At 47.5% G+C, this 72,089-nt stretch overlaps 1 protein-coding gene and 1 non-coding gene across 2 annotated transcripts; both read right to left on the bottom strand.

Annotated features, from left to right (window-relative positions):
* Positions 1–43,793: 43,793 nt before the first annotated feature.
* Positions 43,794–43,866, bottom strand: TRNAA-CGC. Its single transcript has one exon. It is a non-coding gene; the product is annotated as a tRNA-Ala (tRNA).
* A 665-nt stretch (positions 43,867–44,531) lies between these two features.
* Positions 44,532–46,776, bottom strand: LOC125538503 (kinetochore protein SPC24 homolog). The gene is made up of 5 exons (XM_048701783.1): positions 46,376–46,776; positions 45,861–46,002; positions 45,673–45,774; positions 45,112–45,185; positions 44,532–44,950 (listed from the first exon to the last, which is right to left on the bottom strand). The coding sequence occupies exons 1-5, from the start codon at positions 46,554–46,556 to the stop codon at positions 44,853–44,855; spliced, it is 597 nt and encodes a 198-aa protein (XP_048557740.1). The 5' UTR covers positions 46,557–46,776; the 3' UTR covers positions 44,532–44,852.
* Between the last annotated feature and the right edge of the window lie 25,313 nt (positions 46,777–72,089).

The raw sequence follows: 72,089 nt of genomic DNA, 5'->3' as shown, positions 1-72,089 counted from the left end.
TCTGAAGTTTCATGATCATTATCATTAGCTTCCTCTCTAGTTGGTGTAGGCATCACTAGAACTGATTTCTGCGATGAGCTACTTTCCAAATCCAGAGAAGGTACAATTACCTCATCAAGTTCCACTTTCCTCCCACTCACTTCTTTCGAGAGAAACTCCTTCTCTAGAAAGGATCCATTCTTAGCAACAAAGATCTTGCCTTCGGATCTGTGATAGAAGGTGTTCTCAACAGTTTATTTTGGGTATCCTACGAAGATGCACTTCTCCGATCTGGGTTCGAGCTTATCAGGCTGAAGCTTTTTCACATAAGCATCGCAACCCCAAACTTTAAGAAATGACAGCTTTGGTTTCTTGCCAAACCACAATTCATATGGTGTCATCTCAACGGATTTAGATGCTGCCCTATTGAACATGAATGCAGTTGTCTCTAATGCATGACCCCAAAATGATAGTGGTAAATCGGTAAGAGGCATCATAGATCGCACCATATCTAACAAAGTATGGTTACGACGTTCGAACACACCATTACGCTGTGGTGTTCCAGGTGGCGTGAGTTGTGAAACTATTCCACATTGTTTTAAATGAAGGAAAAATTCATAACTCAAATATTTGCCTCCACTATCATATCGTGAAAACTTTATTTTCTTGTTACGATGATTCTCCACTTCACTCTGAAATTCTTTGAACTTTTCAAATGTCTCATACTTGTGTTTCATTAAGTAGATATACCCATATAAGCTCAAATCATCTATCAAGGTCAGAAAATAACGATACCCACCACGAGCCTCAACTCTCATCGAACTGCATACATCGGTATGTATTGTTCCAATAAGTCAGTGGCTCGCTCCATTGTTCCGGAGAACGGATTTTTAGTCATCTTGCCCATGAGGCATGGTTCGCAAGCATCAAATGATTCATAATCAAGTGATTCCAAAAGTCCATCCGCATGGAGTTTCTTCATGTGCTTTACACCAATATGACCTAAACGGTAGTGCCACAAATATGTTGCACTATCATTATCAATTTTGCATATTTTGGCATCAATATTATGAATATGTGTATCACCACGATTGAGATTCAATAAACCATTCACACTGGGTGTATGACCATAGAAGGTTTTATTCATGTAAATAGAACAACAATTATTCTCTGACTTAAATGAATAACTGCATTGCAATAAACATGATCTAATCATATTCATGCTCAACGCAAACACCAAATAACATTTATTTAGGTTCAACACTAATCCTGAAGGTAGAGAGGGAGTGTGCGATGGTGATCGTATCAACCTTTGAATCACTTCCAACACACATCGTCACCTCACCCTTAAATAGTCTCTATTTATTCTGCAACTCCTATTCCGAGTTACTAATCTTAGCACTGAACCAGTATCAAATACCCATGGGCTACTACAAACACTAGTAAGGTACACATCAATAATCTGTATATCAAATATACCTTTGTTCACTTTTCCATCCTTCTTATCCGCCAAGTATTTGGGGCAGTTCCGCTTCTAGTGACCATTCCCTTTGTAGTATAAGCACTTAGTTTCAGGCTTAGGTCCAGCTTTGGGCTTCTTCACGGGAGTGACAACTTGTTTTTCATTCTTCTTGAAGTTCCCTTTCTTTCCCTTGCCCTTTTCTTGAAACTAGTGGTCTTGATAACCATCAACATTTGATGCTCTTTCTTGATTTCCACCTCCGTTGATTTCAGCATCGCGAAGAGATTGGGAATCGTTTTCATCATCCCTTGCATATTATAGTTCATCACGAAGTTCTAGTAACTTGGTGATAGTGACTAGAGAACTCTGTCAATCACTATCTTATCTGGAAGATTAACTCCCACTTGATTCAAGCGATTGTAGTACCCAGACATTCTGAGTACATGCTCACTAGCTGAGGCATTCTCCTCCATCTTGTAGGCAAAGTACTAGTCAGAGGTCTCATACCTTTTCGACATGGGCATGAGTCCGAAATACCAATTTCAACTCTTGGAACATCTTATATGCTCTGTGGCATTCAAAACATTTTTGAAGTCCCGGTTCTAAGCCGTAAAGCATGGTGCACTAAACTATCAAGTAGTCTTCATATCGAGCTTGTCAAACGTTCATAACGTCTGCATTTGCTCCTGCAATAGGTATGTCACCTAGCGGTGCATCAAGGACATAATTCTTCTATGCAGCAACGAGGATAATGCTCAGATCATGGACCCAGTCCGCATCATTGCTACTATCATCTTTCAACTTTTCTCTAGGAAGATATCAAAAAAATATAGGAGCTATATCGTGAGCTATTGATCTACAACATAGATAAGCAAATACTATCAGGACTATGTTCATGATAAATTATGTTCAATTAATCATATTACTTAAGAACTCCCACTTAGATAGACATCCCTCGAGTAATCTAAATGATCATGTGATCCATATCAACTAAACCATGTCCGATCATCATGTGAGATGGAGTAGTTTTCAATGGTGAACATCTCTATGTTGATCATATCTACTATATGATTCACGTTCGACCTTTCAGTCTCCAGTGTTCCGTGGCCATGTCTGTACATGCTAGGCTCGTCAAGTTTAACCTGAGTATTCCGCATGTGCAAAACTGTCTTGCACCCATTGTATGTGAACATAGAGCTTATCACACCCGATCATCACGTGGTGTCTCAGCACGAGGAACTATCGCAATGGTGCATACTTAGGGAGAACACTTATACGTTGAAATTTTAGTGAGGGATCATCTTATAATGCTACCGCCGTACTAAGCAAAATAAGATGCATAAAAGATAAACATCACATGCAATCAAAATATGTGACATGATATGGCCATCGTCATCTTGTGCCTTTGATCTCCATCTCCAAAGCACCGTCATGATCTCCATCATCACCGGCTTGACACCTTGATCTCCATTATAGCGCCGTGGTTGTCTTGCCAACTATTGCTTCTACAACTATCGCTAACGCATAGTGATAAAGTAAAGCAATTACATGGCGTTTGCATTTCATACAATAAAGCGACAACCATAAGGCTCCTGCCAGTTGCCGATAACTTCTACAAAACATGAGCATCTCATACAATAACATATATCACATCATGTCTTGACCATATCACATCACACCATGCCCTACAAAAACAAGTTAGACGTCCTCTACTTTGTTGTTGCAAGTTTTACGTGGCTGCTACGGGCTTCTAGTAAGAACCTTTCTTACCTACGCATCAAAACCACAATGGTGATTTACCAAGTTTGCTAATTTAACCTTCAACAAGGATCGGCCGCAGTCAAATTCGATTCAACTAAAGTAGGAGAATCAGACACCCGCCAGCCACCTTTATGCAAAACTAGTTGCATGTCTGTCAGTGGAACCGGTCTCATGAACATGGTCATGTAAGGTTGGTCCGGGCCGCTTCATCCAACAATACCGCCGAATCAAAATAAGACATTGGTGGTAAGCAGTATGACGATCACCGCCCACAACTCTTTGCGTTCTACTCGTGCATGTCATCTACGCATAGACCTGGCTCGGATGCCACTGTTGGGGAACGTAGCATGCAATTTCAAAATAATTCCTATGCTCACGCAAGATCTATCTAGGAGATGCATAGCAATGAGAGGGGGAGAGTGTGTCCATGTACCCTCGTAGACCAAAAGCGGAAGCGTTTGACAACACGGTTGATGTAGTCGAACTTCTTCTCATTCCGATCGATCAAGTACCGAACGTACCGCACCTCCGAGTTCTGCACACATTCAGCTCGATGACGGTAATGGTGAAGTGATCCACGCAAGGCTTCGCCTAAGAACTACGTGAATATGATCGGAGGCATAAACTGTGGAGGGGGGCGCCGCACATGTCTAACAATGTTTGTTGTGTGTTCTAGCGGTGCCTCCCCCCCATATATATACATATATATATATATATATCGGTTGGAGGGGAGGAGAGGTAGCCAAGGGGCACCCCAAGTAGGAGGAATCCTACTTGGGGTCCTCCCAATTTGGCCTCCCCCCTTTCCTATTCCTATTCGGAGTAGGAAGGGAAGAGGGGGGAGGGGGAATCCTATTCCCTTTTTCCTTTCCTTCTTCCCCTTTCCTTCTCCAATTTGGCCAGCCCATATGGGGGGCGCACCAGCCCCTTAGTGGCTGGTGTGTTTCCCGTCTAGGCCCATTAGTGTTGGGAAACGTAGCATGCAATTTCAAAATTTTCCTACGCTCACGCAAGATCTATCTAGGAGATGCATAGCAACGAGAGGGGGAGAGCATCTTCGTACCCTTGAAGATCGCAAAGCGGAAGCGTTTATCATCGCGGTTGATGTAGTCATACACCTTCACGATCCATCCCGATCAAGTACCGAATGTACGGCACTTCCGCGTTCAGCACACGTTCAGCTCCATGACGTCCTCGCCTTCTTGATCCAACAAGACGGCCAAAGTAGTAGACGAGTTCTGGCAGCACAACGGCGTGGTGACGGTGTTGGTGAAGAACAATCTCCGCAAGGCTTCGCCAAGCACAATGGAAACTATGACGGAGGATAAACTAGAGGGGACGGGGTTGCCGGCACACGGCTTGGTGATTCTTAATGTATCTTTGGTGCTAGCCCTGCCCCTCTATTTATATGTTGAGCCTACGGGTCAAAACTTGGAGTAAAAGCCTCCACAAAGTCGCACTACTAGGGAAAAGCTTATACACGGAAACTTAGCAGAAGCGCGGTTTAAAAACAGACGCTACTGCTAAATAGCGATAGCGCTCTTTATAAAACCGTGCTACTAATATCCCTTTAGCAGTAGCGCACTAGTAGAGAAGAGCGCTACTACTAAAATTGCTAGGGCGTTGCCTCCAGACTAGGTATAGTAGTAGTGCTCTTTCCATAGACGTGCTACTGCTAAAGTACTTAGGAGTAGCGCGTTTCACCAAAACACGCTACTGCTAAGCACCGTCCCCTCTTGCAACTAAGATTAGTCCCATACTGCTAAGCGAACAAGGTGTTTACCACCTTAAATATGTTACTTCTCAAACTATCACAACCACTTGGTCTTCATTGAACTCTATGTGTAGAATTTGTGGCTGCAATATGAGTCTTCTCCGGTTTCTAAACCGGTGAGGACTCATATTGACAATTCAGATTGTACACAAAAAGATCATTGATGATCAATGTATTTTTGATGTATATTTTTGCATGCTTACACATAGCAGTACGCATTTTATCAGAAGGCGCTACTGCTAGGGCGTTTAGCAGTAGCGCATTTCCCTATAGCATGCTACCGGTAGGCCATTCTATCTTCCCCAACTGGCCGCCCCTCACTCTCCTCTCTCCACTCACACTCACACTCACTCGATCTCCCCCCTCAATCCCCCCACACCGGTCCTCCCCCGCCGGCCGCCGGTGCCTACCCCTCCTCCCTCTGGGCCCCCCGTCACCTCCTCCTCCTCCCTGGACTCGGTAATCCTTCGCCGGTCGCCCTCCTCCCCGCTGTAACACCCTCGATGCGACTATAGCTCCCACGTGTCGAGGCACGACTTAGAGACATAATCGCATTGAAGGTATATGTCGCAAGTTAGGCAATCTTCACAAACATCCCATGTAATATAATAATAAAAGGGGAGATAACATAGTTGGCTTACACTCGCCACGTCAATCAAGTACATAAATAAAATTACATCATCCAAACACTCATGGCCCGACTACGGCGCCAAAATAAAAGAGAACCCAACATGCGACAACGGTCCCGTTCACCCCCAACTGGGCACCACTACTGATCATCGGGAAAGGAAACATAGTAACATTGAGAGTCTTCGTCGAACTCCCACTTGAGCTCATACGCGTCTCCTGGAGCGGAATCATCAGGCCCTGCATCTGGTGTAATAGTAATCTGTGAGCCATAGGGACTCAGCAATCTCGCACCCTCGCGATCAAGACTATTTAAGCTTATAGGTATGGCAAGGTAAAAATATGTGGAGCTGCAGCAAGCGACTAGCAAGTATGGTGGCTAAATTATTCGCAAAAGAGAGCGAGAAGAGGAGGCAAAGCGCAAGCGAGAAACTAGAGAGCAACCTGCGCAAACATTACTCCAACACCGTGTCCACTTCCCGGACTCCGCCGAGAAAAGGCCATCACGGTAACACACTCAGTTGATTCATTTTAATTAAATTAAGGTTCAAGTTATCTACAACCGGACATTAACAAATTCCCATCTGCCCATAACCGCGGGCACGGCTTTCGAAAGTTCAAATCCCTGCAGGGGAGTCCCAACTTAGCCCATGACAAGCTCTCACGGTCAACGAAGGAATAGACCTCCTCCCAAGACGTTCCAATCAGACTCGGTATCTCGGTTCTTCAAGACAATTCGACAGGTTAAAACAAGACCAGCAACACCGCCCGAATGTGCCGACAAATCCCGATAGGAGCTGCACATATCTCTTTCTCAGGGCACACTCAGATTGTCCAAACTTCCGGTAGGCCAGCCCAGAGTTGCCCCTGGTAGCCACCGGCGGCTGACGGTTTGGACCAACACTCAGAGGACCACTGGCCCGGGGGGGTTAAAATAATGATGACCCTTGAGTCTGTAGAACCCAAGGGAAATAAAAGGCTAGGTGGCAAATGGTAAAAGAAAGGTTGCGCATTGCTGGAAAAGCTTTAATCAAGGCGAACTATCAAGGGGTTCCCATTATAACCCAACCGCGTAAGGAACGCAAAATCCGGGAACATAACACCGATATGACGGAAACTAGGGTGGCAAGAGTGGAACAAAACACTAGGCGAGAGGCCGAGCCTTCCACCCTTTACCAAGTATATAGATGCATTAAGATAACATAGCAATATAATGATATCCCAACAAGTAAATAAATGTTCCAACAAGGAACGGCCTCCAATCTTCACCTGCAACTAGCAATGCTATAAGAGGGACTGAGCAAAGCGGTAACATAGCCAATCAACGGTTTGCTAGGACAAGGTGGGTTAGAGGTTTGACATGGCAATTTGGGAGGCTTCCAAGCAAGTGGTAGGCATCTTAGCAATGGCATAGCAAAAGAGTGAGCAAACTACCATAGCAAAGATAGTAGTGATTTCGAGGGTAAGATCATCTTGCCTGCACAGTTGTCAGAGTTGACTAGATCCTCGAAAGCAAACTCAACGGGCTCCTCGTTAGAGAACTCGTCTCCCGGCTCTACACAAACAAGACAAACAAGCAACAAGGACACAATCAACCACATGCAAGAACCAAACAACACAATGCAAAGATGATATGCTATGCGGGATGCGATGCAGGATGCAAAATGCAAGATATGACAGGAAATGCATGAACCTGGCCTCAACTTGGAAAACCAAGTGTGCCACTGGAAATATGAGATGAAATCGCTTGAAAACGATATAAAGAACGCCGGAATCGGAGTTACGGTTTGGAAATGGCAAGCGATTCAAAAATGACACCGGTCTGCGATTTACAGCAAGTAGGCATCTAAATGCAATGAGATGATCATGCTACAGCACCCAAACATGACAACACAATACATGTCAGGGATGTATACAAGATGCTTAACAAAAGTCTAGCACTGAGCTACGGCCAATTCATCCATTAACAGGTTCAAACAAGCATGGCAAAAATGCATATGACACACAGATCTCAGACTTAGTGAAATTAACACTTGTCTGGAATTTCAGATCAGGTAGCACTCTTCGGAGCAACAAAACTATATGCTACAGGAACTGAACATGGCAAAGTAAAGCATGGCATGCAGCTACTCAAAGAGCTTAACAAGAGTCCCTTAGTGACCTTTATCCAAAAGGGATCAGAAAATACAATTGCAAGCATGTGAACATAGCAAAAACATAATCAGATCACAGACTTTGTGAAAACTGACACATGCTGAAATATAACTCAAGTAGGCATGTTTACGAGCTCGATGCACTCCCTACGGTGCAAGTCATGACAAGACAAGCATACACCCATTAAGAAGGCACAAAATGCAATCTAGACATGGCAAGAACAATAGCATAGCAAGCACGGATCAACTACAACATCACCGGCAAAATTGCAAACAAGTTGACAATCTGCCCAGATTCGCAAAGTAGAAAAAGTAGAGCTTGATTGACTCAAGCTAGGGTGCTCCATAATTGCAAACAAATACATGGATGGATACAGCACTACAATATTAACAAAACATCCTTACTGATCATCCTCAAAAGAGGCACGGATCACTAGGAAACAACATGAACATATGGCATCATGAGATAAATAGATCAAGGACTTGGTGGAATTGCCAAGTCCCTGAAAAACAGAATTAGCAAGTGCACCACTTTGCAAGCTTGCACAATTCACCACACACATCACAAAAATACATGGGTTGCACCTCTGGAAAGATGACAAAACCCTTAACCAAACACATGTAGAGCATCAGGGCATATCATGCACACATTAATCATGGCAAAAATGACAAAAACCTAAACGGATAAGCAGATCTGACAATAAACTCAAGTAGCCCTCTTCTAACAGCATTTCGGGCATCAAGATGAAATCAAATGAAAATGATGCAATGGAATGAAATGATGTACTCTCTGAGATGAACATTTTGATATGCTATATGCATGAATAGGAGCTACGGATGCCAAGTTACGGGGCTAGGAAGAAGGGCACATGGGCTAGGGTTTCTGAGAAAAGTCAACCTCCGAATTAGGGTTTGACCCGGGCGGAAATCAAGGAGCTCGCTGGATCTGCACTATAGACGGCCGGAGAGAGGAGGTAGTGGCCGGATCTGGTGGGCGGCGGCCGGATCTGGCCGGGGCGGAGTCGGCGGCGGCGGTGGGGCGGCGCTGCGGAGGCGGCCGAAGGCGGCGGCGCCGGGCGGAGGCGGCTGGAGGCGGCAGGCGACTCCGGGCGGCGGGCGGCGGAGGACGCCGGGCGGAGGTCGCCAGAGCTCGGGAGCTCCTCTCCCTGGAGCTTGGCGCGGAGGGGCGGAGGGGAACGGGCCCCGCGGGCCAGACGTGGGCCCCGCGGGCCGGCAGCGGCGGGAGGCGACGAAGTGGGCACGGCGCCACGTGGTGCTCGGCGATTGGTCCGGGCAGATCGGGCGGACACGTCCGGCCGTCCGGATTTTGTCCGGCAGCTGGAGGAGGAGGGGGACTAGGGTTTCGTCCGGATTTTCGGGGAGGAGGCTAAATATATAGGTAGAGGGAGCTAGGAGAGTCCAAATAAGGTGCGGTTTTCGGCCACGCGATCGTGATCGAAAGCTCTAGATGATGGACAAGACTTAGGTGGGTTTTGGGCCAAATTGGAGGGGTGTTGGGCTGCAACACACACGAGGCCTTTTCGGTCCCTTGGTTAACCGTTGGAGTATCAAACGAAGTCCAAATGATACGAAACTTGACAGGCGGTCTACCGGTAGTAAACCAAGGCCTCTTGGCAAGTCTCGGTCCAATAAGGAAATGTTTAATCCCCACACACGAAAAAAGCTAGAAATGACCACCGGAGGAGAACGAAGCGCCGGAATGCAAAACGGACAACGGGGAAAATGCTCGAATGCATGAGACGAACACGTATGCAAATGCAATGCACATGATGACATGATATGAGATGCATGACAATGATAACAACACACGGAGACAAAGACCCGAACCCGAGATAATAGATTAACTTAACACAGGAAACGGCAAGAGTTGGAGTACAAATTGGGAAAGTTACATCCGGGGTGTTACAACACTCCACCACTACGAAAGGATCTCGTCCCGAGATCTAGGACTGAAAGAACGCCGGGTACTCAGAACGGAGGTGATCCTTGCGTTCCCAGGTAGCTTCACGGTCGGAATGGTGTGACCACTTGACTTTGAGAAATTTGATTGACTTGTTGCGAGTCTTGCATTCAGTCTCTTCAAGAATAGCAACTGGGTGCTCACGATAAGAGAGATCTTCTTGGAGCTCAATGTCCTCGAAGTTGACGGTGCGGTCAGGAGTCTTAAAGCACTTTCGAAGCTGAGAGACATGGAACACGTCATGAACATTTGCAAAGTTTGAAGGAAGCTCGAGTTGATAGGCGAGGTCGCCTCTCTTGCTGACAATCTTGAAAGGTCCCACGTATCTGGGGGCAAGCTTCCCTTTGATACCGAAGCGACGAGTACCTTTCATAGGAGAGACACGGAGGTAAACATGATCTCCGATCTCGAAAGCCAAATCATGGTGCTTACTATCATAGTAGCTCTTCTGGCGGGATTGGGCTGCTTTGAGGTTATCACGAATGACTTTGCACATTTCCTCTGCCTCTGTGATTAAGTCATTACCCAAAAGCTGACGTTCACCGGTTTCAGACCAGTTGAGAGGGGTACGGCACTTCCTGCCATACAGAATTTCAAATGGGGCTTTGCCCGAACTTGCTTGAAAACTGTTGTTGTAGGAGAATTCAGCATAAGGAAGACAATCCTCCCACTTCATGCCGAAAGCGATCACACAAGCCCTGAGCATATCTTCAAGAATCTGGTTGACATGCTCGACTTGACCGCTAGTTTGAGGATGGAAAGCTGTGCTGAAGCGGATGTTCGTGCCCATGGCCTTCTGAAAAGAATCCCAGAACTTCGAGGTAAAGATGCTGCCACGATCTGAAGAGATCACTAGTGGAATACCGTGCAGAGAGACAATACGAGAGGTATAGAGTTCCGCCAATTGAGCTGCAGTGATCGACTCTTTGATAGGCAGAAAATGAGCCACTTTGGTGAGTTTGTCGATGACAACGAATATAGCATCATTGCCACGCTTGGACTTTGGAAACCCAGTCACGAAGTCCATTTCAATGTGGTCAAACTTCCATTCTAGAATGGCAAGAGGTTGGAGGAGACCTGCTGGCCTTTGGTGTTCTACCTTCACTCTTCTGCAGACATCACATTCATTCACGAATTGAGCGATCTCGCGCTTCATTCGAGTCCACCAATAAGCCTGCTTAAGGTCCTGATACATCTTCGTGCTCCCAGGGTGGATGGAGAGGAGAGAATTGTGAGCCTCGTTCAAGATCACTTTACGGAGGTCACCTTTGGGTACAACAATACGATCCTCGAAGAAGAGAGTGTCCTTGTTATCAAGGCGGTAGCACTTGCACTTGGACTGACTCTTGGCAATCCCAATCTTCACCTTTTTCACCATAGCATCAAGAAGCTGGGCTTGGCGAATATGGTCTTCCAAGGTAGGAGAGACTAGAAGGTTGGCGAGGAAACCTTGAGGAACAACATGCAGATTAAGTTTGCGGAAAGCTTCACAAAGCTCGGGTTGATAAGGCTTGAGAATCAGACTGTTGCAGTAAGCTTTCCTGCTCAAAGCGTCAGCAATCACATTAGCCTTGCCTAGAGTATACTCAATACTCGGATTATACTCTTGAATCATTTCGACCCATCGAGTTTGCCTGAGGTTGAGATTAGGCTGAGTGAAGATGTACTTGAGACTCTTGTGATCAGTGAAAATGTCCACTTTTCTTCCCAAGAGAAGATGTCTCCAAGTCAAAAGAGCATGCACAACTGCCGCCAACTCGAGATCATGAGTGGGGTAGTTCTTCTCATTAGACTTCAATTGGCGAGAGGTATAAGCAACAACTTTCTTCTCTTGCATCAATACTGCGCCAAGACCTAGGAGAGAGGCATCACAAAAGACCTCGTACGGCTTGGATTCATCAGGCGGAGTGAGAACTGGAGCAGTGATCAATTTCTCTTTCAAAGTGTTGAAAGCAATATCACACTCCGGAGACCAAACGTACTTTACGTGCTTCTGGAGAAGATTAGAGAGAGGCTTCGCGATCTTAGAAAAGTTTTCAACGAATCTTCGGCAATAGCTTGCAAGACCGAGGAAGCTGCGGAGTTGCTTCATGTTCTGAGGAGGTTCCCAATTCACAATTGCAGACACCTTCTCAGGATTCACGACAATGCCCTTGGCAGAGATTATATGACCAAGATAAAGAACCTCATCGAGCCAAAATTCACACTTGGAGAACTTGGCGTAGAACTGATGTTCCCTGAGCTTATCGAGAACCAAACGCAAGTGCTTGGCATGATCTTCCTTGTTCTTCGAGAAAACCAGAATGTCGTCGAGATAGACCAAAACGAAGTCATTGGTGTAGGCGTTGAAGATGAAGTTCATCATGCGAGAGAACATCGGAGGAGCGTTGACGAGGCCAAAAGACATGACAGTGTATTCATATGAACCAAAGCTTGTCCTGAAAGCCGTCTTGGGAATATCTTGCTCACGGATTCGAATCTGATGATAGCCCATACGGAGATCAAGCTTGGAGAATACTTGGGCACCTTTGAGTTGTTCGAACAGCCCATTGATGTTGGGAAGTGGGTATTTGTTCTTGATGGTCTTCTTGTTCACTGGACGGTAATCAACACAAAGTCGGTTCGTTCCATCCTTCTTCTTCACAAAAAGAACACCACAACCCCACGGAGAAGAACTAGGCCGGATAAGACCCATTTTCTCTTGAATATCGAGTTGCTTCTTCAGCTTCTTCAATTCTTCAGGTCCGAGCTTGTAAGGACGTTTGCACACAGGTTCCGTGCCAGGCTCAAGATCAATAACGAATTCAACTGGCCGGTGCGCAGGCATTCCTGGAAGCTCTTCTGGAAAGACGTCTTGATATTCGCAAACGACTGGAATTTGAGAGATAGCATCCAATTCACCCTTCTCATTGAGAGAAAACAGACGGATGGTATTATCACGAGCGGCAAAGACAATTACATCCTCAGACGAATGAGTCAATTGAATCTGCCTGGCAGCACAATCAAGATGCGCCTTGTGCTTAGAAAGCCAATCCATTCCGAGAATAAGATCAATATCCGAGTTACCAAGAACCATCGGAGAAGCCAGAAACTTGAAATCACCCATCATGATAGAAACATCCGGAATCTCGTGATTAGCGAGCAAACATTTACCCGGAGAGACAACTGCTAACAGTTTATACATAACTTGGGAAGTCAACTCATGCTTAGATGCAAAAGGTTTCGAGATGAAGCAATGCGATGCACCAGTGTCAAAAAGAACTTTTGCAGGAACATCGTTAACAGGAAGGTTACCCATCACATCTGACGAGTCCTCTGCCTGGGCTGCGTTCATCAAGTTGACCTTGGTGTGCTTGGGGTTATGCTTGACCACAGCTGTACTTGCCGATCTGACAGGAGGAGGAGGAGGAAGACGCCTCTGGTTGAAACACTTGTTGGCATAGTGACCCTTCTGTTGGCACTTGTTACACGTGACCTCTGAAAGCGGACGGTGATACGGAGCACTTGATCTTGGAGCTTGAGACGAAGTCTTGTTCTGAAAGCCAGGGTTGGGTGGGTGGGAAGAACCACTTCTACCTTTGCTCTTCTGCTGATACGGCTGACAGAACGGAGGAGGAGGAAGCCAAAACTTCTGCTGCTTGGCCACTTGAGTAGAGGAAGAAGAAGTAACATCTCTGACTCGCTTCTTGGAAGCATCACACCTCAACTAAGCAGCCTCTTGCTTCAATGCCATGTTGTAGAACTCATCGTATCTCAAAGGCTCAAAGAGGACAAGAGCGAGCTGAATTTCTTCTCTAAGACCACCCCTGAACTGGTATATCATGCTCTTCTCATCAGGGACGTCCTGCTTGGCAAAGCAGGCGCGCTTCTGGAACAACTTGTTGTAGTCATAGACAGACAAAGAGCCTTGCTTCAGATTGCGGAATTCCTCACGCTTACTTTCAACCACGCTCTGAGGAATATGATGAGCTCAGAAATCTCGACGGAAATCATCCCAAGTGATAACACGTCCACCTCTGGAGTCCTTGTACTGCTGGAACCATTCTGCAGCTTGATCTTTGAGTTGGAAGGAAGCGAACTTGACAAAGTCCTCAGGCCTAACGTTACTGCACTCGAAATGCTTGCACAGATCCACAAGCCAATCGTCAGCATCGGTTGCCTCAACACAATTGCTGAAAGTCTTTGGCCCGTTAGCAAGGAACTGGTTGAGTGAAGCAAAGTGATTCTGATTGCTGCCTTGATTTCCTTGGTTGCCTTGATTGCGCTCTTGAAGAATTTGCATGATCAACTGTGTGTTTGCATTGGTTGCGGCCATCACAGCTTGCCATGCCTCCGGAGGAGGTGGAGGTGGTGGCGGATCAGGATTCGGAGTCGTGCGCGTTGGAGGAGCCATCCTGAAGAGGTTGACCACCATTAGCACATTGATAGACAAATATTGAAGCTGAATCCGACGGAATGAAAATTGCAACATATAGTCTTCACATCCGAACAAAATGAACGAATGCATTCCTCTTGAAATGGTCACATATCCATAAATTGAGAAGCCACGTAGAATTAAGGTAGAGAAATAAATCAACAAGGTACGGATCAAGAACGAATAATCGGTAAGAAATCCCAATCTCAAACCAATATCCGTGGAAGAAGAACTAGAGCTACAAGAATTCCCACCTATGAAACTCCTGAACCTTTCCGGTTATGCAATCAGGTGTTGGGGATACAGGGGAAGCATAATATCTCACCCAAACTAGCAAATCCTACATCCAGCTGTATCCATCCTTCAACACATAACCAAGAAAACTTCGGAAACCATCTACCTCAACCTTTGAAAAGCATCCGTTATAAAAGTTATGGCGATACTCCCGAACTCCCGCCCCAGTACTGGGTGGCGTCGAGGTTATCTCACCAACGAACTGCATAAAAGAGATTTTTGATGTCGGCGTACTAGACCCAGGTATTCCAGAACTGCAATGATAAAATTATGATGACAACACCTCAGAGCTCAACTCCCCGGGACACTTCCACTAAACCCCTGACAGGAGGCACCAAGACAATGTTCTCATCATAAAACCATCGGAATGATTCCAAGATACCCGCGTGATCCTAAAAAAATTTAGTGAAATTTGAGGAGAGAATAGTCAAAACTCTACGTCAGGATGCCTTACCAGAGCGATGAGGAGACTGGGAAGTAAAAAGAATTCCTAAACTCTCCGATATATAATTCCTAAATGACTCAAAACATTTTTCTAGACACAACTCGGCCGCTAATAACGATCAAGCAATGGGGCTCCTAAGGTCGGGGAAGGCTCTGATTACCAACTTGTAACACCCTCGATGCGACTATAGCTCCCACGTGTCGAGGCACAACTTAGAGACATAATCGCATTGAAGGTATATGTTGCAAGTAGGCAATCTTCACAAACATCCCATGTAATATAATAATAAAAGGGGAGATAACATAGTTGGCTTACACTCGCCACATCAATCAAGTACATAAATAACATTACATCATCCAAACACTCATGGCCCGACTACGGCGCCAAAATAAAAGAGAACCCAACATGCGACAACAGTCCCGTTCACCCCCAACTGGGCACCACTACTGATCATCGGGAAAGGAAACAAAGTAACGTTGAGAGTCTTCTTCGAACTCCCACTTGAGCTCATACGCGTCTCCTGGAGCGGAATCATCAGGCCCTGCATCTGGTGTAATAGTAATCTGTGAGCCACAGGGACTCAGCAATCTCGCACCCTCGCGATCAAGATTATTTAAGCTTATAGGTATGGCAAGGTAAAAATATGTGGAGCTGCAGCAAGCGACTAGCAAGTATGGTGGCTAACTTATTCGCAAAAGAGAGCGAGAAGAGGAGGCAAAGCGCGAGCGAGAAACTAGAGAGCAACCTGCGCAAACATTACTCCAACACCGTGTCCACTTCCCGGACTCCGCCGAGAAGAGGCCATCACGGTAACACACTCAGTTGATTCATTTTAATTAAATTAAGGTTCAAGTTATCTACAACCAGACATTAACAAATTCCCATCTGCCCATAACCGCGGGCACGGCTTTCGAAAGTTCAAATCCCTGCAGGGTAGTCCCAACTTACCCCATGACAAGCTCTCACGGTCAACAAAGGAATAGACCTCCTCCCAAGACGTTCTGATCAGACTCGGTATCTCGGTTCTTCAAGACAATTCGACGGGTTAAAACAAGACCAGCAGCACCGCCCGAATGTGCCAACAAATCCCGATAGGAGCTGCACATATCTCTTTCTCAGGGCACACTCAGATTGTCCAAACTTCCGGTAGGCCAGCCCAGAGTTGCCCCTGGTAGCCACCGGCGGCTGACGGTTTGGACCAACACTTAGAGGAGCACTGGCCCGGGGGGGTTAAAATAATGATGACCCTTGAGTCTGCAGAACCCAAGGGAAAGAAAAGGCTAGGTGGCAAATGGTAAAACCAAGGTTGGGCATTGCTGGAAAAGCTTTGATCAAGGCGAACTATCAAGGGGTTCCCATTATAACCCAACCGTGTAAGGAACGCAAAATCCGGGAACATAACACTGATATGACGGAAACTAGGGTGGCAAGAGTGGAACAAAACACTAGGCGAGAGGCCGAGCCTTCCACCCTTTACCAAGTATATAGATGCATTAAGATAACATAGCAATATAATGATATCCCAACAAGTAAATAAATGTTCCAACAAGGAACGGCCTCCAATCTTCATCTGCAACTAGCAACGCTATAAGAGGGACTGAGCAAAGCGGTAACATAGCCAATCAACGGTTTGCTAGGACAAGGTGGATTAGAGGTTTGACATGGCAATTTGGGAGGCTTGCAAGCAAGTGGTAGGCATCGTAGCAATGGCATAGCAAAAGAGCGAGCAAACTAGCAAAGCAAAGATAGTAGTGATTTCGAGGGTATGATCATCTTGCCTGCACAGTTGTCAGAGTTGACTAGATCCTCGAAAGCAAACTCAACGGGCTCCTTGTTAGAGAACTCGTCTCCCGGCTCTACCCAAACAAGACAAACAAGCAACAAGGACACAATCAACCACATGCAAGAACCAAACAACACAATGCAAAGATGATATGCTATGCGGGATGCGATGCGGGATGCAAAATGCAAGATATGACAGGAAATGCATGAATATGGCCTAAACTTGGAAAACCAAGTGTGCCACTGGAAAGATGAGATGAAATCGCTTGAAAACGATATAAAGAACGCCGGAATCGGAGTTACGGTTTGGAAATGGCAAGCGATTCAAAAATGACACCGGTCTGCGATTTACAGCAAGTAGGCATCTAAATGCAATGAGATGATCATGCTACATCACCCAAACATGACAACCAAATACATGGTAGGGATGTATACAAGATGTTTAACAAAAGTATAGCACTGAGCTACGGCCAATTCATCCATTAACAGGTTCAAACAAGCATGGCAAAAATGCATATGACAAACAGATCTCACACTTAGTGAAATTAACACTTGTCTGGAATTTCAGATCAGGTAGCACTCTTCGGAGCAACAAAACTATATTCTACAGGAACTGAACATGGAAAAGTAAAGCATGGCATGGAGCTACTCAAAGAGCTTAACAAAAGTCCCTTAGTGACCTTTATCCAAAAGGGATCAGAAAATACAATTGCAAGCATGTGAACATAGCAAAAACATAATCAGATCACAGACTTTGTGAAAACTGACACATGCTGAAATATAACTCAAGTAGGCATGTTTACGAGCTCGATGCACTCCCTACGGTGCAAGTCATGACAAGACAAGCATACACCCATCAAGAAGGCACAAAATGCAATCTAGACATGGCAAGAACAATAGCATAGCAAGCACAGATCAACTACAACATCACCGGCAAAATTGCAAACAAGTTGACAATCTGCCCAGATTCGCAAAGTAGCAAAACTAGAGCTTGATTGACTCAAGCTAGGGTGCTCCATAATTGCAAACAAAGACATGGATGGATAGAGCACTACAATATTAACAAAACATCCTTACTGATCATCCTCAAAAGAGGCACGGATCACTAGGAAACAACATGAACATATGGCATCATGAGATAAATAGATCAAGGACTTAGTGGAATTGCTAAGTCTCTGAAAAACAGAATTAGCAAGTGCACCACTTTACAAGCTTGCACAAGTCACCACACACATCACAAAAATACATGGGTTGCACCTCTGGAAATATGACAAAACCCTTAACCAAACACATGTAGAGCATCAGGGCATATCATGCACACATTAATCATGGCAAAAATGACAAAAATCTAAACGGATAAGCAGATCTGACAATAAACTCAAGTAGCCCTCTTCTAACAGCATTTCGGGCATCAAGATGAAATCAAATGAAAATGATGCAATGGAATGAAATGATGTACTCTCTGAGATGAACATTTTGATATGCTATATGCATGAATAGGAGCTACGGATGCAAAGTTATGGGGCTAGGAAGAAGGGCACATGGGCTAGGGTTTCTGAGAAAAGTCAACCTCCGAATTAGGGTTTGACCCAGGGCGGAAATCAAGGACCTCGCCAGATCTGCACTATAGACGGCCGGAGAGAGGAGGTAGTGGCCGGATCTGGTGGGGCGGCGGCCGGATCTGGCCGGGGCGGAGTCGGCGGTGGGGCGGCGCTGCGGAGGCGGCCGGAGGCGGCTGGAGGCGGCGGGCGACTCCGGGCAGCGGGCGGCGGAGGACACCGGGCGGAGGTCGCCGGAGCTCGGGAGCTACTTTCCCTGGAGCTTGGCGCGGAGGGGCGGAGGGGAACGGGCCCCGCGGGCCAGACGCGGGCCCCGCGGGCCGGCGGCGGCGGGAGGCGACGAAGTGGGCACGGCGCCACGTGGCGCTCGGCGATTGGTCCGGGCAGATCGGGCAGACACGTCCGGCCGTCCGGATTTTGTCCGGCGGCTAGAGGAGGAGGGGGACTAGGGTTTCGTCCGGAGTTTCGGGGAGGAGGCTAAATATATAGGTAGAGGGAGCTAGGAGAGTCCAAATGAGGTGCGGTTTTCGGCCACGCGATCGTGATCGAACGCTCTAGATGATGGAGTAGACTTAGGTGGGTTTTGGGCCAAATTGGAGGGGTGTTGGGCTGCAACACACACGAGGCCTTTTCGGTCCCTCGGTTAACCGTTGGAGTATCAAACGAAGTCCAAATGATACGAAACTTGACAGGCGGTCTACCGGTAGTAAACCAAGGCCTCGTGGCAAGTCTCGGTCCAATACGGAAATGTTTAATCCCCACACACGAAAGAAAGCTAGAAATGACCACCGGAGGAGAACGAAGCGCCGGAATGCAAAACGGACAACGAGGAAAATGCTCGAATGCATGAGACGAACACGTATGCAAATGCAATGCACATGATGACATGATATGAGATGCATGACAATGATAACAACACACGGAGACAAAGACTCGAACCCAAGATAATAGATTAACTTAACGCCGGAAACGGCCAGAGTTGGAGTACAAATTGGGAAAGTTACAACCGGTGTGTTACACCCGCCCCCTCCGTCCTCCCTCCACTCCTCCGTTCGACACCGGCCGGCCCCTCCTCGCTCCACCTTCCTCCTCCGTACTCCTTCCTCCTCCCTCCTCCAATCGCCCCTCCTTCTCCATCCTCCCTCCTCCAAACGCCCCCCCCCCCGCCCCTCCTACATTTTGATTTAGTAGGCTAGTTGATATTTTCTTGTTGATATGCAACATTTTGATTTAGTTAATAGTTTGTAGTTGATATATAACAATTTTGATTTGGTATGAGTAACTGATAAGTAAAAATTTAGACATAGTTGATATAAGCCTTTGGTCATATATAACACTTTGATTTAGTTGATATAAGCATCTGTCATATATAACACTTTTGCATGTTGATCTTGATGATCATCCCATGCTAAGTTGCTACATGTGGTTGTTAGATCCATTTATCTTGTTTGATTAGCATTGATGCTAGCTTGTTAAATATATTCAGTTTGGCACAAGATAAACAACAAAGATTGAAAATAGTAGCATGGCAGTTCCTGTTATATGTAATGTCTGTTGCTAACCACATATCATCTTATATGTTAATTTTAGTTACTAAGCCTGAACATTTTGTTTTCCGACTAAGATCGATGCATTGAGAACTTTATGTTATTTTTTTCTTTCCTGTGAAGTGGATCGTTCATCTTTGCTCATATTGCTTTAGGAAAATGGTGCGACCACCACCACCATCTCGACTGTGCAAATCAAGGTACGTCTGCAGGCTTGCAACTGGCAAGCTATTCGGCATCTACTTCCAGCCGAGTTTTTGTCATGCGGCGGTAAGAAATTATATGAAATGTAACAACTATTTTGTTTTTATTGTTGGCATTAATGCATTGTGTTATTTTGCTTTTTGTACACAGATTTTCCCATGCAATGTGAGGTTGAAATTCAACAATCTGACAGGAGACACTACGACCTTTGAGGCTCCTGGGGGGGCCTACACCATGGAGGTCGAGAAAGGACGCAATATGTCGCAGATTGGAGGAGATGGATGGGCCTGTTTCCTCGCCTGCATGCGTCTTACTCGTGGTGAGTTGATCAGCTTCTCCTTCAGAGCAGAAAGACCCAAGCTGGCTGTCATTTATATCAACCTGGTGGAAGATGATGAGGACCCACTCGATGAAGATGACGAGGACCCACTTCATGAAGCCATCATAGCCCAAAGAATGAGGCTAAGCGAGGAGGAGGTGTGCAACCTATGGGACATTCCGCCACGTGATGACTTTGTCGGGGTGCCATTCGTGACCTGCGTGACAAGTACCATGGTCGATCGGCATGATATGGTATGTGATACGTCTCCAATGTATCTATAATTTTTGATTGCTCCATGCTATTATATATTCTGTTTTGGATGTTTAATGGGCTTATTTATACACTTTTATATTATTTTTGGGACTAACCTATTAACTGGAGGCCCGGCCCAAATTGCTGTTTTTTGCCTATTTCAGTGTTTCGCAGAAAAAGAATATCAAACAGAGTCCAAACAGAATGAAACCTTCGGGAGAGTGATTTTTGGAACAAACGTGATCCATAGGACTTGGAGTGGACGTCAAGCAACCAACGAGGAAGCCACGAGGTAGGGGGCGCCTCCCCCCTAGGCGCGCCCTCCACCCTCGTGGGCCCCTCGTGGCTCCACCGACCTACTTCTTCCTCCTATATATACCTACGTACCCTGAAAACATCGGGGAGCACCACGAAAACCTAATTCCACTGCCGCAACCTTCTGTACCCGTGAGATCCCTTCTTGGGGCCTTTTCCGGCGCTCTGCTGGAGGGGGCATTGATCACTGAGGGCTTCTGCATCAACACCATAGCCTCTCTGATGATATGTAAGTAGTTTACCTCAGACCTTCGGGTCCATAGTTATTAGCTAGATGGCTTATTCTCTCTCTTTGGATCTCAATACAAAGTTCTCCTCGATTCTCTCGGAGATCTATTCGATGTAATCTTCTTTTGCGGTGTGTTTGTCGAGATCCGATGAATTGTGGGTTTATGATCTGTCGGAGTAATGGGCCATGGGTAGGCTAACCCGAGTCCCAGAACCTTTCAAGACATCGGGGCAGGCTGCGCCCCTCAAGACCCCAGGACAAAGAGCCGCCTTCTGAGGAGTCGGCGGCAAGGTCACCGTCTAGCCACTCGCGGCCGAGTCCCAGGGACGACTTCAGGACAAACCGACTCCTGACTGACGACTTCCCAAGAAGCCGGCCTTGGGGAGTTGGCCCGTGACTCCAGCAAAACCCCATGTCCTCATCAAGAGGGACAGGACAGGGGAGTGGCTACAGTGAAGACTGCTCCCACCCCTTTCCAAAGGCGAGCATGGTCACAGTACGCCGTACCCGTGGAGATCTCTGTGCGGCGTGGCACTGTTGCCATGCTGGCCCTGACATCAGCACCGGTGGACCGAATCCTGCGCCCACGATGGCTTGTCTGTACGACCTTTGGGCGGTGGGTCCCACCGTCCAGCAGGATCCCAGAAGACGGCAAGTGCGCCACAAGTCGGACGCGTCGGGAGTCGGCCCCCGAGAGTCGACCGGCTCCTCCCCCGAGGCCCACGAGCCATTAATCAGATGTGACGGAGAGTGGCAATAGTGATCGCCCGCCAGGCGGCGGGGCTGTTGCCACGACTCCATGACCAAGCCCGCGTCATCAGAAGCACGGCTATAGTAATCAGCAGCCGGCAATACCCGCCCGCGGCGGACGTGGCCTGTCAGCTCCGTACCTAGCCAGTCGGCGGGCCCCAGTAGTCGGCAGAGAAGACGGAGGCCGGAGGCACTGATGGCTGGGCCCGCGTCCAGCCAGATTACCATTGTACCCCTGGGGGGTAGGCCTATATAAACCCCCCAGGGCACCCATGCAAAGGGTTGGAATCCATTAGCACTAGACCAGACCATATAGGAAAGAGAGAGCTAGCCTTGCCTTCTCCTACCTTCAGGAAACAGCTCAAGGAGCAATCGTGTAAACACTTTGCCGTAGTGATCATGCGGAGACCCCGCAGAGCAGCAGTAGAGGTATTATCTCCCCGGAGAGCCCTAAAACTGGGTAAGATTCACCGGCGTGCATGTCTTCACCTCATCCCGTTTCCAGGCACCGGCGACGTTCTACTCGCCCCCACCATGATAAGCCATCCTTTGGCATATGTCGCACCCAACCCCCGACATTTGGCGCCCACCGTGGGGCATGGTGCACCGTCGTCCGGAGACCTGTTCTGGACGGGAACCCTTTTCCTCCCTGGCGAGCGCAGCCAGCCAGGCACGCCAGACGGAGTTTGCGCCGACGCGCTGCACGGCGTTGAGATCGCCTGCGCAGCTAGCCGCCTCGCCGAACTTGTCGGCAAGGTTCGCATCTCCGACGAACCTGCATCCGACGCAGGCACGGGCGGCTCCGAGAGCCTCCTCGCGGGCCTCCTCGATCAACTCCACGTCTCCGGCGAGCCTGCCGTGGACTTGGGGTCTGTAGGCTCCACCGACCCGATGCTGGTCGACTCCGACACCGCGTCGCTCGACGCATTCCCCACTAATGTGGTGGTCTACGACGAACCTCTCCCTCACGCGGAGAGCGACGGAAGCACCGTCACTTAGGTGCTCGTCATTAGTCATGACGAGCCTCCCAGCGGAGGAGCACATGACCCACTTGGCGCGGCGCTACAAGACCTGACTGCGCCCATTCCGGAAGACACTGACGTGGAGACGTTGGAGGCGCGCCGCCTTCAGCTCATCGAAGGCGCGAAGAAGCTGGCTAGCATGAGACGCTTGTCAGACGCCTACTGGCAGGAGATGGATCGTGCTGTTGGCGGCTCGCCAGCCCCAGCTGGGTCCAGCCGCCTCGGCGCGGTCCAGCAGCGCGGCGTAGCCATCGCCAACCTGATCGGGGCAAGTCGCCCTGTGTACGCCACGCCTGCGGAGAACATTCGAGCCGCCCAGGTGGCGGCGGACGAGCTGGACAATTTCGAGGGCGAAGAGCGCCGCCTGATGATGGAGCGAGTCCAGCGGCTCCTCGACGCGGCTGCCGCGCAGAATGAGGCCGGATGCCGCACAGAGGCGCCACAGCGAAACGACGACCTTCGCCGAGACCAAGGCGCGACGTCTCGGACGCCGACTGGTGGCACCCGAGGAAGAAAGGACAAGGATCCAACTGTCAGCCACAATCGGACTTGCATTACCGTAGAGCGCGACCGAGACGGCCGCTCGAGAGCAGTAGAACGACGGGACGACTGTCCGCCTCCTCCTCCTCACAGGGAAAGGCGAGTCTCCCCACCGCCTATTGATCATCCGACTCTTGGCGACCGCCTTGGCCGCCGAGAGGGAGTCGGGGAAAACGACGCCCGCCACCGGATAGACCGGCTTCACCGATCCCTGGCACTGGAAGAAGAAGACGAGTTGGGTCCGCCTTGTTTCGGGCCCTGCATTCGAGACGAGCCCTTTCCCAAAGGGTTCACGCTCCCAAGAGACACGCCCAAGTACACCGGCTCCGTGAAGCCGGAAGACTGGCTAGTCGACTACTCCACGGCTGTCAGCATAGCGAATGGCAACAAGCGTGTCGCCGTAAAATACGTTCCGCTCATGCTCCAGGGCACGGCCTGGACATGGCTGAACAGCCTGAAGCACCGCAGCATCAACAGCTGGGTCGACTTCACCGAAGCCTTCGTCCGCAACTTCACCAGCACATACAAGCGTCCTCCCAAGCCTCGTCAGCTCTCCTTGTGCATGCAAGGTCCCGACGAGTCGACTCACGACTACCTCACGCGTTGGGCCGAGCTTCGGAACTCCTGCGAGGGCGTGCACGAGGTGCAGGCTATCGAGTACTTCATCACCGGGTGCAGAGAAGGCACCCTCCTCAAGCACAAGCTCCTCTGCGACGAGCCAGAAACCCTCGACGAGCTTCTGATCATAGCAGACAAGTACGCCACTGCCGACTCCTCCATGAAGGCGGAGATTCAAGTTAGCGCAACTGGCAAAGTGGCCCCTCAAGCTCTAAGAACTCTGGCGGGAGATGCCAGTCGGCGGCAACAGCAGAGCGACCACAAGCGCAAGGCCCCGCAGCCGGCTTCCAGCAGCCGGCAGGTCGCGATAGTTGAAGCCCAGCAGCCGGATGGGCAGCCTCCGCCCAAGCGACAGAAAGGCGGCAAGCCCAACTGGTTGCCGGCCTTCTCCTACGAGTAGACTCTGGATGGACCTTGCTAGTTCCATAGCGGCGTGAAGCCGTCGAATCACACCACTCGGAAGTGCCACTGGCTCACCAGGATCGCCAAGGGAGACGGCCACCTACCTCCCCCGCCTGCTGGGCAACCGCCTCCGCCTCCGCCCCAGCAGCCGGCTGTCAGACCAGTCGGCGCAGTACAAGACGAATACCCCGAAGAACACAGAGCCTACGTGTTATTTACTAGTATGGCTGATGATCGACGCAGCAGGCGGCTGCAGCGACAAGAGGTGAATGCAGTAGCATCAGAGACGCCAGAGTTCATGCACTGGTCCGAAAAGCTTATCAGCTGGAGCAGGGCTGATCACCTAGAGGTGATGCCGAGTCCGGGCTCTTATGCCTTGGTCTTGGATGCCACCTTTGCCACGGATAGACGAGCTGCTCGTTTCTCGCGAGTTCTGATAGACGGAGGCAGCAGCATTAACATCCTGTACAAGGACACCATGGAGAAATTAGGAATCAAGCAAAGATAGCTTCAGAACAGCTGGACTGTGTTCCACGGCATTGTTCCTGGGCTTTCCTGCTCACCAATCGGCAAGATCCTGATGGATGTCCTCTTTGGAGACAAAGATCACTTCCGCCGAGAGTCAGTTTGGTTTGAGGTGGTGGACCTTGAGAGCCCATACCATGCACTACTCGGCCGACCCGCCTTGGCCAAGTTCATGGCGGTCCCCCACTACGCCTACCTCAAAATCAAGATACCCAGTTCTAGGGGGATTCTGACCATAGCCGGTGACTACCGGAAGTCGTCTGCCTGTGCGGCTGAGAGCAGTCGGCTAGCCGAGTCCCTGGTAATCGCGGCTGAGAAGCGGCTCCTTGAGCGGGTTGTGGCGATGGCCGGTAAGCAGCCAGAAGTATCGCCCAACCCAAAGGAGTCGGAGGCTGAGGATTCGTTCAAGCCAGCCAAGGAGACAAAGAAGATACCCTTGGATCCGAAGCACCCAGAGAGGTACGCTGTCGTAGGCGCAAACCTTGACAGCAAATAGGGAGGCGAGCTCGTCGATTTCCTTCGTGAGAATCGGGACATCTTCGCATGGTCCCCCAAAGACATGCCAGGTGTACCGACGGAATTCGCCGAGCACAAGCTACATGTCCGATCTGATGCAAAGCCGGTCAGGCAGCCCCTGCGCCGCCTATCAGAAGAGAAGAGAAGAGAAGAGTTGTCGGAGAAGAAATAGCCCGGCTCCTAGCGGCCGGCTTCATTATGGAAGTATTCTTTCCAGAGTGGCTAGCCAATCCGGTCCTGGTACTGAAGAAGAACAAGCAGTGGCGAATGTGTATTGACTACACGACCCTCAACAAAGCCTGCCCCAAGGACCCGTTTGCTCTACCAAGAATTGATCAGGTGATAGACTCCACCGCCGGATGCAAGCTGTTGAGCTTTTTGGATGCATACTCAGGATGTCACTAGATCAAGCTGAACCTGGCTGACAGACTGAAGACCGCCTTCATCACGCCGTTTGGAGCCTTCTGCTACCTCACCATGACGTTCGGCTTGAGGAATGTCGGCGCCACCTTTCAACGTTGCATGCAGAAGTGCCTCCTCAAGCAACTCGGGAGAAACGCCCATGTCTACGTGGACGATGTGGTGGTGAAGAGGGAAAAGCGTGGAACACTGCTTGAAGACCTCAAGGAGACCTTTGAGAACCTGCGCTGATTCCAGATCAAGCTCAACCCTGAGAAATGCGTCTTCGGAGTACCAGCCGGCCAACTCCTTGGCTTCCTGGTCTCCGAACGCGGCATAGAATGCAACCATGTAAAGATCAAGGCCATTGAGAGGATGGAGGTACCCTGCCGACTGCTGGACGTGCAAAAGTTCACCGGCTGCTTGGCGTCCATCAGCCGTTTCATCAGTCGGCTGGGCGAGAAAGCTCTCCCCTTATACCAACTCATGAAGAAGACCACTTTCTTCGAATGGAACCACAAGGCGGACGAAGCTTTTCTCCAGTTGAAGAAGATGCTGACTACTCCACCCGTTCTGGCGGCTCCGACTCCTAAGGAACCTATGCTCCTGTACATCGCCGCCACCAGCCGGGTAGTCAGCACGGTCATTGTAGTGGAATGCAAGGAGGAAGGCAAGGAACTACCTGTCCAGAGACCGGTATATTACCTGAGCGAAGTACTGTCGGCCTCCAAGCAGAACTACCCCCACTACCAGAAGATGTGCTATGGCGTACGCTTTACCGCCAAGAAATTGAAGCCTTACTTTCAAGAGCATCCAATCACTATGGTCTGCACGGCCCCACTTGCCGAGATCATCGGAAGCTGAGATGCTTCTGGCCGAGTGGCCAAGTGGGCCATAGAGCTGGCTCCCTACACCATCCACTACCAGCCCCGCACCACCATCAAGTCACAAGCACTGGCCGACTTTCTCGTCAACTGGGCCGAGACCCAGTACCTACCTCCAGCGCCCGACTCCACCCATTGGCAGATGCATTTCGACGGCTCCAAGATGCGCACCGGCTTGGGAGCCGGCGTCGTCCTCACTTCCCCTAAAGGCAACAAGCTCAAATATGCACTGCAAATCCATTTTGCCGCCTCCAACAACGTCGCCGAGTACGAGACGCTCATTCACGGGCTCCGGCTTGCCAAAGAACTCGGCATTCGCCGGATCCTGTGTTATGGAGACTCGGACTTAGTGGTCCAACAGTCATCTGGCGACTGGGACGCCAAAGATGCAAACATGACGAGTTACCGTTTCCTCGTGCAGCAACTCAGTGGGTATTTCGAGGGGTGCGAGTTCCTCCATGTGCCAAGAAACAACAACGACCAAGCAGACGCCTTGGCACGAATCGGCTCTACCTGCCAAGCAATACCATCCGGCGTCGCCCTTCAACGCCTCCTCAAGCCGTCTGTCAAGCCTTCACCAGAATCAGACTCCATCTTCATGCCGGCTCCTCCCGAAGAAGTTGGATCTGACTCCAGAGCCCCGGCAGACGGTACGGGGATTTTGGCAGATGGCTCCAAAGGCGCCACAGTCAAAGCCGGCCCAGGGACTGCAGTACCCGGCCCGGGGACTGCGGCGGCGGGCTCGAAGACTCCAGAACTCGGCCCAAGAGCCGCGCCAGTCGGCCTGGGGACTTCATTAACCCAGCAAGCGGTTGTTGACTCCAACCCGCCGCCTCCCAGCCCAGCCGCCCTCGTCCAAGTCGCAGTTCTGGCAGTCGAAGAAATAGCAGCATCCTCATGGGCCCAGCCCATCCTCAAATTCCTGGTGAGCAAAGAGCTGCCGACTGATGAGACCTCAGCTCGGCAAGTACAACGCCGAGCGGCAGCCTACACCATAGTCAACAGAGAGCTGGTCAGGCGCAGCGTCACTGGTGTCTACCAGCGCTGCGTAGAGCCAGAGCAAGGCCAAGAAATTCTCAAAGACATCCATCAAGGCGAGTGCGGCCACCATGCGGCTTCAAGAGCACTTGTCGCAAAAGCCTTTCGACACGGTTTCTTCTGGCCAACTGCCTTAGAAGAGGCCAAGGAATTGGTCCAAAAATGCAAAGGGTGCCAGAAATTCAGCTCCAAGCCGCACCAGCCGGCTTCTGCACTCAAGACCATCCCCATTGCCTGGCCTTTCATAGTTTGGGGTCTAGACATGGTGGGACCATTCAAGACGGCACAAGGTGGCTTAACTCACTTACTTGTCGCAGTGGAAAAGTTCACCAAGTGGATAGAAGCGAAGCCAATCAAGAAACTGAACGGTCCGACTGCCGTGACTTTCATCTCCGATATCACAATTCGGTACGACATACCACACAGCATCATCACCGACAACGGCACAAATTTTGCCAAAGGCCCCTTGGCCCATTTTTGCGCAACACAGGGCATCCGACTGGACCTAGCGTCCGTCACCCATCCACAGTCAAACGGCCAGGTGGAGCGAGCAAACGGCCTCATCCTATCCGGCATCAAGCCCCGGCTGGTCGAGCCTCTGGAGTGCTCGGTTGGCTGCTGGCTCGATGAGTTGCCAGCCGTCCTCTGGAGTCTGCGCACGACTCCAAACAAGTCAATCGGCTTCACGCCTTTCTTCCTCGTCTACGGTGCCAAAGCCGTCATCCCAACGGACATAGAGTTCGACTCCCCGCGAGTCACCATGTACACCGAGGAGGAAGCAAAAGAAGCACGTCAAGACGGTGTCGATCTGCTGGAAGAGGGCCGGCTGTTGGCACTCAGCCGGTCCAGCATCTACCAGCAGAGCCTGCGCCGATACTACAACAGGAAGGTCAAGCCAAGATCTTTCCAAGAAGGCGACCTTGTGCTCCGGCTGATCCAGCGAACAACCGGCCAGCACAAGCTGTTGGCACCTTGGGAAGGCCCTTTCATCATCAGCAAAGTGCAGGGAAATGACTCCTACTACCTGATTGACGCTCAGAAGCCCCGAGCACACAAGAGGGACGACTCCGGCAAAGAGACAGAGCGGCCATGGAATGTAAATCTCCTTCGAAGATTTTACAGTTGATGCAGTATGTACCACGCTACCTTTTGTATTAAAGTACCAAGACTTCGGGGCCCCCGAGACGAGCTCGGGGACTGCCCTCTTTTGTCTATATGATAAAAGTGTTGCCTACTGGTATGTTACTCTTTGATTGTCGCTTGGCACCGGGCTCGACAAGTCGGCCCGGGGACTTGCCGCCTTGCACTATGAAATGCTTCCTGCAGCCGGACAAGTAGTGTGTGGCGCCTAAGCCGTCTCCTGTCAGAAGCCGCAGCTCGCAGAGCGACTGTACGGTGGGCAGGAACAAGGTAGAATGGGCGTTCGCATGAAAAATGGCTAAGGACTCAAAGCATAGAACATAGCTTAAAGCCGGCTTCCAGCCTTCCTTTTTTCTTTTTGCAAACCGACTATTAAGCAGTCGGCTCACCGCCTTCTATTCAACTTGCTAAAAGCTCTAAAACGGCTAAGTACTTGCCTTCGCAAAGTAGCCAAGCATTTGATCCAACGGCAATCCACAGAGAGGCTGTCCGACTGGCAAGACAGGCAACTAAGGGAAAGCGGCAAAGGAAAAAAGCCAAAAGAGCAATGAGCAAGAAAAGATAGAATTCGGATAAATATTTACATAGCATAGGCCCTTGGCCGAATCTTCGGGCAGAAGTTCAAAATACACCCCGCGGGTGGAATTGTGCAAATTAACAAGTTCTTCAAAGACTACTAAAGCAGATAAAATAGGCGGCAGCCTAAGATGCGGCAGACGGATTCGGAGGGTCGGAGGAGACGGCAACTTCGGGCGTTGGGGCGGCTGGCTGGCCAGTCTCAGCTCGATCGCTTCCGGTGGCAGTCGGCTCGGTCGCACGCGGCTCGTTGCTGGAGGCACGGTCGAGCTGAGGCTGGCCGTCCGCTCCGTCTTTTGGTTCTTTTGCCTCGCCTCCGTCCTCCGCCTCGCCTTCCTCCTCGGCGCTGGAATCGATCACCTCCGCCGAGTCCTCGCCATAGTCTGGGTTCATCCCAAACCACTCCAGCGGTACCTCCTCGTCGTCTTCAGACCGCTCGGGGATGAAGATGCTGGTGTCGGTGTACTCGGTGATCGCCGTCGCACGCTTGACGAGGGCGTCTTCCGCGGCTGCCAACTCCGGCTGGGCCTCTGACCGGAGTGTGGCCAGCCGGTCTAGGTCCAGCCCCGGATACCACGCCTTGACAAACTCCAAGGCCCGGCGCGCTCCAGCTCGGGCCGAGGAACCTTTCCAGGCTTCAAGACGACTAGCCGCGACCTCCAGCCAGTCGGCAGTCCGACTGGGGGTGCGCGGAGCCTGCATGTCCGGCCACGGGGCAGCAATCGCCTGGGCACCGACATGTTGAAGCCGGCGCAGCATCCGGTGAGTCGGCCGAAGGCGAGCCTCGATGCTCAGGATATGCTCATCAAGGGTTCGGGGGGCGTCGGCGGCGATCTCTGCACCTTCCGCTCTCCGACCTTCACGGCCAGCCTCGATGGCTTGGATGGCGGCCTGCGAGTGCCCAGGGAAGAAGTCTCCCAAGACGGAAGAAACGAAGAAACAAGTCAAAAACCAGGAGTCGGCACGATTAATAATCGGCAGCTCGAAGAAAGAAAGTAAAGAAACTCACCATCAACAATGTCTTCAATCTCATGGAAGCCGGAAGCCAGCATTGCCTCTCTGTCAGTCCAGGAGGAGCGCTCGCTCGCGAACTCAGCCAGGAGGGCGGTTTCCGCCTCTTCTGCCTCCTTCTGCGTCTTCGCAAGCAGCTCCCTCTGCTCTGCCAATTGAGTGGCCAGCAGATCGTGCTCTGTGGCGAGCTTGCTGCACTCCTCTCCCTTGGCTTGCAATGCGGAGTTGGCTTCGCTCAGCTGCTGTTGAAGAACAGCGTTGGCTTCTGAAGAGAAGGAAGACAGAAGGCGTTAAGTCATCAGTAAAGAAGGTCGCCGGGGAGATCCGGCCCGACTGCTCAGCAGTCGGCCCGAATCTCGGGGACTACAGCCCGCGGGTGCGCCAGCGCGCCCCCGCAAAGAAGAAAAAGGACTCACTCCGGCTCTCCGACAAGTCGGCGGTCCGCTTGCCCAGCTCTTCAACGTTGCGGTTGAAGGCAGTAACACGGAGGTTTTGGTAGTCCTGCGACAAAATGTTTCAGACAGAAGTAAGTACCCGGAACTCACCAATTGGAGTTCCGGGCCGCCTGCTCAGTAGCCGACCCGAAACTCGGGGACTACACCCAGTGGGTGCGCTGGCGCGCCCCCACAGAGAGGAACAAAAACAAGAAAAAAAGAGGACCAAAGAGAAAGCATACCCGGACAGCTGCTCGCGACGCCAGGTATGCCTTGGTGCAATTCTGGATCGCATCGCCCTCAACTCGCAGCTTCGTCTGGACGTCCAGAAGCGCCTGGTTCAGCGGCCCCGTGCCGCCTCCTCGCACCCACCCAATGGGCGCGGCGCTCGTCGCTTCGGCGTCTGGGATCGCCGAGCTGGAGGTGCCGGTCTCTAGGGGGCGTGGCGCCGAAGTCGCCTTCTCAAGACGGCGGCGCGTTGGCGAGCCGACTTGAAGGAGTAGCCTCGCCACGGCCTCGTCTTCGGTTGGCGGCACCGGCGGGACCGCCGGCTGTTCGCCTTGCGCGCTCCCAGACGGTGGTGGAGGTGGCGGCGGAACGATCACGTCCGGCGTGGAGGAGTCGCCGCCTTCCCTCTCCAGGATGGGGTTCTCGCCGCCGGCTTCCCCAGTCTACCCCGTGAACTTCGGAGGCGGCGGCGCAGAGTTCAGCGGGGTGACGAACACCGCCAATTGGCGATGCGCGGCCTCCTCAGCCTGCCGCTTCGTCGCGGCGACGGCTTCGGCCTCGGCCAGTTTCTTCTTGGCAGAGACCTCCGCCTTATCGGCCTCCACCTTCTCCAGGCGGGCGGCCTCTTCCTCGTTGCGCTTCTCCTGCGCATTCCGCTCCATCGCCTCCCGGAGGTCGGCGGCGGGGTCAATACGCCGAGTGGTGGCGGACGTCTCCGCTGACCCCATGACGGAGGCGGCGACGACCCTCTCAAGAGTGAGGGGAGCCCTGAAGCAAGGGAAGCAAGTAAAAGACTCAGACAAAGCTACAAGAAAGAATAAAGTGTTAAGACGGAATACTCACGCGGAGACCAGTGGCAGCTTCTTTACTTCCTTGCGGAAGCGGACGGCCTTCGCGGCCGCCTCGTCCCGCTTGGTCGCCGCAGCCGAACTCTTGGGCTTCTTCAGCCGACTACCGAACAAAGTCGGCACGGCCCTGCGCTTCTTCCCGCCGCCTAGAGCACCCGACGCGACAGAAGAGCCCGCGCCGGGATGGCTGGCACCTGGCTGGGGGCGGGGGGAGACCTCCTCATCATTGTCAGGCCAGTCCTCTAGACTGGCCCCGAGCCGCGGGCCACCTCCTCCTTCGGCGTCGTCTTCCAAAGCCGCCGCCCCCAGATCGGGGTCGTCGACGTCGCTCTCCGCCCGGTCGGCAAGGAACTCGTGGGCCGGCCCCGAGGTGCTGGCTGGTGGATGGAGGAGGGGATTCTGACCAAAGCCGACTGGTCAGGTCGCACAAAACAAACTCGGCAAGAAAGAAGACAACTCGAAGAAAGAAAGAAAGGGCAACTCACTATAGGTGGGGGGTTGGCGCGGGAGTACGGCTCCTTGCCGAACCGCCAGTCCTCCAGCAGCTTGCTATCCGAGAGGTAGTTCACCATATAGGCCGCCTCCTCGTGAGGCATGTCCTTGGTGCACATCCGACTCGGGTCACGGCGCCCGCTCATTTGGCATATCATGTGGGGGCGGCCTTGGAGCGAGAGAACTCGGCGCGCCACGAAGGCGGCCAGCAGGTCCGGACCGGTCAGGCCCTCCGACTGCGTCAGCACTCGGAGTCGTGCGACGGCACCGGCTCACGCAGGTGTCAGCGACTTGGCCCGGAACGACCAGTTGGGCAGTCTCCCAGCCGGTGGGCCGGCTTCGAAGGCCGGTAGGTTGACCCAATCGCCCCCCGCGAAGACGCTCTTCACATAGAAGTACGATCGCTGCCACATCTTCACCGACTTTATCAGCTTGATGGTGGGGAAGGGGTTGTCGGCTCCCGATCTCCGCCCGGCGATGAACGCGCCGCATTGAGCCGGAACACCTGCAGCCTGGGTGCCGAGCTTGGAGTAGAAGAACTCCCCCTAGAGCTCGAGGGTGGGGAGGACTCCGAGGAAGCCTTCGCACAAGGCCACGAAGGCGGACAGCAGCACCACCGTGTTGGGCGTGAGGTGGTGCGGCTGGAGGCCGTAGAACTCCAGAAAAGAGCGGAAGAAGCTGCTCGCCGGCAGCCCCAATCCGCGCAGGCAGTGCGAGCGGAAGATGACCCGCTCGCCCTCCTCCGGTGCTGGGGAAATCTCCTCCCTCGGTGCAAGACGCACCCGCACGTAATCTTCGCCGGGGAGCCGACGAGTCTTGCGGAGGAACTCGATGTGGTCGCCGTGAACTTCTGAGCCGTCCCAGGTGCCGGAACGCACCGAGGGAGGCGCGGCGGCAGAATAAGAACTCATCGTGAGCTGATCACCGCGGCGTTCGTCAAAGCTTGGGCGCACGGCGGGGCGAGGAAGAAGAAAAAGGAGAAGAGCAAGGAGTAGTGGGAAGGAGGGGCGCGCGTGCTCTGCCGCACCCCCCTCCTCCCCCTACTTATAGCCTCATGGGCTGCGAAGCCGAGGGGCTCCTCAGCCGATCGTCCACAGCGCCTCATCAGCTTCGGGGACTACTGTCGGAGTAATAGGCCACGGGTAGGCTAACCCGAGTCCCAGAACCTTTCAAGACATCGGGGCAGGCTGCGCCCCTCAAGACCCCAGGACAAAGAGCTGCCTTCTGAGGAGTCGGCGGCAAGGCCACTATCTAGCCACTCGCGGCCGAGTCCCACGGACGACTTCAGGACAAACCGACTCCTGACTGACGACTTCCCAAGAAGCCAGCCTTGGGGAGTCGGCCCACGACTCCAGCAAAACCCCATGTCCTCATCAAGAGGGACAGGACAGGGGAGTGGCTACAGTGAAGACTGCTCCCACCCCTTTCCAAAGGCAAGCATGGTCACAGTACGCCGTACCCGTGAAGATCTCCGTTCGGCGTGGCATTGTTGCCATGCTGGCCCTGACATCAGCACCGGTGGACCGAATCCTGCGCCCACGACGGCTTGTCTGTACGACCTTTGGGCGGCAGGTCCCACCGGCCAGCAGGATCCCAGAAGACGGCAAGTGCGCCACAAGTCGGACCCGTCGGGAGTCGGCCCCTGAGAGTCGACCGGCTCCTCCCCCGGGGCCCACGAGCCATTAATCAGATGTGACGGAGAGTGGCAATAGTGATCGCCCGCTAGGCGGCGGGGCTGTTGCCACGACTCCATGACCAAGCCCGCGTCATCAGAAGCACGGCTACAGTAATCAGCAGCCGGCAAGACCCGCCCGTGGCGGACGCGGCCTGTCGGCTCCGTACCTAGCTAGTCGGCGGGGCCCACCAGTCGGCGGGCCCCAGTAGTCGGCGGAGAAGACGGAGGCTGGAAGCACTGATGGCTGGGTCCGCGTCCAGCCGAATTACCATTGTACCCCTGGGGGTAGGCCTATATAAACCCCCAGGGCACCCATGCAAAGGGTTGGAACCCATTAGCACTAGACCAGACCATATAGGAAGGAGAGAGCTAGCCTTGCCTTCTCCTACCTTCAGGAAACAGCTCAAGGAGCAATCGTGTAAACACTTTGCCGTAGTGATCATGCGGAGACCCCGCAGAGCAGCAGTAGGGGTATTATCTCCCCGGAGAGCCCTGAAGCTGGGTAAGATTCGCCGGCGTGCATGTCTTTGCCTCATCCCGTTTCCAGGCACCGGCGACGTTCTACTCGCCCCCACCATGATAAGCCATCCTTTGGCATATGTCACACCCAACCCCCAACATGATCAAGATTATCTATGAACAATATTTGAATCTTCTCTGAATTCTTTTATGTATGATTGGTTATCTTTGCAAGTCTCTTCAAATTTTCAGTTTGGTTTGGCCTACTAGATTGATCTTTCTTGCAATGGGAGAAGTGCTTAGCTTTGGGTTCAATCTTGCGGTGCTCGATCCCAGTGACAGTAAGGGAAACGACATGTATTGTATTAAAAATGGGGTTTATATCATATTGCATGAGTTTATCCCTCTACATCATGTCATCTTGCTTGAAGCGTTACTCCGTTCTCATGAACTTAATACTCTAGATACATGCTGGATAGCGGTCGATGTGTGGAGTAATAGTAGTAGATGCAGGCAGGAGTCGGTCTACTTGTCACGGACGTGATGCCTATATACATGATCATACCTAGATATTCTCATAACTATGCTCAATTCTACCAATTGCTCGATAGTAATTTGTTCACCCATCATAATACTTATGCTATCTTGAGAGAAGCCACTAGTGAAACCTATGGCCCCCGGGTCTATCTTCCATCATATTAATCTCCCGTCAACTAGCTATTTCTGTCACTGTTTATTTTGCAATCTTTACTTTCAATCTATATCATAAAAATACCAAAAATATTTATCTTATTATTATTATCTCTATCAGATCTCACTCTTGCAAGTGGCCATGAAGGGATTGACAACCCCTTTATCGGGTTGGTTGTGAGGTTCTTATCTGTTTGTGTAGGTACGAGGTGACTCACGCGTGGTCTCCTACTGGATTGATACCTTGGTTCTCAAAAACTAAGGAAAATACTTACGCTGCTTTGCTGCATCACCCTTTCCTCTTCAAGGGAAAACCAATGCATGCTCAAGAGGTAGTTGTATGTTATACTAACTGTAGTAATTTGATGATACTTACAAATGCAAATTATCCGATGATATGCTTAGTGTAGAGTCCAATGATATGATGTGTGGAATCTAGTCGGTGATATGCTTTAGTGTAGAGTCCGATCACATGCTTATTAGTGTAGAATCCAAGGAACTCTTAATAGTGTAGATAATCCATATATACTTATTAGTAGAATTCATTCTTAGTACAAATGTGTAGTACTGTGTCTTTTGATAATGTAGAAATCTATACTTAATAGAAATATATTTGCAAGAGTATGTGCGAGGCTACTTATTAATTGATATGTTTTTCTTATTTAGAAATTGCCAAAGAGCCTATCTGTGAGTTGTGGTATCGAACCTGATGAAGAAGGTTCAACTGGACTACGCCTTACCGCAAGGGGCTCCCTCACCACCTGTACTTACCGCATGGACATGGGCGGTCGCACAAACTTAAGCTCGGTTGGGTGGAAGAGATTCCTCATTGGCAAGAATCTTCGTGTTGGACAGGCCATCCTAATTACTATCAGGAACACCCACCGCCCAGGCTTGAGGATGATGATCGTCGTCAATATCATCTAGAACTACATATGTGTGTGTGGCTGTATGACTATATATACCTAGTAGAACTGCTATATATGTGTGGCTGTAAGACTACCTAGTACTGCTTGAGGATGCATGTTGATTATATATGAAATTGTTATCTAGTACTACCTAGTACCTATAATGCTTTATGAAATTGATATCTAGTACTACCTAGTATCTGGAAATTGCGGTTAATTGAAACGGGGTAGGAAGCAGGGGGGAAATGATGAAAGATATAGCAGTAGTGCGGGGATAGGAAAGCGCTACAGCTAATTAATAGTAGCGTGTTCCCAAAAAGCGCTGCTGATATAGTCAGTAGTAGTAGCGCGGGTATAGACCGTGCTACTACTAACAGTTAGCTGTAGCGCCATAGTAGTAGCGCGGTCACCCGCGCTGTTGATAGCCTCAAAACCCGCGCTACTACTAGGGTTTGCCCTAGTAGTGTCGATTTCACCCAAAAGGCAAGAGTCCTTCTCGGACTCCAGGGCTAGACGCCAGGGTTCCCGATGTCTGGACCCAGACGCCAGGGACCTTGGCATCTGGCCCCAGGACTCCACAAAACTTCCTTTTGCGCTTTCCAAAAACCTTGTGGGATTTCCCCTTCGGCCCAAATAAAGTGTTCTCGTACCCAACCATTTCGGGAAACATCTAGAAACCCTTCCGGTGAACTCCGGAACCCTTACGGACACCAAACACTATTATCCCATATATCAATCTGTACCTCCGGACCATTCCGGAGCTCCTCATCATATTCATGATCACATCCGGGATTCCAAACAACATTTGGTTACCAGCATACATAACTCATATAGTACTATATCGTCAACGAACGTTTAAGCGTGCGGACCCTACGGGTTCGAGAACTATGTAGACATGGCCGAGACACTTCTCCGGTCAATAACCAATAGCGGAACCTGGATGCCCATATTGGCTCCTACATATTCTACGAAGATCTTTATCGGTCAAACCTTATGACAACATAAGTAGTTCCCTTTGTCCATCGGTATGTTACTTTCTCGAGATTCGATCGTCGGTATCTTCATACCTAGTTCAATCTCGTTACCGGCAAGTCTCTTTACTCGTTCTGTAATACATCATTCCACAACTAACTCATTAGTCACTTTGCTTGCAAGTCTTCTTATGATGTGCATTACCGAGAGGGCCCAGAGATACCTCTCCGATACTCGGAGTGACAAATCCTAATCTTGATTCATGCCAACCCAACAAACACCTTTCGAGACACCTGTAGAGCATCTTTATAATCACCCAGTTACGTTGTGATGCTTGATAGCACACAAGGTGTTCCTCCGGTATTCGGGAGTTGCATAATCTCATAGTCAGAGGAATATGTATAAGTCATGAAGAAAGCAATAGCAATAAAACTAAACGATCATAATGTTAAGCTAACGGATGGGTCTTGTCCATCACATCATTCTCTAATGATGTGATCCCATTCATCAAATGACAACACATGTCTATGGTCAGGAAACTTAAGCATCTTTGATTAACGAGCTAGTCAAGTAGAGGCATACTAGGGACACTTTGTTTGTCTATGTATTCACACATGTACTAAGTTTTTGGTTAATACAATTCTAGCATGAATAATAAACATTTATCATGATATAAGGAAATATAAATAACAACTTTATTATTGCCTCTAGGGCAGGGGCGGAGCCAGGATTTGGACATAGGGGGGCCAAACGATGTCGGTGAAGCAAAAAAATTGCATCACAAAAGTACCCAATAGTTTTGTATCCAAATATCATTCATATTTCACTTTGCCTAGACACACACTTATTTATCAGCCGGAGGCATTATCTAGCTATAGCTAAAAGGTCAATAATGAATTTGATAATCAAACTACTGCAAAATATGACATGAAATGCCATGGTACTAAAAAGTTCATATGGAAATTTAAAATATACAAACAAGAACGATCATTGTATATCAAAACGATTGGCTTTTAGCTTGCATTTATATAGGTTTGAATTAAAAATCATCATTGGTTGTATTGTCATATTTTGTGTTTTTGTATTAGGGAAAATACCTAGAGAATCAAACCCAGCCCTTGCTCGTTCCCTCTGCTATCTATTAGGTCAAATAATCGAAGTAGATCGTCTAGTCATCATTGGCATGCGCATGATTTCTGACAATTGTGGGTGCCCTAAGCCCTAGCATTGTGATGAACAAAAATAATTAAAATACGATGTTTAACGATGTAAGATGAGAAATACTAGTAAGAGAGATTGGCAGATAGTTTGATGTATTAACTACCCCGCGAAAAAAGTTTGATGTATTAACCTCGGCTAGTTTGTTGGCTGAACCTGAAGAATTGACCAGTGAATTAGCATGCTTCTCCATGTGAATCGATCGAAGGGGAGAGCAGAGGTGAGCAGGCGGCAAGGCCGCAAGGGCACGGGAGTACAGAATGGCGGCGGCGTAGCGCTAATCCGCACACACACGCTAATTACGGAGAGAATTCCCAGCCCTTAGCGAGGCCAATCTAGCCTTCCCAAGAACTTGAAAATGACTCACTAATGGGCTTTTACGTGGGCTATTTCCTTCTTTCAGAATTCACATTAAGATAGGGGGGCCAAGTACTTGTTTACATGAAATCACATCGCTAATCAACACGACGTGCTTCGTGTCTCATCGATCGATAGGGGGGCCAGGCCCCTGCTCGCCCCCTGTCTCCGCCACTGCTGTAGGGCATATTTCCTTCAATTAGGCCCATATAGCTTGCCGAGGGTTGCCCGGAACCCCTTCCGATGACCCGATACTTACCCGATACCCCAGAACACTTCTGGTGTCCGAATAATATCGTCCTATATGTGAATCTTTACCTCTCGACCATTTCGAGACTCCTCGTCATGTCCGTGATCTCATCCGGGACTCCAAACAACATTCGGTCCAAATCACATAACTCATATAATACAAATCGTCATTGAACGTTAAGCGTGCGGACCCTACGGGTTCGAGAACTATGTAGACATGACCGAGACACCTCTCCAGTCAATAACCAACAGCGGAACCTGGATGCTTATATTGGTTCCTACATATTCTATGAAGATCTTTATCGGTCAAACCGTAATGACAAAATACGGCATTCCCTTTGTCATCGGTATGTTACTTGCCCGAGATTTGATTTTCAGTATCTTCATACCTAGTTCAATCTCGTTACCGGCAAGTCTCTTTACTCGTTCCGTAATGCATCATCCCACAACTAACTCATTATTCACATTGCTTGCAAGGCTTATTATGATGTGCATTAACGAGAGGGCCCAGAGATACCTCTCCGATACTCGGAGTGACAAATCCTAATCTCGATCTATGCCAACCCAACAAACACCTTTGGAGATACATGTAGAGCATCTTTATAATCACCCAGTTACGTTGTGACGTTTTATAGCACACAAGGTATTCCTCCGGTATCCGGGAGTTGCATAATCTCATAGTCCAAGGAATATGTATTTGACATGAATAAAGCAATAGCAATAAAACTTAACGATCAACATGCTAAGTTAACGAATGGGTCTTGTCCATCACATCATTCTCCTAATGATGTGATCCCGTTCATCAAATCACAACACATGTCTATGGTTAGGAAACTTAACCATCTTTGATTAATGAGCTAGTGTAGTAGAGGGTTACTAGGGACACAGTGTTTTGTCTAGGTATCCACACATGTATCAAGTTTCCGATTAATACAATTCTAGCATGAATAATAAACATTTATCATGATATAAGGAAATATAAAATAACAACTATATTGTTGCCTCTAGGGCATATTTCCTTCAGACACTTTGCTGGATCAAGAGTTCGAGGGACGTCATCGAGCTGAACGTGTGCAGAACTCGGAGGTGCCGTACGTTCGGTGCGTGATCGGTCAGAACAAGAAGAAGTTCGACTACATCAACCGCGTTGTCAAACGCTTCTGCTTTCGGTCTACGAGGGTACGTGGGCACACTCTCCCCCTCTCGTTGCTTTGCATCTCCTAGATAGATCTTGTGTGAGCGTAGGAATTTTTTTGAAATTGCATGCTACGTTCCCCAACACTTCTGTCACTGGGATCAAGCACCGTAAGATCGAACCCATTACATAGCACCTCTTCCCATTGCAAGATAAATAGATCAAGTTGGCCAAACAAAACCCAGATATCGGAGAAGAAATACGAGGCTATAATCAATCATGCATATAAGAGATCAAAGAAGACTCAAATAACTTTCATGGATAAAAAGAGATAGATCTGATCATAAACTCAAAGTTCATCGGATCCCAACAAACACACCGCGAAAGAATTACATCATATGGAACTCCAAGAGACCATTGTATTGAGAATCAAACGAGAGAGAGGAATCCATCTAGCTACTAACTACGGACCCGAAGGTCTACAAAAGACTACTCATGCATCATCGGAGAGGCACCAATGGACACGATGAACCCCTCCGTGTCTAGATTGGATCTGGTGTTTCTAGAACTTGCGGCGGCTGGAATTGATTTTCGTCGACTCCCCTAGTGTTTTTGGAATACTGGGGTATTTATAGAGCAAATAGGCAGTCCGGGGGCACCCGAGGTGGGCACAACCCACCAGGCGCGCTTGGACCTCCAGGCGCGCCCTGGTGGGTTGTTCTCCCCTCGGAGCACCCCCGAGGCGCTTCTCTGGACCATTGGATGTCTTCTGGTCCAAAAAAATCCGCAAAAAGTTTCGCTGCGTTTGGACTCCGTTTGGTATTGATTTCCTACGATGTAAAAAACATGCAAAAAAAACAATAATTGGCACTTGGGGCTATGTCAATAGGTTAGTACCAAAAAAGATATAAAATGATTATAAAACATCCAAGAATGATAATATAACAGCATGGAACAATCAAAAATTATAGATATATTGGAGATGTATCGGCTTGTGTTTTGCATGAGATAGCTAATACCCAATTTCCATGAATAGGAAGTACAACAGTTCAGAAGAGAATATTGTTTTGAGTTGAGAATTAGCTTAGTTAGCATAGGAACATGTTCCAACTTGGGCATAGATAAACAAGTTTTAATTTAATACTTTTGTACAACAACCACCACCGTACATTTGATGGTTGAGTGCTAAGAAATGCCGAATTAGCTAAGCAGCCAACTCCATCTAAGCAGTCCTCTCATGCTCAAAAACCTGGTTCAAAAGTGTATGGTGAGGCAAGTAAATAATGACGGATATAGCACTAGGATAAACAATTATTGTTAATAACTTCTGAGCAACATAATTTACGAATACATCGGTCTTCAATGTGACAGCTTAAGACCCATGTCATTTTCTTCAATGCAAGATTTTGCAAGCTTTTGTTGTATGAACCAACATTTGCATTGAAATGCACTGGATGGAGTTCAACAGTGAAGTCAGACCAATCACCTAATTTTTTTAGACAATAGATCCTTGCACATGATTCCTAGGAGAAATATGAAAGAATTCAGTGAGCACAAAATCTACCTGAACTTGACGATATGGCCAACAATTTTAGAGAGCTCACATATTTTTCTTTTATTGCTCTTGAGATCTGCCTATTCAGAAGTGATGTAACTAATTTTGCATCCATCTTACCACCAAAATCTGAACATGTGAGTGTTTTTAAAAAAGTGCTTCAACAACATTGCTGAGTATGTATGCATAAGCATAAACATGCATTATCCTAATATTTTGCTTCATGCAAATGACCTGCAGTAGCGCGGAGAACACCACATGCAGCTCAACACTGGCTTGCCTTGGCACTTTTCTCTATAGAACACGCTTCACACCAGTATAGCAGCTCACGCAATACCCACTTTTTGGGATTTGCCCGCGCAGTTAGGAGATAAATGGCACAAGGAGGCAGGCGGCCGAGTGGTGGAACAAGATGTCCTAGAGTGAAGTGTCATGTCCAGTGAGGTGTCCAATGAAGGAGGGACGGAGCAGAGACTGTCAGGGATGCCACAAGAGGTCAATGGAGGGTGTCACAGTGGATCAGGCTAGAGTAGATTGGATCGGCTAGGGCCCAGGGAATGAATCACCATGGAAGGGAGGGAGTCGACGTCCTAGAACCCTCCCCATGCTGCATCGGCTTCTTGGGGGGGAGGGTTGCAGGGCATGTTCCCTCGCCATGACGAAGTAGATGAAATCATGTAAAATTTATCTATGTTATACAAATATAAAAGAGCAAGTTGTGGGATCCAACAAATCTCATTCGTTCAGCCACATCTACTCAATGGTCTATCACGCTCCAGTATTTAGCATTAAATAGGTTAGCATAGTTCACTAATTAATATCATGCATAATATCGATGTCAGCATTTACCAACTAATTATATCCTACCTAATATTAACATGCAATTTATAGCTTACCAAATATTAATGTGCAATCCAGTTAATGTATTGCCTAATATTAATGTGAACTGCACGCACATGATTATCAATCTAAATCTATGCTAGCAGTTGGGACTAGGTTGGTTGATGTTAGCAGCGTAATTGCATTACCTGTTTTTTGGGCGCTCGCGAGAGACACATCTTTTTTTCTTTTTCTATACGCATTTCGGGTTTTTTTTTGGATTGTGCTTGGTTTCTTGTAGGTTTTCATGATATTTTTTGCTTTTTTTCTTTTCCCAGTGTGAAGCACACTATGTGGGAAAAAACACAGTCAAGTTTTAAAGAAACCCAACGGTGAAAATAGTTCATGATTTGAACACACGGTTCAAGAGACAAAACGTTTTAAAGAAACAAATCTACGGAAAAAACGCAAATGTGATATTTTGATTTAATAGTAATTGATAGAGTACTCATATCAATAAGGATTTTTTTTTCTTTTTCGGGAGCTCATTCGCAAATAACTCCAAAGTTAAGCGTTCTTGACTTGGTGCGGTTTGAGGATGGGTGACTGACATGAAAGTTGTTCCTAAGTGAACACAAGTGAGAATAAAATGCACAAAAAAGACTAGTTGGTCTTTGGGGCTAGTCAAAATTATGACAGACGTAATGGCCTTGAACCGGTGATTGTGACCGGCGCGTTAAAGCAAAACTCTCAGGTTACGAAATGTATCACACATACACTACGACACTTATCACCATGAGAGAAGGTGAAAGTGATCTTTACAAGCAATACGTTTTAACTATATTTCTCCCATACTAATGCATCACTTTGTTTACAAGCAAAACGCAAATACGAACCACAAAACACACACAGGAGGAAAGCACAAAAATAGGCTCAGCGCGCACCTCTGACGAGCCCTCAAAATCATCACTAAACAGACGGCAACGTCGCGAGACAGAAGCAACATCGGTCCAAGGCTAAACGTGAGATTGAGACTTCGCTTTAGCAAGCCCAATGATTCATACGTGAGTTTGGCTAAAACATCATCGATAAATAACAGCAAGGAACAGGGATAGAAGCATTAAGTACAAAAATATGGAGATGCGAGCCTAAAACATCATCGATAAATAACAACAAGAAACAGGGACAGAAGCATTATTTTTTATTATTAAAGTAGAAAGAACAAAACAATAATGGAGATGCGGGGAATCGAACCCCGTGCCTCTCGCATGCGAAGCGAGCGCTCTACCATATGAGCTACATCCCCTTGGCGCATGTATCTGATCTGTCCTACAATTAATACAGAGTATAAGAGATGCAAAAAAGTATTGTCCTCACGACGTTCTCTGTCAACTAGTTAATTCAGGTGCTCCATGCGCTTCACTTTCCTGGTCTGAGAAGATGATACCATGAATCAAGTGTTTTTTTTTCCTTTTCGGCCATTCGAATTAACACTAGCTAAAGCACCTGGGTGGCTGGGTTTGCAAGTTCGACAAACTTCACAGTACTAGTATTTCGAGATTGACGAAATGCAGAGTGCCATATTCCTTCCGTCCAGAAATACACGATGCACACAACTTTCAAAATCCACAATATATCCAATTAAATGTGGATCATCTATGAAAGTCAATAGCTGTGATCTTTTCAACATCAACCGTCAAAGCCAATGATATATATCTGCATCGCACAATCTTAAAATGGTTACACAAATTGTTGGTCAAAGAAAAATAAATCAAGAAGTGCCTCTACCTTACGTTAATTATGGACAGAGGAAAATACATGAATGACCATATATTGAAACAAACAGAGCACATGATATTTCATTTATATTCTACATATCATACATCAATATATGATGATCACATTATTTCAACATGATTTTAAACAATACAGGTGAGCAACATCAAGTAAAAGTGACAAAAACATCCAACAAAAAGAAACAGGGCAAACATTACATTTTACACATCGTACAGGCCTAAGAGGTATGGAGTAGCAGGTGCTGATATAAGGGAGATTTGGTTTCTCAAACTAAAAGTGAATGAAATGCCAGTGCAGGAAATCAAATCCAGATCGACAACAGAGCTGAGCTAGTATATTTGCCAAGATATGAATAACAGGATGCCATACAACTAGGTCATTTGAAGCAACTGGGAGAGTTGCATTCTTCCGATTGGTGGGCGGTTACCTTGCACAACAGCCTACAAATGCAATTGCTGCTAATGTACAATGACTACAATCTGCAGGTACCAGGCCCTACATCATTTTCCAAAGCTTGTCCCCGATCTCAACTGGTGACATTGTCTTCTCAAATTCGAACTTATCTAGCTTCTTCCTGTTCTTGTCAACAATATCTGATAAAAAGCTAAGGATTGCACACAAGTTTTGTTTGCTGCAGATAAAAATAATATAGTGACAAAATGCAGAATAGTAGTTTATTCGACGTCCATAGGTAGAAACTGATGTCCTTGAGTACAAGAAAAGAAGGCAAAACAGTAACATATTGAAAGGATACATCCAGAAATCTTCTCCTGATCTTCGAAATCTGGCATGATATTTGTAACTGACACACACATGGAGAGCATACTTCTGCACAAAAATGTAGTTGGTCAATTTAACTGTGAAATAGGATAACCGGTACAAGCAACAGTCCTGAAACTCATCTCATACTGAATTAGGAGGAACCATTCATTTACATTCCAACCAGTGTTTAGAAAAATCACCAAACTTTGCTCGACAATCTTGTGTGCAATGAAATGAAATGAAATGCAATGGCAAAATATGTCAGGGGGAAGATAAGGAAGCGGTAGCATTATCCAAATTCATAATTTAGAAATGAACTACAAATACCGATTTGAACTTCAATCCTAGTTCTTATATAACGGTGAATATCAAACAGGCCACTACATAGAACTTACTGTTGGGATGGACAACGTAATGGTGCTGCTAGTTATACAGCCCAGATGAGATTTTCTAGCTAGCTTGACCATCCAAATAGTTTCCCACTAATGGCATGTGAGCAGTTACGAAAGCAAAATGTACATACATGTACTCGGTGATACAAATCTGGACTTACTGTGCCTTCAGCATGTCTTTCTCCTTCTTCTTGACAGCATCCTTTCTTTCTTCTATAGAAGCCCTTTGACGGTCTAGGTTATCAAGCTCATCACTCACCGCTGTGTTGACAACATAAACTGTATCAGCAATCCAACTTAAGGTAGCAATTCAGATGATAATGATACAGATGTTGAAATAAGAACTTATCTTAAGTCTTGGCGAAGCTGTTGCTCCCCCCGGAGTTTCTCCTCCATCTCATTTCGTAGCGTGTTCAGTTCTTCATCAGTAACTGTTTCAGCTTTTGACTTGTCAACCTTTTCCTTGCAGGAGTTTAATTTTTCCTCATACTCTGTTGCACAAAAGAAGCATGCCACTTTTATTGTCAAATTCTCAACTAGTCAACCATCACCACTTCTCTAATTATTTCAAAGGTAACCCACTGTTATTATTTTGTTTCCATAACAGGTGCTTGAATTAATGTATGTAAAGTGTTCCTTGAATCCTTTGGTATGCAAGTGCTGGAATGCTAAGTAAATTAGATATGCTAGTTTTTTATTCAAAATCAGGCCCTTTTAAGCAGGATTTTCAACCACAGGTACTCAAAAATTGCCAGTGACCCTAAATTTCCCCCACTGAACTTGAGCACCAAAATCGTCTTCACCACACGAGGAGTTCTAAACACGACATGAATCGGAATCTCAACAGAGCCGGAGAGAACGGACCTTTGACTTGGAGCTCGAGGTCCCCGGACTCGGAGCAGCAGGCGGAGCGCAGCATCCGTGCCCCGTCGCAGGCCTGCGCAAGGGCTTCGCCGTCCTTGCTGCCCAGGAGCACCCCGACGAGGTCCTCGCCGAGGGAAAGGAGGTTGGCCACCTCAATCCGACTACCAGCATCTTCCGCCATCGGAGAGGCGCCGGCAAAACCCTAACAACCACTTTCGCTTTCCACAGGCCGCGAACCGGGGAAGAGAGATGGATTGAGCTCCGTGGGACACCGGCGTTCAGGCGCTGCCGGTGGCTTCCGGGAGGACGTCGCGATGGATTTCTGATGGATTTGGGCGGACTACTTTCTCTAACAATGGAGACTAGGAGAATGGCAGGTTTGGGCTCCAATTTTCCTCCTAGACCCAATTCGGTCTGTGTTAAGTGATTTAAGTCCGAAGCTCGGGAGGGAAACGGCTGTGCTTCGCGGGCCGGCCCAGAAGCACCCGTGCACGACACGTCACATACCCAGCCTGACACACGGCAGCCATTAGTTAACGAGCGCTTTTTCGAAAGCCTCGCAACGATCAGCGTTACTTGGTGCGCTCTCAGCCATTTGTCACGTGTCACGCTCTGGGCGCTTTCTCTGGATTTTGTTTTTTTTATTTTTTTGCACGCGTTTTCGCCTATTTAAACGGTTTTTCGGGTTTTTAACACGTCTTGGTTTTCCACCTGTCTTCCTTAGCTTTTTCGAAAAGAAAAAAATTTAAAAAAAAAAATTTGCGCGTTTTTCGCGAGAGTAACGGTTTTGCTTTCGCGAGAGGCACGGTTTTGCTTTCGCGAGAGTCACGGCCGTGCCTCTCGGAAACGAAAAAAAAACACGTTTTCTATTTTTTTTCCTTTCGCGAGTCACGGTTTTACTTCCGCGAGAGGCACGGTTGTGCTTTCACGAGAGTCACGGCCGTACGTCTCGAAAACAGAAAAAAAAACATGTTTTCTGTTTTTTTTCCTTTCACGAGAGTCACGGTTTTGCTTCCACGAGAGACACGGTTGTGCTTTCGCGAGTGTCATGGTCGTGCCTCTCGAAACCCAAAAAACGCATTTTTTTTGTTTTTTTTCCTTTCGCGAAAGTCACGGTTTTGCTTCCGCGAGAGGCACGGGTGAGCTTTCGTGAGAGTCACGGTCGTGCCTCCTCGAAAATGAAAAAAACACGTTTTATGTTTCTTTTTCTTTCGCGAGAGTCGCGGTTTTGCTTCCGCGAGAGGCACGGTTGTGATTTCGTGAGAGGCACGGGCATGCCTCTTTCGGAAAGGGAAAAACCCATGCTCCTGGTTTGGTTTTCTTCTCCGGGTTTTTTCGGCCGATTTTTTCGTGAAAAAAAGTTCGTCAAAACCTATAAACACGGGATCTAGTTTTGAAGATCTCGACGCGGGAAATCCAACGGTGAAAACGGTTTGAAATTTAGACGCACGGTTTGAGAGATAAAACATTTTAAATAAACAGATCCACGAAAGGGAAAACTCCCCGGTTGCAACAAGTGGCGCGCTGCATGTGCGTCACTTGTCGCAACCTGGGAGTTGGAGTGATCTTTACAATGAGTACTCCTCAACTAATGATTTCGCTGACACGCAGCTAAATTGGCCGGTTCCCTCCAAAATAAAAAGGCAGTTCTGGCACGGCCAATTTAGCGTTTTTTTTAGAAAGAAACCCGACCAATTTTACTTTATTTTTTTGAGGGAGTCGACCAATTTTGCACATGGATCAAACTCTAGCCTCAACTCTCAACTTTTTTGCTACCCTTACACGCTTCGCGCAATTACGTTTTACTCCCCTTTCTGCGCCACTATGGCCGACTCGCAGTGGGGCTGATTGATAATCCCCAAGTGCAGGGAATTATCATAGCAATTTCCAATGGTGGAAGTGATAAGTATGGAGTGTCGAACCAATAGGGAGCTAAAGGTAAGATCAATATTCTCTCAAGCCCTATCTGCCACTGATACGACTCTACGTACACCGAACGTTTGCTTCCAACTAGAAACGAGAAATAAAACTATGTTGTGGGTATGAAGAGGATAACTTTGCATGGTATCGGAGAGATAAAATATAAAAGTAGGTGCTGTTATCATAAAGTTAGAATATATTACTAAATATTATAAATAGCGAGTGTGGAATAATGATGGATCGGTGTGCGAAATTGTCTTAAGCAATTGTTAACAAGACCGGTAGTCATCATTGCAATTTCATATGAGGGAGAGGCACAAGCTAACACACTTTCTCTTCTTAGATCATATGCACTTATGATTGGAACTCTAGCAAGCATCCGCAACTATTAAAGATCATTAAGGTAAAACTCAACCATAGCATTAAAGCATGAAGTCCCCTTTATCCCATACGCAACAACCCTCTTACTCGGGTTTATGCTTTTTTCACTCAAGCAACCCACTATAAGCGAATCATGAACGTATTGTAACACCCTACAGTGGGAATTCCTCACGCTTGCGCGACACGGAGGGCACAATAGGACAGCACCAAAATAAAACATACAACTCGTACCAATCTAGATCATTAATCAACCCAAAGACAAAGGACATCTACTCAAAATATTATAGGATGGCAACACATCATTGGATCATAATATGTGGCATAAAGCACCATATTCAAGTAGGGATTATAGCGGGGTGCGGAAGAGTGGACCGCGTAAAAGAGATGAGGTTGGTGATGATGATGGGGATGTTGATGAAGACGATCACCGCGGCGATGATTCCACTCCCGATGGCTCTCCAGTGCCACCGAGAGAGAGGAGGAGAGGTTCTCCCCCTTATGCTTTCTCCTCCATGGCCTCCCTCGGGATGGGGAGAGGTTCTCCCTTTGGTCCTTGGCCTTCATGGTGATGATTGCCCTTCCGGGATCCTCCTCCATAGCCTCCGGTGATGGTGGCCCCCTCCGGCAGGGTGCCAGAGAGGGCCTAGATTGATTTCTCGTGGCTACAGAGGCTTGCGGCGGCGGAACTTTCGATCTAGGTTATTTTCTGGGGGTTTCTGTATTTATAGGAATTTTTTGCGTCGGTTTCACGTTAGGGGGTCTCCGAGTCGTCCACGAGATAGGGGCCCACGCCCAGGGGGGTGGGGCGTGCCCCTACCCTCGTGGACAGCTCGGGACTCTTCTGACCCAACTCTTTTACTCCGGAGGCTTCTTTTGGTCCATAAAAAATCATCAAAAATTGGCACATCAATTGGACTCCGTTTGGTATTCCTTTTCTGCAATACTCAAAAACAAGGAAAAACAAAAACTAGCACTGGGCTCTAGGTTAATAGGTTAGTCCCCAAAATCATATAAAATAGCATATAAATGCATATAAAACATCTAAGATGGACAATATAATAGCATGAATACTTCATAAATTATAGATACGTTGGAGACGTATCAGCACCCCCAAGCTTAATTCTTGCTCGTCCTCGAGTAGGTAAATGATAAAAGAAATAATTTATGAAGTGTGAATGCTAGCAAGTGCATAAATTTGATCAATGATAGTTTCAATCAGTTGTTCTAGCATCATTATATATCATAACAGTAGCTCAACTCATAAAACTTCCCATGATCGAGTAACAAGCTATTCACATGTTAAAGTATAGATCATAAACTTTCTTGAAAACTAACAAACCGTGCTCTTAGTCATCAAACAATTGCAATTCATCTTATTTTTGGGAAGGGTCTATGTAAGAGCTTTGATTCAGCAAACTCAAAATACTCAACTATCATTTAATCTTTCACAACTACTAACACTCATGTGATATTTATGGGTTCAAAGTTTTAATTGGACACAGAGAAAGATAAGGGCCTATAGTTTCGCCTCCCAACCTTTTACCTCAAGGGTAATGTTGTAAGTGCATCTAGTGCCACCCCTAGTTGGTTTTGGAGTATTGACGACAAACCTAGTTGAGGGACTAATGTGTTTGTGAGAATTGCAGGATAACACAGGTAGAAGTCCCTCATTGATTCGGTTTTACTACCAGAGATGACCGCTAAAAATGTATGAAGACATTGAAGTCAAAAGTGGTATATGAAGATATTCACATTGAAGACTATGACAAAAGAAGACACGTTATGAAGCCTATGGAGCTCGAAGACTTAGATCTTTCGTAGTTCTTTTCCTTTGTGTTGAGTCATAGGAACCACCGTACCGTTAAGTGGGGTCCAGGAGAACCAGTTAGAATGACTGAAGTGATGCCTAAACCAAAAACCTATGTCTTCGAGTGAAGACAATGAGAGCGAATCTTGTCCAGAGCCGGACAAGTCAGCTTTGCTTGTAGCCCAAGTAAAGTTGCCATGAGAGTTTGAAATCTGACCCTTGAGACACGTGTCAGTTCCTTAGTGACCCAAGGTCATTTCGGACAAATCAGGTCGGGTTGCCAAGTGGCTATAAATAGCCCACCCCCTACAACCATAAACGGTTGGCTGCTCAGATTTCAGTGCACGGCTTTTGTCGTTTGAGAGCAACCCACCTCGAAGCCTTTGAGAGAGAGAATTCCTTGCGAGGATAAAGCCCTAACCACCCAGAGCCAGAGAACATTGGGCATCACTTAAGTCTTCTTGTCTGTGTGATCTGAAGACTTATTACACTTGAGGACTGTGCATCCTCCAGACGGTTAGGCGTCGCGTTCAGAGCATCCAAGAGACATTGTGGATTGCCAGTGAACGAAGTCTGTGAAGGTTTGGGAGTCTACCTTGAAGACTTACCAGAGTGATTGGGCGAGGACTAAGTGACCTTAGCTCGAGGAGAATATGGTGAGGACTTGGTGTCCTGAGCTGCGTGTTCAGGACTAGGTGTCCGGGACTGTGTGTCCTAAGGTTTAAATACCTAGCCGCTCCAACCAGACGTACAGTTCTCACCGCAACTAGAGCTGGTCCAACAAATCATTGTCTTCAACGAGGTCACTGGTTTCATCTTCACTTCCTCTTACTTACTGTTACTCATTGTGAAGCCATTGCATGCTTGCTATATCTTTTGTCTTCACAAAGTAACTGTATGATTTGTTTGGCTTCATAACTTCTTCCTACCTGATCCTTATTACACTACAGCTACTTGTCATTGTGCTTTCACTCTATTGAATACTTGACCATGGCTTGCCTAGTGTAATCTAACTTCCGCTGCATAGTGATAGGCATATCTATACTGTTTGTCTTCATAACTTCCATGTTTTGAAGACTTTCATAAAAATCACCTATTCACCCCCCCCCCTCTATTCGATATAACGCACTTTCAATTGGTATCAGAGCAAGGTGCTCCCTTGTTCTGTGTGATTCGGTTTAACCACCTGGAGTTTTAGCTATGTCGACTGCAGGGATAATCAAAGTCTCCGCTGCGTGCCCCGTCTTCGATGGAACTGAATATCCCTATTGGAAGAATAAGATGCGTATGCATCTTGAAGCCATTGACGTCGACCTATGGTATGTCGTCGAGAACGGCGTTCCCAAGGCTGGAGAAGGTGTCACTGCTGCTGATGTCAAGAAATTCGTTCAATTGGACTCTACTGCCAAGAACATCATCTGTGGTCATCTGACCAAAGGACAGTATGGCCGTGTGAGTGCTTTGAAGACATCCAAGCTGGTCTGGGACTGGCTCTCAAAGGTCAATGAAGGCATCTCAACCCAGAGAGATCAAAGAATTAGTGTCCTTCGCAATCTCTTCAACCGCTTCAAGCAAAATGACATTGAGAATGTCCAGCACACATTTGACAGACTCACTGATATCACAAATGAGCTTCAAGCCCTCGGCGCTACTGAGATCACCAAACATGAAGTCGTCAAGACGCTGCTGAGATCACTTGATAGTTCGTTTGACATCCTAGCCCTAATGATTCAAGAACGTCCTGATTTCAAGACACTCGATCCATCTGACATACTTGAGAGGCTCAACACACGAGTTTCAGCTTTCTGAGAAAAGAGATATCTACGGTCCAAACTATGGGCGAACTCGTGCCTTGAAGGCAAAAACTGTTTCCTCATCTGAAGAAGAATCTGACAGCAGTTCTGATGATCCTGAAGACATTGGAAGGGAACTTGCAATGCTAGTGAAGAAGTTCCAAAAATTCACCAAGAAGAAAGGCTTCAGAAAGTCTTCACGATCAAGCTCAAGGAATGATGAAGCTTCTGCTCATGACTACAAGAAGAAAACATGCCACAAGTGCAAGAAAACTGGACACTTCATCTCTGAGTGTCCACAGTGGGACAATGAGAATAGAAAGAAGAAGAAAAGCAAGGAATATGACTCTGACGACAAGAAGAAGAAGAAATACACAAAGTCTTCTTCCAAGTCTTCCTCAAAGTCTTCATCACACAAGAAAAGCTCATCTGGCAAGGCACGTGCGTTTGTTGGCAAGGAAATGGACTCAGAGGAGGAGTCCGCTTCTGAGGAGGCAGAGGTGGAGTCTGAGGAGGAGTCTGATTCTGGCATTGCGAGTCTGGCTACAGCATACATCGCCAAGTCCATCTTCAACACTGAAGACAATGACTTCATCACCGACACCGATGCAAATGACAAGAACGACTCCACTCCTACCTACTGCTTCATGGCACGCGGTGCCAAGGTAAACACACGCACTACTCGCTATCAAACATCCAGTGACGATGACTCTGATTGTGATTCAAAACCCAGCTACAAAACACTTGCTAAAATTGCAAGTGAACAACAAAAGGCCATGGAACATATTCAAAAACTGTTAGACAGAAGCGATGATCTGTTGGGTGCTGAAATGACTCGATCTAAATCCTTAATTGAAGACATAAAAAATCTTCACGTTAAGTATCAGGAACTTGAAGATCGTCTTGATACTCTCTCAACAACTCATGAAAAGCTTTCCTATGATTATCTTCAAAGGAAGCAAGAACTTGAAAAATTGAGAGCGACTCATGAAGATCTTCAAAAGGAAAACGAGTCACTTCGTGCCGAACAGATCAGTTCCGCTCAGGAAGGATTTGAACCACCATGTCTTAAATGCATTGAGCGTGATAATGCTACTTCTGTTGCTGAATGTTCCACTGCTACTGCTGTTGCAATATCTTCAACTGTTGATGTGGTAACTAACCCCTCTGCTGAGGATACCACTGCTATTGCTGATGAGAATGCTAGGTTGAAGACATTGCTTGAAATAGGGATGTACAAAAGTCTTAAAGGACATCAGACATTATGTGATGTCCTCAAGAAGCAGATTCTGAACCGAAACCCTAGGAAAGAGGGTGTTGGGTTCGTAAGGAAAATAAATGCAGATGGCTCTTACTGGAAACCTGAGCAGTACCACAAAACCAAGTGGGTTACTGCACAGGAACCTTCAGCAGATCCATCCAATTTATCTGGCTTCACTTGTGCTAACCCCATTATCATTGATGAATCCTTTGATGCAAACTATATACTGTTTAAGAATCAGAATGGTGAAGTGTTTGCCAGGTACATTGGTACTAACTGCAGGAATGGACCGCCTATGACGAAGATCTGGGTGCCAAAAACGTATCTGGAAAATCTTCCTGTGAATGTCTTCATGACACCTCACATGAAGAAGACAAACCTCAGACCAAAGGCTTCATATGGTCCAAAGGCTTCATACAGACAAAGGACTCACCCGAGTCGCACTAACGCAAATGTTTTGCAGGGAAACCATACTCAGGCATATGAATATGAGAGCGGTTCATCAAACCGCCATGTTCACATGACCAAAAGTTATTCTGCCTATTCTTATGACTACTATTGTCCACCTGCTAGACTGTTTGCTAGGGCTCCAAAGCCAAAATTCTCAGATGCTGCACTTAGACTTATTGCTTCTAAGCCACCCTTGAAGATGTGGGTGGCTAAGAAAGCTTAACTCTCTTTTGCAGGGAAAGGTCTCCAGCAGAAAACCAAAATCTTCTGACGCTATTGCTGGGGACCTTAAAAATCTTGTAGGGCGCAAAATAAAATGCCCGAATGGCATCATTATGTACTTCGTTCCTGAATCACATGCTACTCTCCCTATTAGTCCTAATCTGGATCTAAGTTTTCATAACCCACTGGTTCGTCAAATGTTTTTGCTTCACAATTCTCTTCGTGAAGCCTATCCCCCTAACTGCACTGTAGGGTACGACACCAACGTCTTCAAAGTCTTCAGAATGGATTATTGACAGTGGGTGTACAAATCACATGACTGGCAAAAGAAGCCTTCTTATGGACTCAACCTTACGTCCATCCGACAAGAGCCACATCACATTTGCTGACACTGGTAAAAGTAAGGTATTGGGTCTAGGTAGAGTTGCAATCTCAAAGGATCAACACATGGATAAAGTCATGCTTGTTGAATCCCTTGGCTTCAACTTAATGTCTGTCTCAATGCTTTGCGATTTGAACATGATCGTAATGTTTGGAAAATATCGTTGCCTAGTACTAATGGAATCTGACAAGTCTCTAGTGTTTGAAGGGTATCGAAAAGATGATCTGTACGTGGTAGATTTCTCAGCAGGGACACAACTTGCAGTATGTCTTCTTGCAAAAGCTTCAGAATGCTGGCTTTGGCATCGAAGGCTTGGGCATGCTGGCATGAGGAACCTCCACACCCTTGCGAAGAAGAAGCATGTCATAGGCATCGAGGGCGTCAAGTTCAAGAAAGATCACTTATACGGTGCCTGTGAAGCAGGGAAGATGACAAGGGCAAAACATCCTTCGAAGACAATCATGACTACTTCTCAACCCTTCGAACTGCTCCACATGGATCTTTTAGGCCCCACTCACTACTCAACTTTTACTACTACTGCTTGCCTCTATGGCTTCATCATTGTTGATGATTACTCTAGATATACTTGGGTGCACATAATCCTTTACAATACTAAAGTGCAGGATGTCTTCAGACGCTTCGCCAATCGTGCTATGAACAATTTTGGCACCAAGATAAAACACATCAGAAGTGATAATGGCACTGAATTCAAGAACACTGGCCTTGATATATACCTTGATACCTTGGGCATCACACATGAATTCTCAGCTCCGTACACGCCACAGCAGAATGGCGTCGTCGAACGCAAGAACAGAACACTCATTGAGATGGCTAGAACAATGCTAGATGAATACAAGACTCCAAGAAAATTCTGGACTGAAGCCATTGACACTGCATGCCATACAATCAATCGTGTTTATCTTCACAAGCTTCTGAACAAGACATCTTATGAACTCCTAACTGGCAAGAAGCCAAATGTCAGTTACTTCAGAGTATTTGGCGCAAGGTGCTGGATCAAGGACCCACAGCACACCTCAAAGTTTGCACCAAAAGCACATGAGGGCTTTATGCTTGGATATGGAAAGGATTCGCACTCCTACAGAGTCTTCAATCTCTTTCATTACAAAGTAGTTGAAACAGTGGATGTGCGGTTCGATGAGACAAATGGTTCACAAAGAGAGCAACTGCCAAATGTGCTAGATGAAGTTCCAGCTAGTGAATCAATCAAGCTTATGGGAACTGGAGAGATTATACCTTCTGAAGCTCATCCTGAAGAAGAACTTATCATCTCAGCACCTGATCAACATGAAGACAATGCTCAGCCTGAAGACATTCCTCCCAACAACAACACAGATCAGCAAGAGCAAAGTCTTCGCCCTGTACACCCTCGTGTTGCCAATGAAGTGCAGATTGACAGAATAATTGATAGCATCAATGCACCTGGTCCACTCACTTGTTCAAGGGCAACTCAGCTAGCAAATTTCTGTGGGCACTTCGCATTCGTATCAATATCAGAACCCAAGAAAGTTGAAGAAGCCTTCATGGAACCTGAATGGATTCAAGCTATGCAAGAAGAGCTTCAACAGTTTGAGCTGAATAATGTATGGAAACTGGTTAAGCGTCCTGATCTACGGAAGCACAACATAATAGGCACCAAATGGATATACCGCAACAAGCAAGATGAGCATGGTCAAGTTGTCAGAAACAAAGCTCGTCTCGTTGCTCAAGGATATACTCAAGTGGAGGGCATTGACTTCGATGAAACATTTGCTCCGGTGGCTAGGCTTGAAGCCATACGCATACTGCTGGCCTATGCAAATCATCATAACATACTTCTATATCAAATGGATGTGAAAAGTGCCTTTCTCAATGGCAAGATTGAAGAAGAAGTGTATGTTGCACAACCACCTGGCTTTGAAAATCCAAAACATCCTGACATGGTATACAAGCTCAACAAGGCACTGTATGGCCTCAAACAAGCCCCTAGGGCCTGGTATGACACCCTCAAATATTTCCTGAAGAGCAAAGGCTTCTTACCTGGTTCCCTAGATCCCACTCTTTTCACGAAGACATATGATGGTGAACTGTTTGTGTGCCAAATATATGTGGATGACATTATCTTCGGCTGCACCAATCAGAAGTACAGTGAAGAGTTTGGATATATGATGCAAGAGCAATATCAGATGTCCATGATGGGGGAGCTGAAGTTCTTCCTTGGTCTTCAAATACGACAACAATGCAATGGTATCTTCATATCTCAAGAGAAGTATCTCAAAGATTGCCTGAAAAAGTTCGGTATGCAAGACTGCAAAGGCTTCACAACACCAATGCCAGCCAAACATCATCTAGGTCCTGACGACAATGGTAAAGAGTTCGATCAAAAGGTATACCGCTCCATGATTGGTTCTTTGCTTTATTTATGTGCATCTAGGCCAGATATTATGCTTAGTGTTTGCATGTGTGCTCGATTTCAAGCGGCACCAAAGGAGTCACATCACTTAGTTGTGAAGCGAATTCTTCGATACTTGGCTCACACCCCAACTCTAGGATTATGGTATCCAAAGGGCTTAGAGTTTGATTTGGTTGGATTTTCAGATGCTGATTATGCTGGTGACAAAGTTGATCGCAAGTCTACATCAGGCACATGTCACTTTCTGGGACGATCACTTGTATGTTGGTCTTCAAAGAAGCAGAACTGTGTATCTCTCTCCACTGCTGAATCTGAATACATTGCTGCTGGATCTTGCTGCGCTCAGCTTCTGTGGATGAAGCAAACACTCAAGGATTATGGCATTCATCTGAAGCAAGTACCACTTTACTGCGACAACGAAAGCGCTATCAAGATTGCCAACAACCCAGTTCAGCACTCGAAGACAAAGCACATTGAAATTCGTCATCACTTTCTCAGAGATCATGTTGTGAAGGAAGACATTGATATCATACACGTCAACACTGAAGAGCAATTGGCAGATATCTTCACCAAGCCCTTGGATGAGAAGAGATTTTGCAAGTTACGGTGTGAGCTAAATATCCTGGAATCCTCAAATGTCCTGTGATCAGGCACACATCCTAACACTTATGCATATGATGACTTTGATGTGCAACGCACAAAGTAAAGTATATCTTCAATCAATGAAGACATACATTCTAAGTGTGAATACATTAATGTGGAATTTGACTTCGGAGCGCCACGATAGTTGTGCGCCGTGTCTGGGTCTAATACTTCCTATACGGTGGGTAACGCCACCACCAAACGTTCTATTTTGAAGTGTTTCACTCATGGCGTTACCTTGCAATATCTTCACATTTGGTTTGGCTTCGAACTCAACATGTCTTCATGATTATCTTCACTACGTTGATTATATAGATGTATACATACTAGTGTTCTGTCCTCTACAGCATTCACTTATAGCTATGTCTTCTTGGTTGAATCTTTTGAACTAAGTGAATGTGATCGGACTCTAATCTCTCTATGCCCTCTATCTCAAATTCTATCTCTCCAAGTCATATGCATTCTATTGAAACTGTCGAATGTCTTCACTGCGTCCTTGTCAGCAAAAGATATAGAGACAACCATAAAGTCCGTTTTCAATGCTCATTCCTCCACATAAAATCCGGAGAAGTAGGAACGACCGCCCGACAATCTAGGCGTGCGTGGGATGTGGAACTGCCCCCAAAATACCGCATGATGGCCACGTACTACTCAAATGCGAATCGCCAGGGGCACCTGAGTAATAGCGCAGTGCCGCCCCTGCGCCTATAAATTCACACTTACCGCGGTCATTATCTCCTTCTTCCACCCTCGCACGAACCCTAGCGCCACCGCTAGCTCTCGACGACGCCGGCGACGAAGCGCTTCGCTGCCGCAACCTCTCCGACGCCGTCTTCACGCCGATCGCGGACATCGTTCTCTCTGCCGTCGCCGTAGGTGTCTTCCGTCGCCAAGTTAGGGCACGGAGGATTGAACTGCTCGGCATCATCTCCCACTTCGTCTAGCAGTTCCAAGTGTGGTAAATAAAACGTCTTTTTACAGCCCCTTTTGATCCCATGGTTCTGTCACTTTCTACCATAAGAAGTTTCTCTTCACACAAGTTAGATCTCTCAATCTGCATCTCATAACATGCCTAGTATATTCACTTGTGCTTCATGAAGTAGTTAGATTCCTCACTTGTACTGATCTGTGGGTTCGTACAAATCTGGAACCAACTTCTTTTCTATGAGTGAATGTCTTCGCACGATGAGGTCAATGTCTTCTAAACTGATTAATCTTCAAAACCTTCTGAGAATGCGTATGACCTCTTCCCCTTCCCTCGCACTTTAATGCTGTCACAGGTACATGTCCGTGGGAGAATCCTTCGGTTCTTATAGTCTGCATTCATTTGCAGAATTCCTACAGCATCACATAAATTCTCCTGAAGCCAGTTCCTGTTGGTCCAGCAAAAGAAAGCCTTTGAAGCATTTGAAAGTTTTGAAGCCTTTCAAGTTAAAGTTTATGGCTTCAGAAGCAGCAGCAAGGAAGGGGGGCAGACAGCGACGTGAAGGAACTTCCAAAGATCTGCCTGAAGACCTAGCAGAAATGTATAAAACAGATCCTGAAGAGAATTATGGGCAGCGCAAGACCCGAATCCAATGGATTCGACGCTATTGGGCTGAACAATGGTTCAAATACCACTTCACAACCCAAGAGTATGCTGAGAAAAGTGCCATCAAAAGACCGTGGGGAGACATCTTATACAAAAACCTTGTACCCAGGTCCAGAGATGAAGCTATTGCCCAAAGCTTCTATCCATGCATGGTTCGTGGGCCACAGCCTGATGATGCACATCCGTCGTCACTACTCTGGTGTCATGACGACAATCTATTCAAGCGCAACTTCCAGTTTGCCCAACAATCAGCGAAGCAGAACAAGAAGAAGTTGGGGTTAGACTTCAACCCTGGTCTCTCAGCACCAAGGGCAGATGGCACACGCTACGCAGAACCAAATATCATCGGTCCGTATGCCAATCTTGAGGGCCTCATCACCCGCATCTTAGTCCAAGGGACTGCCGTGAATGACCCTCCAGCTGACTCTGAGTCTGATGAAGCTCCTGCTGTACCGAAGCCAAAGCAGTCGAAGAAGCCAAAAGCTTCAAAACCTGCCCCTTCATCAAAAATCTCAAAGGCGAAGCCATTGGCAACTGCACCTCCTGAAGACAGTGTGCAGTCTGAAGACGTATCCCGCGTCTCCAAGCCCCAGAAGGCCAAGGTGCCTCAGCCATACACCGGCAAAGAGCTCACAGCTGCTGCCATTCTGCGCAGCGAAGCCATTGATCTGTCAAGTGATGAAGATCTTGGAGATGACGCTCTAGAGCAGCTCATCAAGAGCAAAGAAGAAGCTGAAATCTTCAACAATTTGTCTCTCTTTGATGTCGCCATCATCCACAACTTCATCGACGAATGGTTTGCCACACCAAACATCAGCTTCGAAGATCTGCAGCTGCCTGTTGGCCTCAGCGTTGCTTTCCAAGGTGCAATTGCTTCAGAACTTGCCATTGCCCAGCGCATTGTTGAACTGAAGCAGAAAATTGATCATGAAAAGGCTCAGTTCAAGAAGAATATGGCCAAGCTCAGCGTGCAAGAAGTGAAGAGCTTCAAGACCATGTTGCATGAGCTCAAGGAAAACTTTCTAAAGAAGCATGCGGAAGCTCAGGGCTCACGTGAGCGGATGAAGTCTCTGGCTGAAAGATGTGTACAAGCCTACAATGAGGCTGAGAAGCGCAAGGCACTTGGGCATCCTGGCATTGACCCTAAGATGGCCGCAAAGAAAAAGAAGAACACTATTCCAGCTGAACCAGAGGCATCAAGGCAGGAAGCAGTTCCGCTTGTCTTCCCAACTACAACGACTGGCTCGAAGCCAAAGAGCCGGTCAACAGCTTCAGAGCTCAAGAAGACAAGAACTGCTGAGGCTGAAGCCCGGAAGCGGAAAAGCTCTGAAGCCTCTCCTACTTCCCCCAGCAAGAAGAAAAGAAAGACCAAGAAATCTCGGGCTGCTCCCACAGAGCCCTTGATAGTTGAACCTATTTCTATGGTTCACCCGAACACAGAATGACAACTGACATTTCATGAGCCTGCTTCCACAGAGGCTCCTGAAGCTGAAGACATACCAGCAGTCGACCTCATCGCTGCTGAAGACATTGGTCATCAGGACAATGTACAAGATGATACAACCCTTCCTCAGTATGAACACAGCGAACTCATCAGCATTGGTCGTCCTCTGACGCCAATTGCACAAGATGCGTCATGGGCGGATCGCCCTCAAGAGGAAGAAGACTTTGAGGCCCAGCCCACTCCAACCCCACAGGCGTCGTCTGTGTTCCGCAGGCTTCGCAGAGGTCCAAGGCCTCAAGTCTATGCTGAAGACATTCCGGCTGCATCAGCCGAAGAAACTGAAGAAGTACCACAAGATCCTACTCCCCCGCTACACCATGAAGCAGTTCTCCAGGAGAACGTGCCTAAGTCTGACCCTCCAGCTAGTCAAGTGGAGGCTGAAAATGTTGAGGCTGCCACAACCAACACTGAAGCCAATGTGGAGCCCTCCTCACCAAAAGCTTCAGCAGACAGCGAAGCTACTGATCCAGACACTTCTGTTCCTGAGTCTGCTGCAGGTCCTCAACTTGATTACCATGTTGAGCACAGGCCTCATGTCCAGAAGCCAGTCCCATGGCTGCCGAGGTTCCCAGGTCCTGCATCAGCACCTGGGTCCTTTAACATCAATAGCTTCATGGCAGATAATACGTTCTTCAACAGCTCCAAGAACCCCTATTCAAGGGAAAGGATTTCATCAGATTGGTTCTGGAGCTATCCTCAGCGCAGCTACTATTCATGCATCCTATACAACCAAGGTCGCATCTTCCCGCACAAGCGCCTTGATGTTGAAGCCATTGCTGGTCTGCCATGTTTAGAGGAAGCATTGGATTGCTTCAAGCAAGTGGGTCTGCTGCAGTTTGTGACTGATGAAGAGCACTGGAATGAAGAGCTTCTGGTGCAATTCTATGCCACCCTCCACATCAAAGGATACAACAGAGATCCGAAGACTTGGACCCTGGAGTGGATGACCGGCAATGTCCATCATGAAGCCAATGCATTTGATATCATTGAGCTCACCGGCCTGCCCACTCCTGGCGAATTCTTCGAGGAAGGCTGTCCACTACACACTGAAGCTCTTGAGAGCATATTCTAGAGGCCTGAACCGAATATGAGTCAGATGCTCTCCATGATGAAGCCGTTGCCCCTCAATGCTCCTTATCCAACAGAGTTCTTTGTTGAAAACTTTGAGTACCTTCCCCGAACCATCTATCACATTATCCGGCGGACTCTCTGGCCTATCAAAGGGCACTCTCCAAATGCCAAGATCGAGGGTGCAATGAAGACTCTGATATTCTGTATCCTTCATGGAAAATGCTTCAACGCACAGGACTTTTTCATACGCCAACTTGTTGCATCTGGCTCAGATTTACTTGGTTTGAAGTTCTATGCTCCTTGGGTAATGAGACTGATCAAGCTTCATTCTGCGATCTCATATCAGCCCTCAGCCCGCAACCATCGGATCTTCTTGCCAGATGTGGATACCTCTGCTGAAGCCATCTATGCTGAACCTGCCAAGCAACCTTTGAGTCTTCAGAATGCAGAACACCAGAGCTTCACTCAAAACGTTGAAGGTGTTGAAGCCATCTCCAGGGTGTATCCTTTGGCTGGCACTACACGTGCACCACACCCGGCTTCAACTGAAGCCACTGACAGTGCAACTGCTTCAAGACCCAAGAAGCGCGCTCGTGTTCTCACTGACCGAGAGCTTCTTGTGGCCCTTCATCAAAAACAAGATAGGCATCATGACTGGCTAAAGCGTCAGATGAAAAGCCTCTTGGTGGATGTTAATCGTCTTCGAAATCTTGCCACCAAGAATGCTTTCGTCACTCATGAAACCTGTCGTCGTACATGGAAAGGGCTATCAATGATGTGTACTGAAGCAGAACTTGAAGAGGATGGCTTCACTGAGCGATTCAAGTTTGACACCACACCTCCTAGAAGGGCTGTGATGCGCAACACACCATCACTTGAAGCCTCTGAGTTTTCTTCATCTGCTGCCACAGTCACTGCCAGAATCATTGATGAAGAAGACGATGCTACCTCACCACCACCTGCTTCAGCACCTCCAAGCTCTTCTGCACCGCCAAACACCTCCAACGACCCTGCTGCTCCTAGGAACGAGTAGACACTCTATGTCTTCAAACCTTTTTGGTCCTTGCTGACAAAAGGGGGAGAAGCATATGGGTCTTCAAGCGGGTCCATATGGGCGGGTGCTTTATGTTTTGTTATATTTTGCTTCGTGCTTACAACTCTTGTTTTACATTTGGTTCTTATGAGTTGTAGCACTTAAACCAGATGGTCGTCTGCTACTTGTTTGCCACTCTGTTTTGCGAAGATAAATTCCGCATGTGCGACGATAAATTCCGCACTTATCTCATTCTGCAGACGTCCATTTTCCATTATGCATGTCATTATCTTCATATATCTTCACATGCATAGTGGATTGTCATCATAAGCTGAAGTGGATCTCCACAAGTACAACCTGCCATGTGCATTTGCATTCCAAAAGCAAATTAACTTGTATGCACATCTTCAGGGGGAGCCCTTGCAACTTATGAAGACAATTCCTTATCCTTTACAATTTCACAGACTATATTCCCCGTTGAAAACTTCAACTGGGTTGTCATCAATCACCAAAAAGGGGGAGATTGTAAGTGCATCTAGTGCCACCCCTAGTTGGTTTTGGAGTATTGACGACAAACCTAGTTGAGGGACTAATGTGTTTGTGAGAATTGTAGGATAACACAGGTAGAAGTCCCTCATTGATTCGGTTTTACTACCAGAGATGACCCCTAAAAATGTATGAAGACATTGAAGTCAAAAGTGGTATATGAAGATATTCACATTGAAGACTATGACAAAAGAAGACACGTTATGAAGCCTATGGAGCTCGAAGACTTAGATCTTTCGTAGTTCTTTTCCTTTGTGTTGAGTCATAGGAACCACCGTACTGTTAAGTGGGGTCCAGGAGAACCAGTTAGAATGACTGAAGTGATGCCTAAACCAAAAACCTATGTCTTCGAGTGAAGACAATGAGAGCGAATCTTGTCCAGAGCCGGACAAGTCAGCTTTGCTTGTAGCCCAAGTAAAGTTGCCATGAGAGTTTGAAATCTGACCGTTGAGACACGTGTCAGTTCCTTAGTGACCCAGGGTCATTTCGGACAAATCAGGTCAGGTTGCCAAGTGGCTATAAATAGCCCACCCCCTACAACCCTAAACGGTTGGCTGCTCAGATTTCAGTGCACGGCTTTTGTCGTTTGAGAGCAACCCACCTCGAAGCCTTTGAGAGAGAGAATTCCTTGCGAGGATAAAGCCCTAACCACCCAGAGCCAGAGAACATTGGGCATCACTTAAGTCTTCTTGTCTATGTGATCTGAAGACTTATTACACTTGAGGACCGTGCATCCTCCAGACGGTTAGGCGTCGCGTTCAGAGCATCCAAGAGACATTGTGGATTGCCAGTGAACGAAGTCTGTGAAGGTTTGGGAGTCTACCTTGAAGACTTACCAGAGTGATTGGGCGAGGACTAAGTGACCTTAGCTCAAGGAGAATACGGTGAGGACTTGGTGTCCTGAGCTGCGTGTTCAGGACTGGGTGTCCGGGACTGTGTGTCCTAAGGTTTAAATACCTAGCCGCTCCAACCAGACGTACAGTTGTCACAGCAACTGGGAACTGGTCCAACACATCATTGTCTTCAACGAGTCACTGGTTTCATCTTCACTTCCTCTTACTTACTGTTACTCATTGTGAAGCCATTGCATGCTTGCTATATCTTTTGTCTTCACAAAGTAACTGTATGATTTGTTTGGCTTCATAACTTCTTCCTACCTGATCCTTATTACACTACAGCTACTTGTCATTGTGCTTTCACTCTATTGAATACTTGACCATGGCTTGCCTAGTGTAATCTAACTTCCGCTGCATAGTGATAGGCATATCTCTACTATTTGTCTTCATAACTTCCACGTTTTGAAGACTTTCATAAAAATCACCTATTCACCCCCCCCCTCTATTCGATATAACGCACTTTCAAATGTCAACAATAATAATTTATGAGAACCTACATCCAAGTGGATATATATGTCCGGATCGATCCAACATAAAGTGCTTGTCAAAGGAAAAGGTGTAAAAAAGGAAAGGTGATGACCACCATGACTCTTGTATAAGGGTAGAAGATAAAACTAAAAGATAGGCCCTTCGCAGAGGGAAGCAGAGGTTGTCATGCGCTTTTATGGTTGGATGCACAAAATCTTAATGCAAAAAAATGTCACTTTATATTGCCACTTGTGATATGGACCTTTATTATGCAGTTCGTCGCTTTTATTTCTTCCACATCACAAGATCGTGTAAAGCTTATTTTCTCCACATTAATAGATCATACATATTTAGAGAGCAATTTTTATTGCTTGCTACAATGACAACTTACTTGAAGGATCTTACTCAATCCATAGGTAGATATGATGGACTCTCATGGCAAAACTGGGTTTAAGGATATTCGGAAGCACAAGTAGTATCTCTACTTGGTGCAAAGAATTTGGCTAGCATGAGGGGGAAAGGCAAGCTCAACATGTTGGATGATCCAAGACAATATAACGTTTCGAATATAGAAAAACATAACCCATTAAGTTATCTTCCTTGTCCAACATCAACTTTTCAGCATGTCATATTTTGATGAGTGCTCACAATTACAAAAGATGTCCAAGATAGTATATTTATATGTGAAATCTCTCTTCCTTCAATATTCTTTCATGAATTGTTCAAGTGATCAATTCTACGTTTGCTAACTTCCAATAAGTTTACTACTATACTTATTATGTGTGAAGTCATTACTCCCCATGTTGTAAGCATATGAAACGTATATAAATTCAGATTTATGATATTCAATTCATTCAACCATTTACTCATAGGATATATGTGATGCACGTGAGTAAATGACAAACTACTCTAAAAAGATATAAGTGAAGAATACTGAGTAGTCAAATAACTAAATAGCCATGGGAGGATTCTTTTTCATTCAAGATTTCAGATCCAAAGATTTTATTCAAACAACAAGTAAAATTGAAAATATGCTCCAAGCAAAACACATATCATGCGACGAATAAAAATATAGCTCCAAGTAAGGTATACCGATAGTTTTGAAGACGAAAGAGGGGGTGCCTTCCGGGGCATCCCCAAGCTTAGGCGCTTGAGTCTTTCTTGAATATTACCTTGGGGTGCCTTGGTCATCCCCAAGCTTAGGGTATTTCCACTCCTCATATCGATATCTCACCCAAAGCTTGAAAACTTCAATCACACAAAACTTAACGAAACTTCATGAGATAGGTTAGTATGATAAAGAGTAAACCATTCAATTTGGTACTGTCAAAGACAAGGTTCATAATTGTTCTCACACGATTCCTACTGTACCAAATCATTTCTTTAATTTATATTGAGAAATATAAACCATAGAAAGTAGAAAACAAGCAAACTATTGTAACACCCCTAGTGTCATGGTACAGTAACCCCCTGTTAATGATGCCATGTAACCATGCTTTACTGAGCTAGCTATCACTTGATCAACTCTGAAGTCAAATTCCAATTAAATTCTCAAGTCAAATTTATTGTTTCTGCAACTTTAAAAAAATTGTTGGTTAGGTTGAAAATAATTACTAAGTAATTTTCATGTAGAAACCGATATTATTTGAATTATTAAATTGCCCCTAATCTTTTTAAAACAGTGTCAAAACAACAACTTTTAACCCCTTTTTTATTTAAAGGAAATTTAAATGGTTTCCAACCAGTCTCAACCTTTTTGAGACAACTCAGTATATTGCCAAGTAATTATGTGTCAAATTTCATCTTTTACAAAAATCATTTAGTATCACAAAATAATGCAAAACAGGAGCAAAGGCAAACAGTAAAGTAAACTGAAAAAAAGGGAAACCTATCACTATGCCTCTGGGCCTTAAGGTAGTAGTTTTGGCCCAACCCACCCCCAATCCTCTCTTACCAGCTACAGGAGCAGCCAGGGCAGCCGTGGCGCCATCTCCATGGCCGGCGCCGCACGCGTCGAGCATCCCCGGCTCCCCTGCCCTATATAGCTGCGCCAAGCCCTCCCCACTTGCCCTCGCGCTCCCCCTCCTCCTCTTCCCCCTCTCGCTACACCCCCTCCTCCAGATCCAACCGCGTCCGACGCCGTCGTCGCTAGGGTTGCCCTCGCCGGCATGGCTACCCTCCTCCCCGATGCCTAAGGACATGTCCCTCCGCCCCGCCATGGTCTGCTTCGTCGCCTGGATCCACGAGACCAAGATGGAGAGCCCCACATCGCGGGGATCGAGCTCTCCTTCCTCCTTCGGACGTCGCCGTTCGTCAACGACTCCGGCGCTGTCGATCCTCCCCGAGCCCGCCTTTGCACCCCTACGGGATCCCAGTGAGCTGCCCGTACAATCCCTCTGTCCCTCCCCTTCGTTTGCATGCCGTAGGCCGCCATCACTGTCGTGCTCGAACTCTCGCGTACGCGTACATGCGTGCAGCTGATGCGCTGCTTTGCTTGCCACGCTGCTGCTGCTGTGGCCCGCGCCTGCCGCTGCCGCCCAGTCCTCGCGCCGGCCGCGCCCGAGCCACCCCCGCACTTGCTCGGCTGCTGCTGATGCTTTGCTGCTGTTGCGTCCTCGCTGCTCGCCCCTGATGGCACTGTGTGCTGCCGCCTGCTCGCCCACGGCCGTGCCTGCTGCTGTCGGCCAGCCTCACCGCGCCCATTGAGCCGCACCCCGCGCTCGCCCGAGTATGGCCTCGCCTGCCGTTGCGGCTGCCGCGCCCGCCCGCGTATGGCGCCCGAGCCATGCCACTGCCCATGCTGCTCGCTGCTCTATTGTACTACTACTACCTACTATAGCTGCTACTAGTTAGCTTTTGGATTTCTACGTTGACTAAGCCCCTAAACAGCCCCTAAACTCAGGCTAAACAACTACTAACAGGACTAAAAAAATTATGGGGAGGTAGTACACTTGACAATGCTCAAATGTTTCCATTGGACCAAATCCTTTTAGTGCATAGATTAAATTCGATGAAAATCACAAAATGCTATCTTTTGTTAGCAGAAAACAGAGCTATGTGTGGGTGAGTGTGTGTTCTGCATAGTGTGTGTGCGTACAGTTGGCCATGGCCGTGTGCTCCTGTGTGTGTATGTGTGCATCATGCGTGTGGCCGGTTGGGCTATGCCCATTAGTGGCCGGCCCTAGCTTAGATTAGTACTACTAGGTTTAATTAGTGTTAAGTTAGTCTAGTAGTAGATGACATGTAGGCCCTTTTAAATAAGTTAGATTTGTTTAGGTAAATAGTCTATGACATGTGGGCCAAACCTTCCCTTTGACTAGTCAAAATTAACTTAGTCAATTCGGTTTAAGTTAAATATAATAATCCTAAGAATTCAATTAAACTTTAAAAAATCATTATAAAATAAACCGCAGTTCAGATGAAAAAACTTTGTACATGAAAGTTGCTCAGAACGACGAGACGAACCCGGATACGCAGCCCGTTCGTCCACCACGCATCCCTAGCATAGCGAACACGCAACTTTTCCCCTCCGGTTCATCTGTCCGAAAACGCGAAACACCGGGGATACTTTCCCGGATGTTTTCCCCCTTCGCCGGTATCACCTCCTACCGCGTTAGGTCACACCCGGCACATCTTATTGCCATGTTATGCTTTGTGGTGCTATGTTTGCTTTATATTTACTGTTTCTTCCCCCTCTTTTCTCCGGTAGACCCCGAGACCGATGCTGCCCTTGTGATCGACTACGTCGACGACGACCCCTCCTTGCCAGAGCAACCAGGCAAGCAAACCCCCCTTGAGCATTCTGATATCGCCCATTTCTTTCCCTCTCATGCTTGCATTAGAACTGCTACTGTTTTCTGTATGATCCTACTCTGATGCATAGCCTGTTGTTGTTACCTGCTTTCATACCTTACCTGCTTATCCTAAACTGCTTAGAATAGGATGGTTAGTGATCCATCAGTGACCCCCACCTTGTCCCAGTTGCCCCGCTTTATGTTCGATGACTCGATCAACGTGATCGACGCCCAGGCCCCGACACTGCACATCACCCCCCCTTAGTTGTACGACTCTGCAGAGTTACCATCGAGTGTCGAGGGTGGAACCTCTTACATCACTCCTGATGAGATCTCCGTAGTGTAGCTTTACGGTCGAGGTCATCGAGGGTGATTTCCTCCTTAACCACTTCCTTTACGGCTCTATCGTGCAACCCATCAAACGTGAACCTCGAGGGTGGATCCTCTTACGTTCACCTTGATGACAACATCGAGTGGAATTCACCGGGGGTGATTCCTCGGGTTTTCCCCTTGGTGTTAGACACACAGTTACTATGGTTACTATGACTTTGCACTGAACCATGTGACTAAAGACGGGTTGACCCTGAGTGGTACCCGCGCGAGCTTAATTGCGAGTGATGTGGAGTCGGGTTGACCTGGAAGGTGCCCGCGAGATACTTACGAGGCGTGGCCGGGCATTCTTAGCCCTTGCCGCAAGTACTCGAGACAGGGCGACGGGGTCAAATCGATCGTGAGTCTCTGCTCGTTACCGCGCGTTCCTAATCCACTACGATTTGGATATTTGATCTGAGGGGCCTCTGGCCTATACGCACTAACCATCTACGCGGGGACAGTTATGGGCACTCGACGTCGTGGTATCAGCCGAAGCCTTCGTGACGTCAGCGACTGAGCGGCGCGCGCCGGATTGGACCGTAAGCCTGCTCTTGTATTAAGGGGGCTAGTTCTGCTTCCGGCCGCGTTCGCAACGTGCAGGTGTGCAAAGGGCGATGGGCCCAGACCCCTGCGCCATAGGATTTAGACCGGCGTGCTGACCTCTCTGTTGTGCCTAGGTAGGGCTGCGACGTGTTGATCTTCCGAGGCCGGGCATGACCCAGGAAAGTGTGTCCGGCCGGAGTTAATTGAGCGTGGTGGGTAAGTTGGTGCACCCCTGCAGGGAAGAAAACAACTATCGATAGCCTATCCTATGGTAACGGACACTTGGAGTTGTATCCCGATCGATACAACTAGAACTGGATACTTTGGATGAGTACTGGAGATGAGACTTGGATATGAGATGATGACTGGATAGTATGGCTCTGGGATTGCTTTCTCGCAGGGAGTCGAGAAAGGATCTCTGGCCGAGGTTGATAACATTTCTGCTACTTTACTTTATACTACACTACTTCCTCCTGTTGCTGCAAGATGGTGGTTTCCAGAAGATGCTAGTCTTCGATAGGACTAGGCCTTCTCTCTATTCTGGCATTCTGCAGTTTAGTCCACAGATACAACCCATTCGTTTGATACAGATGCATACTTAGTTTAGATCTGAAGTAAGTCTTGCGAGTACTTTGGATGAGTACTCACGGTTGCTTTGCTACTTCTTTTTCCCCCATACCTGATTGTTGCGACCAGATGACGGATCCCAGGAGCCAGATGACGCCACTGATGACTACTACTACCCGGAGGATGCCTACTACTGCTTGAAGACCACTGACGATTTGGAGTAGTTAGGAGGCTCCCAGGCAGGAGGCCTTGCCTTTTCGATCATTGTTGCTTTTTTGTGCTAGCCTTCTTAAGGCAATCTTGTCTAACTTATGTCTGTACTCAGATATTGTTGTTTCCGCTGACTCTTGTGTCTTCGAGCTTATGTATTTGAGCCCTCGAGGCCCCTGGCTTGTAATATAAAGCTTGTATTATTTTCATTTGTGTCTAGAGTTGTGTTGTGATATCTTCCCGTGAGTCCTTGAGCTTGATCGTACACATTTGCGTGTATGATCAGTGTACGATTGAATCGAGGGTGTCACAAGTTGGTATCAGAGCCGACTGCCTGTAGGATTCCCCTTTCCAACTCCTTGGCCAAAGTTGAGTCTAGTCACTGAAAAAACTTTTACTAACATGGCTGTGTGTCTTACGGGCCCACGTCGCCATTAGGTGGTATTAGGATCTTTTACTCCTCGTCTATACTCTGGGACTCTGATCTCTCTTCCTTTCGGGTTAAATTTTTACTAACTTGACATTAGGTTCTCATAACCACTTCTTCCCGGAGAGCCTTCACCACAGATGACCGACTGTTTCATCAGAAGACTCTGAAGATACTCCTCGATGAGTCCCGAGACCCTGTGCCCACTTCTTTGCAGTTCCCTACCACTGATATATCCTTATGGATAACTACATATTCTTGTCATTCATACAATCATTCTTTGTTGCGCTTGTTATTACAAGATGCCCTGAACTGCTCTCCTTTATTGCGAGAATCCTTTGAGCTTACTGCCTTGCAGTTCCTTGTCATCTGAATACCCCTACGGATAACCTTGTGCACCTATCGAGTATCCGCTCATCCTCAGTTGACTCATGTACTTCACAAAAGTCTTCATAGTACCATTTGTTCTTGTGAAAATCCTCAACAGCCTATTGTTCTTGAATTTCTTACTTGCTTGCATTATGGTTAATACCATAAGTCTAGTAATCTTATGGTCAGCCTTTGTTGTTATCATTTTGAGTCCATTGATACAATATGTTGCAAATGCTCGCAATCCTCAGTCAGATCCTAGAATTCATCCTTCCGGCTCAGACGTCATTTTAACATGTGCTGAATCTCGATCAATTTAATTGCCATCGATTGTACCCCTAAGGCTATTCTACCTATCCATCCCTAATCAGAGCATTGCTTCTGATCCCTTGTCTTGGAATTCATAATTCCTTTGCAATTGAGCTTTGAGTTAGTCAGTTGTTTCTATAATCTGATCTCCTTGCATTCTTTCTTCCTCTGGTTGAATATTGATGCTCACATCAGATCCCTTATGGACCACCAGACCCCTTTTTCGGATTTTTATCCAACAACATCCTTCATATTCAATAAGCTCGTGAGCCTTTCCTCGGATACGTAATGCTTTTGGTTAATTGTATCCTCCGCTTTCACAAGCATGCTCTACTACCGAGCTTGTGTTATTATTCTTGAAATTTATGATATATGTTCCTAAGATGCCCCGATGGGATGAACCTATGCCTTCCCTAATCTGTGTGAACTCGAAAGTTATGCGGATTATACTCTACTGGCTTTTCGTCAGATAAATTTTCAATACTACAACTTCATCAAGAGCGAGAAGTAACTTGAAAGGTTATGCATTGTAGAAGTGGGAGTCGACCCTGAACCATTGTGTTCATGCCCACGGACACGGTGTGGAACTTATCATGAAAGCTTCTTGCAAGGATATTTAATCATTTGAATAATTCTTCCAGTATCGTAAATTGGATCCCTTGCAGTTATGGTCTCGGCCATATTTCCTCCTTGATCTCATGTACTGGGTAAGTTAAAATTACTTATCCTCTGCAAATCATTTCCCC

This window comes from Triticum urartu, chromosome 2 (assembly GCF_003073215.2).
Source record: "Triticum urartu cultivar G1812 chromosome 2, Tu2.1, whole genome shotgun sequence".
NCBI classification, from domain to species: Eukaryota; Viridiplantae; Streptophyta; class Magnoliopsida; order Poales; family Poaceae; genus Triticum; species Triticum urartu.
The sequence above is the reverse complement of the archived record's forward strand: the minus strand, read 5'-3'. Positions and strand labels throughout refer to the sequence as shown.

Coding starts and splice junctions, on each gene's coding strand:
- LOC125538503 (XM_048701783.1), bottom strand. CDS start 46,556: ATGGCGGAAGATGCTGGTAGTCGGATTGAGGTGGCCAACCTCCTTTCC. Junction 46,003..46,375: donor CCTCGAGCTCCAAGTCAAAG/GTCCGTTCTCTC, acceptor TTTGTGCAACAG/AGTATGAGGAAAAATTAAAC. Junction 45,775..45,860: donor CAGCTTCGCCAAGACTTAAG/ATAAGTTCTTAT, acceptor TGTTGTCAACAC/AGCGGTGAGTGATGAGCTTG.